Source organism: Panthera leo, chromosome D2, assembly GCF_018350215.1.
Source record: "Panthera leo isolate Ple1 chromosome D2, P.leo_Ple1_pat1.1, whole genome shotgun sequence".
NCBI classification, from domain to species: Eukaryota; Metazoa; Chordata; class Mammalia; order Carnivora; family Felidae; genus Panthera; species Panthera leo.
In genome coordinates this window covers 47,051,717-47,112,664 of record NC_056689.1, presented here as the reverse complement: position 1 = coordinate 47,112,664, position 60,948 = coordinate 47,051,717, and the positions used below count along the sequence as shown (strand labels likewise).

The 60,948-nt window shown below is 47.1% G+C and overlaps 1 protein-coding gene across 4 annotated transcripts; it reads left to right on the top strand.

The window, feature by feature from the left end:
* The first annotated feature begins 13,478 nt into the window (after positions 1-13,478).
* On the top strand, positions 13,479-41,287 carry OGDHL (oxoglutarate dehydrogenase L). Of its 4 annotated transcripts, XM_042908970.1 has the most exons (24): positions 13,479-13,556; positions 15,839-15,910; positions 16,973-17,177; positions 19,486-19,644; positions 24,543-24,645; positions 25,040-25,155; positions 25,303-25,457; positions 26,285-26,431; positions 28,256-28,346; positions 29,411-29,590; positions 29,829-29,957; positions 31,535-31,714; positions 32,016-32,168; positions 32,708-32,810; positions 33,328-33,456; positions 34,426-34,576; positions 35,071-35,198; positions 35,824-36,002; positions 37,769-37,840; positions 37,928-38,053; positions 38,157-38,229; positions 39,593-39,756; positions 39,930-40,084; positions 40,540-41,287. In XM_042908970.1, the coding sequence occupies exons 3-24, from the start codon at positions 16,974-16,976 to the stop codon at positions 40,661-40,663; spliced, it is 3,021 nt and encodes a 1,006-aa protein (XP_042764904.1). In that variant the 5' UTR covers positions 13,479-13,556; positions 15,839-15,910; position 16,973; the 3' UTR covers positions 40,664-41,287. The 4 variants fall into 4 exon arrangements, with proteins under 4 accessions (XP_042764904.1, XP_042764903.1, XP_042764902.1 ...); XM_042908969.1 differs by having other exon boundaries at positions 37,769-38,053; XM_042908968.1 differs by having other exon boundaries at positions 25,040-25,457.
* The last annotated feature ends 19,661 nt before the right edge of the window (positions 41,288-60,948 follow it).

The following is a 60,948-nucleotide window of genomic DNA, read 5'->3' as shown; positions in this document are numbered from 1 at the left end:
TGCTGTTTTTTCTCTTGACTGATATTATGCCAGCTTTAACTCCAGTGTTAACTTTTCTCATCTCTGGCTCCGGGCCCTGCACTTGCCATCAGACATGACTTATGCCGGGTCATAATTTCCTGTTCATTTATCGGCTTCTACTGCACTGACTGTAAGCCTCTTGAGCATATTATGTTCACTGTCCCCAGCACAGGATCTGGCACACAGTACAGTCTCAGGAAAGTGAAAACTTACTTGTCAGGAAAAGGAGAGCCTTCCTGCATTCAGTTGGCATTCACATTTTGCATGCAGACCTCTTTGATAGTCACTGACTAATGCCTGGCTGCAGGCTTAGCTCAGCTCTTTGAAGAAGGATGTTATTATGCTCTGACCCAGAGACTAGTTTATTAAACCCTGTTTTCCCTTTTCAGGTCTCTTTCATCATGACTTATGTTATCTTGTAAATTGGTGTTAGTGTTCAGAAGCAACTAAGCTACAATATTCTTAGGAACAGCAAAAAAAAAAAAAAAAACAACAAAAAACTGTAATTCATCGAAGCAAAAGCCATTGTACATCTGCTGCCCATTTGCAACATGAGTGTTCAGATCTTAATGACTAAAAGTAGTATCTTAACAGACTGTTGCACACCTTTATCCTACTCCTAGGCCCACCCAATACGTCACACTGGGTTATTTCATCACACAATGTACACGCTAGACATTGTGACTTGACCAGATGATTTGGTGCCAAAAGTCCTCAGTTATCCCTTGTATCAGGGTTTTTCTCCTATGATAAAGCAATTAATTGTAGTGAAGGAGTGGGCTTCTAACAGTTTGGAGGTGATGAGTTCAGCATCTCCTTAACCACCAAGGAATTAAGAGTACAGTTCATCAGCCTCCCAGAGATTTGTTTCTTCAACCATGCCCTCAGCAAGGGGATTGTGCACCTCTAGCCACAACCTGGCCCCTTTCTCTGAGTTGGAGCCTGGTTCATGATACGACCATGGAAAAATGGTAAAGAGAAGAAATAGAGCTGGTTATAATTACTTAACAATAGCAAAAACTTTAAACATGTATATACTAAAAATACAATGCAATGTCTTCCTGAGAAGACATAGTCTATCTGTGAGTCACACACAGGCAAGGCCCTTATATTTCATATTCCTGTGGGATCTTCCATAAAAGTCATAGTGGAAAACGCTCCCCAGTGACGCTTGGGAGAAAAATAATTGCCTCCTGGAAAGAGGAAAAAGAAAAGATATTCCCAAAGATTGGAATTCCTGAACATATAGTCATACCTTTTCTGAAGGAAAAAGACTGAAGGATTCTTGATGTTACAGAGAGTAGTGCTTCCCAAATTTAAAGGGCATATCCCTTGGGGATGCCGTTTAAATACAGATCCTGATTCAGTAGGTTTGGGGCAGGGCCTGCTAACAAGCTCCCATTGCTGCCCATGCCTCTGACTTGTAGACCCTCACCTGAAGAGCAAGGGCATGACCACGATGGAGCCCAATTCCTGGAAGATGTTGAGCACTCATGTTCCTTGGTCTCTGAGCTCGGAACATAAGGCCTACGGTTTCCTTCAAGGTCAGCAGAGACCCTCTTTCTAGCTGTAATTCACAGTGTGAATAATGACAAATATCTCCTTCCCTCTCCTGGGTCAACCACTGAGAATATGTTGCAAACTCTTTTTTGGGTGGTGGAGTTTAAATAATGAGGCAAGGTCTCTATGTTTCAATAGCCCAGTTCTTCCTCAATCTGAACCCAACCTAAAATGGCATTGATTATTTCCTAAGGCTGTCACTGTAGCTCACATGCTTCATACAATATAGGAGACTATCCCAATCTGATTAACTAACCTCGGCCTACACTTCCTCCTAGCTTCCACAGGAAGTTAATTATACTGCGATAAGTCACTGTCACTGTGCTTAGAGTTACCTAAATATTTTTCAGTGGGGGAAAGGGGGTTAATAAGACTGAGGAAGCCAGGGGCCCCTGGCTGGCTCAGCAGGTGGAGCATTCGATTGTTGATCACTGGGTTGTGGCTTAAGCCCCAGGTTAAGTGTAGATATTACTTTAAAAAAAAAATCTTATGGGGAGCATGGGTGGCCCAGTTGGTTAAGTGTCCGACTTTGGCTCAGGTCATGATCTCATGGTCCAGTCCATGAGTTCAAGACCCGTGCCAGGCTCTGTGCTGACAGCTCAGAGCCTGGAGCCTGCAGCCTGCTTCAGATTCTGTGTGTCCCTCTCTCTGCCCTTCCCACGCTCACACTCGGTCTCTCTGTCTTTCGAAAATGTAAAAGGCAAGTAAAGCAAAATGGCATTTGCATTCATAATTTGTGGATTCGTTGGAGTTTGGGGGTCAGGGATTAGGCTGAACCTGGCAGGCCAGGATTAGGGTGATTTGTTCAATGTGGCAATGTTTAAGATGACCCAGGAAAGTTTGTTACATAATGAGAAATGCTTTTGAGATATTCTTAAGTGAAAAGGGACTCTGTGAGTTGAGAAGACAATGTAACAACAGCTGTGTTAAAAGTTTGAAAACTGGGGCACCTGGGTGGCTCAGTTGGTTGAGCGTCTGACTTCAGCTCAGGTCATGATGTTGTGGTCTGTGAGTTCGAGCCCCGCATCGGGCTCTGTGCAGACAGCTCAGAGCCTGGAGCCTATTTCAGATTCTGTGTCTCCCTCTCTCTCTGCCCCTCCCCTGCTCATGCTCTGTCTCTCTCTCTGTCTCAGAAATAAATAAACGTTAAAAAAAAATTAAAAAAAAAGTTTGAAAACTAAGTAAGAAAGGAAGGAAAACACTAAGTGAGAAACTCAACTAAGTGCTTGAGTTTGAGTGAGAGGATATGAATATTTTTTCTCATAATTTTTTTTGTGCTTTTAAACATTTCTATAATGAGCATCGCAATTTTTAAAACATCTTGACTCTAAAAAGCAACTCGGTTAAGAGTGTCTGCCTTCTGTCTGCTTTGTTAATCACCTTAATGTTTTTTCTTTTGTTTTCTTCTTTACATCTGTGTCCTGCTTCTTTGAATATCCAGAGCTGAGGGCTCTTACTGAACCTGCTGAGAATGACCTATATCCTGAAACCACCCCAGAACCACCATGAATGCAGGGACTTCTCTCCTCTTGAGCTCCTATTCGCTCTCCAAGGTAGTGAGGAAACACAATTCTGTTGGTGTCAAATAATAATAGTAAGGCCCAGCCCTGCAAGAACCGTGGCTTCCTAAACCATGGTGATCCTCTCCCTGAGAGGCATACGGGGCCTTGGGCACACCCCCAGGGGCCTGGACTGCACCTGTGGCTCTTTCTCCGTCAGAACCACTACCAGGCTGTCCTACCTCCGTGTTACTGTGTTAGGGGCCCTCCCCTCAGGCCCTGATGGTACACAGGCAGTTCACACAGGCCTCCATTGGGGGCGTCCCTCTTTGCCTCTGCCTGGTCTCCTACCAGTCCTCCACCACCCCGCAGAATGATATTTCTAAGATAAAATCTGACCATGTCCCTTACCTAAACTCCGAAGTGGTTCCACAGAGTTTGGTGTTTTGTTTTCTTTTTACTGAAGTATGGTTAACATACAATGTTATATTAGTTGCAGGACTACAACACAGTGAATGGACAATTCTATACATGACTCCATGCTCACCATGGTAAGTGTAGCTACCATCTGTCACTACACATTGTTACAATATTATTGACGATATCCCCTATGCTATGCTTTTGACTCAGATGTCAGGTAGAACATCTGAGGCCCCTTGTTGGGCCTGGGTGATGCCTCCGATCCAAACTGCAAGCCCTGCCCCGGGGCACTGGGTGCTCTGCCACAGAGAGCCCCCGCTGCTCCTGCTCTCACCCCTCCCCAGACTTTCCCGACCCTTGCTGGCCCTCCACGCCTTTGCCTACAACACTCCTCCTCCCTTTCACTCCAACATTCTTTCCTTCGAGTCCCGGAAGCCTTCTCCCATACATCTGTCCTCTTCCTCAGTCCCCAAGAGGGCAAGCGTAGGGGTCCGGCTGTCTGACCCTGCCTGGGAGGGACCTCATACCCAAGGGCTCATATGGTGTGTGGGATTTCAAGCTGTCTGTCTCCATTTTGCAGGAAATTCGGGCCCCTCTTAAGAGAGTTGTGGCTTTCTTATAGCACAGGCCGCGTCTTCCCGGGGCCTGGACTGTATCTTCCGGGAGACTCCCTGAGGAGGTCCACGACAGGTGGGCCGGGCTGCCTTCCAGGAACCCATTTCAGCAAATGGTCGGCGCCTTCCTGCCCCCCACCTCTACACAGGGCTGCCTGTTCCAGCTCAGGGCGAGTGCGGGGCGGGCAGCCCGGCTCAGGTAGGCGCGACCACAGGCTGATGAGCGGAGCGCTCGCAGTAACTGCGTTTCGCAGGCTCGGAGACTCACTGGGGCGGCGTTCTCGGCCTGGCGCGCTTGGCTGCGGTGGAGCGACGCGCGTCTGCGGGGAAAGGTGCTTTCAGTCTAGAAGTTGGGTCACCGCGGGGGTGCAAGCCCGAGCGCACTGCCGGGCCTCATCGCCCGGGGCGTCCCGAGACCCGCCCCAGAGAGGGCCCGGGCGGCCGCGCGGGGTTCCCACCCAGGTTCCCGCGGCTCAGCTCGCGTGCGGCTGTGTCCCTGGATCGCGTCCCTAAACTCACAAGTGGGGAAGGATGTCTGGCCCCAACCCGCCTTTGCAGCCTCTCTTCCTTTCTCTACCTCCTTCAAAACCTGCGCTCTAGGAAATGGCCCCTCATCCCTTAAACAGCCAGACAAGGTAGCCTCCCTGGGGCTTTCCTCCCTTATGCTTCTGCCCGCGTTCGCCCAGTACACAGCCTTACTCCCGGTTCAGGGCTCCAGCCCAAAGGCCCTCTTACTACCCCTGCTGACCCTACCTATGAGAGCTTGCCTGAGCTCCCGGTTCCGGGGACTGATATCGCCTAGCCCACCGGAGGCCTGCACGCAGGCGGCGTCCATGAGCTTGTCCAGGACAACAGTGGTTCACCAGCGGGATGCCTGCCATTCGGAGTCGACACCCGGAGTGGCAAGAAAGGAAGACACCGGTGGTGGTGGTGGTGGTGAGCTATTTGGCTGGGAGCCCAGCTGCCGGCCCCCTGCCTCTGGACTCCCAAGGAAGGCACTGCAACAGGCCTCCTCAGAGGGACACCTTGCTCGCTGAAGACTGACTACACGGAGGAGCAGAAGCCCACCGGACCCCGAGGGCTGGGGCAGAAGGGCCTGAGGTGCAGCCGCCTGTGAGGGCACTGTGGTAGGTGCAAGAGCCTGGAGCCAGGGCAATGCCTGGATTGTTGTTTCCTTCATTCCAGTGCCTGGATGTGACCTCTCCTGGGGTCTTGCTCTGGAAGGTGGGAGGCCTCAGTTGCTGTGGAGGCTGAAGTTGCCTCAGTACCCTGCTGCTCCAAACAGAGAGCCCAGAGTCATCGCAGTTCCATGCCTGCCCCCTCCCCCACCCCGGTCGTGGGGCAGAGTATAAAGCACCAGCTGGAGACAGAGACTTGATTCGGAGGCTTGGCAGCAGGGGTTCCATTTTCCGGAATGGAGACTCTGGTCTGTCCTCTGGAGGTTAGAGTCCAAGGCTCCATGCTGAGGGCACTTGAAACCTGTGGGAGGCAGCTATGACTGTGGGGAACTAGCCAAAATGCTTCTGGGGTCTTTCTGTGGAGCTGACCACTCCAGGCTTGTGCCCAGACTAATGTTACATCACAGCTTTATCAGAGAAGGTCTGCTCTCCACTTTGGAGCACACACAGATAATTTTGAATATGCTTTATGTTTTGGAACAACTTGTTTTTCTTAAGGTGGTTAAAAGTTTCTTTTTGGAGTGGAGAAACAACTCTGGGAATATACTAAACACCATTTTAAATTGGTGAGTTGTGTGGTATATGGATTATATCTCAGTCAAACTTGACCCAGAGATAAAGCCACACAAATATGGCCAGTTGAGTTTTGAGAAAGGTCTAGAAGTAATTCAACAGAGGAAGTGAGACAGGGAAACTGAAGGGAGCTTGTGAAGGAATGCTCTTTTTCCTGCCTCTCTTTTTGCTAGGCCCTGAACCCTTGCCTTACACCTGCCATATAGTACACATAATGTATGTCCTCCTTGTAAACGTCAAGGACTTAATGATTTCTTCACCATTCCTTTAGCACAGTAGATAACATCAAAGGAGTGGCCAGGCAAAGTTGTTATGTCTGAAACACTGACTCTAGACATCATGATGCCAAGACCCCATAAATGACTTGTGGAGGACACCTGAGCACTTGTCCTTGTCCATGTTTTGGCAGTTCCTGGATGCCTGAGAGGTCACGTATAGCAAAACACCATCCTCAATAAAACCCCCAGACCCCAGGCAAAGATGAGACTCTCTCTCCTTTCCTTTCTGAGTCTCCCAGACACTTGGTCTGCTATACTCTTTCACTTATGCTATTCAGTAAATTCTGCTCTCACTTTCTCTTGGCTTGTGCTTGATTTCTACCTTGTGCAAAGCCAAGGATCCTCTTGGTTGGTCCTGTGGGAACTTCTCTGGGTTCTCAGACCTGACCAGCCTATATCAGAAGGATAGCCTTTTCAACAAATTGTGCTGGAGCAATCGCCCATCCATAAGCAAACAAACAAACAAAAAAGAGTCTCAGCCTAAGTCTCACACCTTATACAAAAATTAAGTCAAAATACATAATGAGCTTAAATATAAATGTAAAAATAGAAAAATTTTGGAAAAAAAAAGGAGAGAATCTTCAGGATCTAGGGCTAGGCAAAAAAAAAAATTAGACTGGAAAGCAAAAATATGAACCATAAAATTAAAAATTAAAAAATTGGATTCCACCGGAATTGAAAAACTTTTGTTCAGGGTAAGACCCTGGTAAGAGGACAGAAAGACGAGCTGTAGACTGGGGGGAAATATTTGCAAATCACAGAGCTGACCAATGACTAGTATCTAGACCATATAAAGAGCTCAAAACTCAACAGTAAAGGATCAAATTAGAAAAAAAAGCATCCAGTTAGAAAAAGGGATAGAAAGACACCAGGAGACGTTTCACTGAAGAAGATGTACAGATGGTAAACAAAGCACTGAAGAGATGTTCATTAGCCATCGAGGAAATGCAGAATAAAACCATAATCTCATTATATACCCATTGGAAAGGCTAAAATTAAAAAAAAAAAATAGTGACCTCATCAGACGTAGTTAAGGGCAATAGGAGGGATTCTCCTGTTATGGAAATGTATTGTATCTGGACTGTATCAACGTCGGTATCCTGGTTGTGATATCGTATTATAAGTTTGCAAGATGTTACCACTGGGGGAAACTGGGTAAAGAGTACACAGAATCTCTGTATTATTATTCCTTACAACTAAAAGTATCTCAAAAAAAGAAGTTTAAGTTTTAAAATGTCCCCTACCCATATCTCTGATTTTAATAAATTTGCTTTAAGACAACCATATGCATAATTAAGCTTAATTTGAACATATCTTGAAATTGAAGGCTGATCGACTGTTTCTGAGCTATTGGGACCTGAGTTATTGAAGCTTTCTTTCATGCATAGGTCACCACCCCCAAGCACTAAAAGGAGAGAGTTTGTTGAAGGGGGAGGTTGGACTCCTTTGGGGCCGAGGCTTGTCCAGGGAAGTCCTTGATAGCCTGGTGCCTCCTGGGCTGTGCCCTCTTTAGGGGAGAGTGTGGAGCTTGTGAAAAGGCAGACTGGCTCGTGAAAAGAGCCAGGATGAAGAAGCAGGAGGCCAGGTTATGGCCAGGCACCTGGCTATGTTCTGTGATCCTGTGCAAATATCAGAACCTCAGTGGGTTCTCAGCTGCCAGGTCCGTTAAATGGGTGTTGGGACTAGAAGTGGAAGTCTCAGAGTTCTACTCTGATATGTCTTCATCGATACACAGAGCATCACTCTGCCTCCACCTATGGGGTTGTTTACAAGTGACCTCTGTATATGGCAGTTTCCTCATCTCTTCAATGTAAAGATTAATTGAGATGACATCTAATCCAACTCTGGTGGGAGCAGTAATCACAGTGGTAACAAAGCAAACAGTGTGAGGTCTGGCCAGAGGCCACAGAGAATGGTTAATGTTGAAATTAAAAGAAAATTGTACTGTATTTTATTAAAATAAAATATTAAAAAGTATATTATTATATACTTAAAGCCATTAAGATCGCGTTTATAAGTAATTAATAACATGGGAAATACTAAAGTTATCCTAAGTAAGTGAAGTATTATGTCAATTGTTTTGTATAAAAGATACATTTTTAAAAGTGAGGATAAAATCTGCCCAGGAACACTGGCCTCTTGCTGATGACCTGTGCTTTTGATATGTCTCTTCAAAATAATAATATAGAGAGATGGGAGAGGAAAAGAACAAACTAAATGTACACATAAACTGTAGGCAGATTTTAGTAGGGAGCTAACAGAGAGGGTAAAATGAGCCATCCCTATCCTGCCTGAGGATATAGGAGGAGCCCTGCCCCAGGAGAAGCTGGAATTGAGGGAAAACCCTGGAGTTCTGAGTGGTTCTTAAATCAAGGAGTGGGGGCCTCCAACAACAGCACTGTATTTATTTTTCTCAGGCATCATAACAAAGTACCACAGACTGAGGGTTTAAACGATTTATTTAAAATACATTTATTTAGGGGCACCTGGGTGGCTCAGTCTGTTAAGCGTCTGACTTTGGCTCAGGTCATGATCTCATGGTTTGTGAGTTTGAACCCCGCTTTGGGCTCTGTGCTAACAGCTCAGAGCCTGGAGCCTGCTTCACATTCTGTCTCTGTCTCTCTCTCTGCCCCTCCCCTGCTTGCGCCCTGTGTCTCTTTCTCTCCCTCAAATATAAATAAACATTAAAATAAAGAAAATAAATTTATTTATTCTCTAACAGTTCTGGAAGCCAGAAATTCAAGATCAAGTTGTCACCAGGGTTGGTTTCTTCTGAGGCCTCTCTCCTTGTCTTGCTGTCTTGGCTGGCTGCCTTATTCCTCTGTTTCACGTGATGTTAACTGTGTGTGAAGATGTCTGTGTCCAAATGCTCTCTTCTTATATGGACACCAGTCGTATTGGATTAGAGCCCACCCTAAAGACCTCAATTTAACTTGATTACCTCTTTAATGACCTTATCTCCAAATAAGATTATATCCTGAGGTACTGGGGGTTAGGAGATCAGAGTATGAATGAATTTTGGGGGGACAAAATTCACCCCATGACAAGCATAAATTACCATATGGCTAAAGCATCTGTAAACAAAGTTAAAAGAGGACACAGTGACAGAGGAAGAGAAAGAAATATTTGTAACATTTACAACACAAAAAAAATTCTTATTCAGAATATACATACAGAGTTTATGTGAATCAATTAAAAAGTGTAAGCACTCCAATGGAAAAATGGACAAAGAACACGAATAGGAAATTCACAGGAAAGGAATACAAAATCATCAACATACAGGAAGATTTTCAACTTCACTTATCAGTTTTATGCAAACTAAAACAAAGTGAAGTTTTTTTCAACTATCAGATTGGCACAAATTAAATTAAAAACACTGATAATAAGAAGTCTTGGCAACATGTAAGGAAGTAGGAACTCTCAAATGCTAATGGGAAACATAAATAGGCATGGTGTTACAGAAGGCAGTACCTATTAAAATGTAGAACATGCATATCTTTTAGCCCAGTGTTAAACTTCTAGGAATCAATGTTACCAAAAAAGATGCACACACGCTAAGGGATTTATGTAAGAGGGCTTTTATTTCTGTGAGTGTCAAAAACAATGTAAATGTCCATTCAATGGGAGAGAAGTTAAATACAATCATTATACATCCCCTTCAATGAACACAATATACCCATTAAAGTGAATGAGATGGTCTTCACATCCTGAGATTAAAACAAAGATCATCAAGACAAGGGGAAAAAAAGGAGTAAATTGCAGAATTATATTCTCATGTATCCATTTAATGTTTTTGTAAGTGTGTATTTTTAAAGTAAAAGTAGTACACAGGCAATTTTGTAAAAATGTTTACCGAAATGTGGCCATGCATCAAAGCTTCTCAGTCTTCTGAGACTGGCAGCTATCCTCACGGGAGCCTTGATTGCCCCCAAATGTTTGCTTTAATCAGTGTAATTAGCAGAACATCAATTAGGCTGGAAGACCTAGCAGCCCTGACTTCTTCCACAGCAGTGCCTTCTGTTCTGGCTGCCCTGCTCAGCCCCTTTGGTGACTTAGCTTCCCTCCATAGTGCGGTTCTCTCTCCCTCCATTGCTGTCTGTTTTCCTCATGAACTCTCAAGATCACTATGGACAAATGGGAGGCTCTGGAGCCCTTTGATTTGCTAGGGCTTTGCTCCTGACTGTTGTTCCAAGTCACATTCTTCTTTTTTAAATGGCTCATTGGTGGCTCCAGCTTGTAAACTTTTCTGTTATGCTCCCCAAACTGTATCTCTTCCTGTTTCTCAGTTTACTGAGAATTTCCATTCCCCCCACCAACTCATTAAAGCCAGAAACCTGTGAGTTATCATTGTCCCCATCACTCATGCTTTGTTAACCCTTAGATCCTACAGAGCTGATTCCTAAATGTCTCTCAAATCTGTATCCCTTTCTCTATTTCTACTGCCAGTGCTTCTCACCTGGATATATTTTCACTCCGACCTTTTACCACTCTATCCTCCCTCCATTTGGTAGAGAAAGCTCTGTAAAAATCAAATCTGACCATGTCCTTCACAGCTTAAAATGTTGCTGGTGTCCCATGGCCTACTGGATAGAATCCAAACCCCTTGAAATGGTGTTGAAGGTCCAGTCCTATTCGCCTAGGCCACCAGTTCCAGCATACATGTAGGCACTTCCCATTCCCCTAGCCCTTCATACAACTCTGCCTTTTAATAGGTACTTTTCTGTTAAAGGTCATCAGTACACATGTGTTGATTTTTCCTCCACAGCACCCACTCCTACTTCTTGTTGTACCAGCATCCCAGGAACAATCTGCTTTGCTTCTCAACCCACGTGTGTTTCAGATGAGTGAGTCCAGGCCTCCATCCCCCACTTCAGGACAAGCCAGATCTTTTAGCTTCCCTGTTCCTGGAATTTGAGTTTTGAACATCATAACAGGCTTGATGAGATAGTCCATTTCTGGCTCAGCCCTACTTCCTGAGACTAATTCCTCAGTTTCCCTTTGAATCTATGAGTTGACAATCTTCCTATCAACTCCTTTTTGACATAAGCCCCCCAAGTAATTTTCTAATGCTTTTAATCAAATAAATTTCAGTGAACCCTGCCTTTCTGCAGCAAAGTTACTTATCCTTCAGGATCCAAATTAAGTGTCCATTTACTCATTCATTTATTCACCCAACAAATATTTACTCAAAACATACTATAAGTTGGGCATTATGCTAAATGCTGGGGATATAATCGTAAATTGAACATGTATGGTCTTTGACCATACGGACCTTAAAATATCTCCAAATAAGGGTGCTTGGGTAGCTCAGTCAGTTAAACATCTGACTCTTGGTTTCAGCTCAGGTCATGATCTCATGGATTGTGAGTTCGAGCCGCACATTGGGCTCTGTGCTGACAGCAGAGATCCTGCTTGGGATTTCTCTCTGTCCCTCCCCAGCTCTCTCTCTCTCTTTCTCAAAAATGAAATAAATAAAAATAATAAAAATATCTCCAAATAAACAACTTTTGGGGGATTTCAGGTATAGACTGTAGAGTTAATCATATTCCTCCATTTATGGCATCTTATCAGGGTTGTCATGGGCAATCAGTTAATTACCTCAGATCTACATCCCACAACAGGAAATTATATTCATTTATTAATAAGTATTTGTGTTCTTGTGAAAAGTATAGCATAGTTTTGTGAGTGTGTGCTTTTAATTAACACAGAGTATTACATCACATATTTTTGTAATTTTCCAATTTTCTTCATTAAGCATGATGGCATGCCTATATGATTGAGGTGACATAATGGGCCTTAGAAGCAAATGTAAGAATTTTTACTTTTCCTTCTAGTAAAATGGGAGGTCATCTGAAGGTTTTGAGCAGAGAGCAACATGATTTTAACTGATGTTTTACAAGAAAATCCTGCTGTGTTGAGACTGAAATTCAGGGATGCAAGTGTGGAAGCAAGGAGGCCAGTTCAGGGGCTTTGGCAATAATCTATGGGAGATTTGATGGTGGTGTGAACCACCTACATGACAAACTCCTGTGTGTAAACAAGAACAAAACCCAAGAGAAATACAACAGGAAACCCTCAAAACTAACAGACAATGTGAAATGCAAATCAATGATAATCAGAGAAATGCAGATGAAAACAACTATATGACATTGAATCTGTTATTCCAGAAAAAATTGTAAAGCTGCGTATTGCCAAGTGTTTGCTGGGACAGAAGGACTTAAAAGTCCTCTTGCACTGTTAATGAGAATATAGAATTGAACACCAATGTGACACTGCTGAGTTGTTAAGTATACACATACCCATGACCAAGCAATTCAACTTCTGAGAGAAACTTTCATACAGGTTCAAAAGAGAATATGTAGGAAGATGTTCATTGCAGCATTGTTTGTGGCAACAGGGAGTTGAAGGCCATCTAGGTCTCTATCACTGGGTCAATGAAAGGGTAAAATGTGTATCAGGTTTTGTGATAAGCACTTTATATGCATTATCTCATCTTTTCTTCAAAACAACCCTAAGACAGTGGTACTTTTTATTTTTAAGTTTTATTTATTTATTTTGAGAGAGAGAGAGAGAGAGAGAAAGAGAGAGAGCGCTTGTGAGCACAAGCACGAGTGGGGAGGGGCAGAGAGAGAGGGAGAGAGAATCCCAAGCAGACTTCTCGCTGTCAGCACAGAGCTCTACTGGGGGCTCCATCTCACAAACCGTGAGGTCATGACCTGAGTGGAAACCAAAAGGTGGAGGCTCAACTGACTGAGCTCCCCAAGCTCCCCAAGACAATGTTATATATTTTTTAATTTTTTAAATGTTTATTTATTTTTGGGAGAGAGAGAGAGAGAGTGAGCGAGCTGGGAAGGGGCAGAGAGGGAGACATAGAATCCGAAGTAGGCTCCAGGCTCGGAGCTGCCAGTACAGAGCCGGACATGGAGCTCGAACTCAGAAACTGCGAGATCATGACCTGAGCCAAAGTCGGACACTTAACCGAGAGCATGCAGCTTTACAGGAGATAAAAGGGAAACTATCCTCCCATGCACACAAACGGCTGCCTATTTTCTGGTACATTTTCCTTAGTGTTCGTTCAAGGCCACTGGGATTCAGGGACTCAACAGCGTACCAGGTACCCCAGCCATCCGGAGTCGTCTGACCCCCGTGGTCTTCCGGATCTTCGCTTTTCCGGGCCCCGGAGGCTTTGGGTTGGCCTGGGCCGTCAGCACCGCGGACAGCGCCACGGGTGCAGGGGCGGGGCGTACACAGTGACGCCACGACGCGCGGAGTCTCGGGGCGCGCGCTCCCGAGCGGCAGGCGCCACAGCGTCACGTGACCCAGGTAATTGGCTGGGCTAGCAGCGCACCCCCTGCGCGCAGCCCCTGACTTGCAGCTTCCAGGACTGCGCTGCCGCGCGGACCCGACGGCCCGGTGAGCGCGGCTGCCTCGCCACTCCGGGTCCCTGCGCCTCCTCTTCTCCTGCCGTCTTGGGGGGCGGCCCCTCTGCTCCCCTGTCCCGGGGCGCCGCTGCACTGGGCCCTGAGCCAGGCCCCGTCGGGGGTGGTGGGAGAGGGAGTGAGCGTGACCTTGGCTCCACCCTTATCTGGCCAAGGCCTCTCCAAGGACCCCCAGCCCTTCGCGCACGTTCGACCCTGTGAATGCAGTGTTTTGCGTGAAGGAGCGACTTGCTAACGGTGGGGTTTCAGGCATCAGCGTGGGTTCTTCAGCTCAAAGACTGCATACTGTCCATGCTGCCTTTCGTGGCCTTGTGGGGGGAGGGAGGCGGTGTGAGCTGCTGATCGTCACCCTCAACAGGCCAGGCTTTGGAGGGCTGCCGAGCTGGGGATGGGGAGGGTCCAGCGTTAGGTGCCTGGCGGGACACACCAGGCAGTTTCCAAGTCTGAGGACCTCGTGGGGGCAGGGCCCTTACAGAAAGCTTTAACCAGGGTCTCTGCTTACAGATGAGGAAAATGAGACTGTGAGAGAGGCCGGGAGGGGAGTGAGGTCGCAGTTAGCCTGGGAAGTGCTTCTCCCGTACCCCGAGAGATGTTGGGGGAGACGGGAAGGTTCAGCGGGGTACAATGGGCATAAACCGGACCTTAAGGGCCCCATTCTGACCCCCCTCCACCATGGGCCCAAGCCCGCCCTTGCGTCCCCTTCCCTGCGACTCCTCCCCACACAAACCACAGCCTCTTGGAACAGGTCCTGACTACCTTTGTACTTTTATAACCTCTGGGCTTTAGCTCAGGCCCTTTGTCTCTGCCAGTGAAATAAGCACACCCCTCCCTGCCCTGCTTCCTACCTTGGAGTCTGCCTTCTCTTGGGTTCAGCAAACTAGGGAAAAGCCCACCCAGTTCTTAGAATGTGGGGCCAGAGTAGGCCTGCAGCATTGCCAGTCCAGCCTCCATTGCTGCCTGGCTTCAAGGTCTTGGGGAGGGCCCTTCCCCTCTTTGGATCTCTGTTAACTCATCTTAACAATGGACATACTGCAGGAGGAGTCCTCACCAGCACAGCCCAGACAGGGCCTTGCATGTGGGAGGCTTCCTGGACAGCATGTGTGCAGTTGTTATGGTTGTGGGGTTGGGGGTGGGGATGGTACTGACCTTGTCCCTAGAGAAGAGACCCCCAAGAGTTGCCCCGAGCAACCTACCTGTTATTAGTCCACTGGGGACTGGGCTGGGCAGAGGGTCCACAGGATGCCTGACTGACTCTTTGCTGTCGCCTTCGCCTGTGTGGACAGGACCTGGTAGGGTTGGCTGGGGCTCTGGCTCCAGATACTGAGGTTGGTTCTGTCTCTAGCCCTCCAGGGTTCCTGGGTCCTCAAGCCCTGCTGGGATGGGGGCAGGGGTAGCCAGCTGGCTGCCTTCCTACCAGGCCAGGTGAAGGTCATAGCAGTGTCCAGCAGCCACTCCAGACCATTCAGTGTTTGTGAAACACGGTATTCCTGTACTAGGCCACGCTGGACACAGCCAGTCTTTGTCACTGCCACCCTGAGCCATCCCATTCCCCTGTGAGGGTGGGGGTGGGTGCTGGCAGAGAGAGCACTTCTGGCTGTTGCTATTGGAAAGGGCATGTCATTCTGAGAAATCTGGGTTTACATCCTGACTCTCTAGTGAGGAGGGTACAAGTTCTGGAACCATACTGAGCCCCATCACTCACCAGTTTCTCTTTTATAATGTGGGGCTAATCTAAGTGCCCACCACATGAGATTGCTGAGAGGGTTAAATAAGCACAGTGCCTACCCCAGAGTCAGTGCTCACAGTCTGTGTGCTTTTATTTTTATTCCCACAATGGATGGTCTTGGTGTTTGGTTTCCTTTGCCTTAGAATGGGGATGATAGAGCTTCTTGGCTTGTTTAGATTCTTCTGATGTTCTAGGCCAGTATGTCCTATGTCTCTCCATCATTGCCCAGAGCCGTATGGGCAGGGTCAGCCCTGTATTTGCCTAGGGACAGTCAGTAGTAGAGCAGGGGTTGGGACCCTGGCACTCTGATCCCAGAGCCCATGCCTTGAACCCCAACCCAGCACCTGGAGAGGTGCTGTTCTAGGGAGATCTAGCCCCTAATGGCCCTTGCTCTGGAACCTGGACTCATCAGCTGGTGGGGGTGGGCATGTGGGAAGCTTGGGGCCCTTGGAGCTCAGGTTCCAGCTGAACCCACCCTCTTCCTCCCTTCACTGGACTATATTTTTGCTTTTTAATTTTCCTCTGTTTAGAGTTCCTGCTGGTTGCCCTGAGGAGCCTACTTTCCCTCGCTTGAGAAGACCACCCTCTTCTCTTTACTGCAAGTGAGTTTGGAGGGAGAGAGGGAGGAAGCAGGATGGAAGGGCTTATAGAAGGGCCAGCCAGATAGTTCTGGAGACTTGGTTGAGCTGATGGGTGGGGGTAGGGTGGGGGAATCCTGTCTAGGGGCATTGGCTCAGGACCAGATAGGACCTGGGAGTCAGTTTTGCCCCAGAAGGCATGTTTTCTGGGACTGAGCTGTGCAAGGGGAAGCAGGCTCCTGCTTGTGTGGCCTCTGGTGGGGTGACTCTGGTGTTGTACCCCACTTATAGGCTGGGATTCTCTGGGCAGAAGCGTGTTGATGAGGATTCAGGGGAAGCTGTTCTGTGTCCAGGCAGTACCAGGCTGGAGCAGAGGAGGGGCCTCTGCTCACACTGGTGGAGATGGGGGTAGGGGAACGGAGGTCCTACTTTACAAATCCTGTGTATGGGGAGGTGGCCTTAGTGGACCCTGCCAAGCTCCCATATTGCCTGGAGAGGGAGCCCCAGGGCTTGCCACTGTGACCACTTCTGGTCACAGGGACCAGAGACCCAGCAGTGCCATGGGCCCCCTGAGATGGTGTAGCTCAGTCAGCCCCCCTTTCTTCAGGCTTTTTCCCGAGCAGCCATGGTACACCCAGCCCATAAAGGACTCCCCTGCTCGAGTTCCAGGGTGGCCAACTGCGTGGCTCGCTCCTTCTTGGGTGTACTGCCTGCACATGCCCTGTGACCCACACAGTGGGCTCTAGGACCTTGGCTGAGTGCTCCCTTTGCTAGGACCCTGGTGATAGTTGCTATATCAGGCTTAGGGGGATAGCAGAGAGGGAATGTGGGCTGGGTGGGTGGGCTCAGCAAGACTGGGGCTCAGAATGCTGAATAGCTGGTGAAGTTAATTGAGCTGTGACCTACCACTAGGCAGTGAATCCGGGACTCCTGGCAGACTGTTCCATTTTCTCCTCTGTCTCATCAATGCCTAGCTCAGGGCCCCCTGCCCAGTAGAACCAAAAATACCAGATGAGTGAATGGTGGCTGCCAGAGCCTTTGTTCTGGTCCTGTGGTTTTTACCTCTCCCTCATTGCCTGTGTCCAGAATGAGTCAGCTGAGGCTGCTGCCGTCCCGGCTTGGGGCACAGGCCTCGAGGCTCCTGGCCCCACATGATATCCAGATGTTCAGCCGGCGCAGCAGGTCGTCTGGGCCACCGGCCCCCTTCCCAAGCAGCAAACGTGGAGGCAGCTCCAGTTACATGGAGGAGATGTACTTCGCCTGGTTGGAAAACCCCCAGAGTGTCCACAAGGTCAGCACCCCCTCTCCGCCCGCTGTGGAGGGGGGAAGCTCCTGGAGCTGGGCTGTGGAGGGCGGTGACGAGAAGCAGCTTGCCTGCTGTCTCATCTTGGACAGGTTTCTTTGCCTCCATCGTCCCGGTTTATAAAAGCCTTGCCCTTGGTGTTGAGTGAGGAGGGTCTGTTGCTTTCCTGTTTCAGAACCAGCCAGTAGGTGGTAGTCTGGCCTGAGAAGCCCTGAGCCTGTCCTGCTCAGCTGCACCTGGTCTGAGATATGCCCTTGCCCCCTGGTCATGCTGTGCTGTTTCCAAGTGGCTCTTTGTTATGTAGTTAGGGGCCTAAGTGTTTATATATGCACTGAGCTGACAAAATAAATACCTGCTGATGGTAAGAAAAAATAAATAAATAAAAAATCAGATGACAGGGCAAAAAGGGAGAAGTGAAGCTGCTCTTCTCTTGACTCATTTTCTTCAGAGGAAAGTGATCACATGATTCAAAAACCAAAAGTGTGAAGTTATGCAGTTAAAAGGCTCCCTCCCCACCCATCCTATGTCTGCTCAGCTCCCATCTGTCTGTCCCCCAGTTTATTCTTAGTTTCTTCTGTATCCTTTCAGAGAGTTTCTTTAGGTAATTTTTTTGCGAGTATAACTCAATTTCCCTCCCTTCACACAAAAGCAACACGTAACATCCGCGGCTTTTCTCCAGCCTTCTTCTCTTAGCACACAACTCCAAGATTTTCCATGTCACTGCATCAAGAGCCTCATTGTTCTTTTTCCCAGCTGTGTAGTATTCCATTGTATGGATGTGCCACGCCTGTCCCCACTGACAAGTATCTGGCTCATTTCCAGTCCCTGGCTGTCACGACCCGTGCTCCCGCGCATCATTTCATACATTTGTCATCTTGTACATTGCAGCTCTCTGTAGGATAAATTCCCCCAAGTGGAATCATTGGGTCACAGAGGATCTGTGTATATAATTCTGATGGGCCTTGCCAAATTGCTTTCCAGAGGGCTTGTGCCACTTGTTCTTTTGAAGAAGGGTGCGAATAAAACACTTGTGTTCTAGAACATGGAGGTGCTTAGGCATATGCATATCTGCTTTTGGCTTCTACATGAATAGTACACTTTTTTTTTAATATATACATTTTTTAAGTTTATTTATTTAGAGAGAGTACAAGTGCTAGCAAGAGGGGCAGAGAGAGAGAGCGAGAGAGAATCCCAAGTAGGTTCTGCTCTGTCAACGCAGAGCCCAATATGGGGCTCAAACTCATGAGCCACCATGAGATCATGACCTGAGCCAAAATCAAGAGCCGGATGCTTAACTGACTGAGCCACCCAGGTGGTCTTTGCTTGGTTCACTTTATAGTTACATATCTTGGTGATATTCTACCTGTTCCACAATAATAAATGCACCTTATTTTTTTTAAGACTGCATTATCTTCCAGAATCTAAATGTACCATCATCTATCTAACCTGTGTCCTATTGGTCACCGCTTAGATTTTTTTAAGGTCTTATTTTTATTTATTTTCATTTTTAAGTAATCTCTGTACCGAACGTGGGGCTCAGGTTTACAACCCCAAGATCAAGAGTCACATGCTTCACCGACTGAGCCAGCCAGGTGCCCCTAGATTTTTTTTTTACATTGTCATTTTTTTAAAAAATGTTTATTTATTTTTGAGACAATGCAAGAGACAGAGTGCAAGCAGCAGAGGGGCAGACAGAGGGAGACACAGAATCTGAAGCAGGCTCCAGGCTCTGAGCTGTCAGCACAGAGCCCGATGCAGGGCTTGAACCCACAGACCGTGAGATCATGACCTGAGCTGAAGTCAGACGCTTAGCCAACTGAACCACCCACGCGCCCCTACATTGTCATTTTTATGAACAATCCTGTAGGGATATACATCCTTGTATGTATATCTAGACACTCCTGTATAAATACATTTCTAGCAGTGGAAATGCTGGTTCAAAAGATATATTCATTGAAAATATTGAGAGGGCCTGCCTGCCTAATTGCCCTCCTGCCAACCCACAATGTGTGAAGTCATGTTTCCCCCAGGGCTTGAAGCCCCTTTCACACCTGAAGCCCCTGAGTCACAAGTTAGAGCCTTCCCCCAACAGCCTTCCAAGCTGGGGACTGAAGAGATCCAGGCTTTAGGTTGGAGGGTCCTGGGCTGGTTGCAAGGGGTTTTCTTGGCAGGGTTCTGGGAAGGCCCAAAGAGCTATGGTGGTGAAAGAGCACCCAACACCCGCTGGGGACCCCAACCAGGACCACCCCCCACTCCTCCCAGACCCTGACATGGCTGTTTTCTTGCCTCTTCCCAGTCCTGGGACAGCTTCTTCCGGAAAGCCAGTGAGGAAGCTGCCTGTGACCCAGCTCAGTCACGGTTCCCTGAGAGCAGGCCATCAGTCTCGAGCCGGACTAAGACCAGCAAGCTGGTGGAGGACCACCTAGCTGTGCAGTCCCTGATCCGGGCCTACCAGGTAAGTGACTGGGAGGGCCCAGGTTTCGAGGCTGGATTGGCTTCTGGGATATGGCCAGGTGCTGACGGAAAGGGGACTGGCTCAGCTCCAGAGTCACCTTCCCCAGAGATTCTTTCTCTGAGTCCTCTGTTGGGTGGCTCTCACTCCTCTGGTTACTCGCTGTCCATTACTGTTTATGTCATTAACCACTCCCTGGTATTTTTTGTGCATACTGGTATTTTGTTTGTTGGTGGCCTTTCTTAATGGAGTGCGGTCTCAGAAACCACTATGCCCCAAGCTTCCAGAGGAGTACTCAGTAAGTAATCAGTTTCAGTAAATGTTGAATGAAAGTTGAGTAGATTGACCCTTGTTAATAATGTCTGTTTTCTCTAATTTAAAAAAAATTTTTTTAAATGTTTACTTACATAAATAAACATTATGTATGAGAGAGAGCAAGAGTGCATAAGCGGGGAAGGGACAGGGAGAGAGAGAGAGGGAGACACAGAATCTGAAGCAGGCTCTGAGCTGTCAGTGCAAAGCCCGACATGGGACTCAAACTCAAGAACTGTGAGATCATGACCTGAGCCAAAGTTGGATGCTTAACCGACTGAGCCACCCAGGTGCCCCTTCTGTTTTCTCTTCTTGACTGAGCATTCCAACAGGACTGAGACTGATATACAGCAGGTACCTAATTAGGGTTTACGGAATGAATGGATGGATAGTTCAGTAAGCAGCACTTCCTCTATCAGCTGCTCTGTTCTGGAGACTTAGGCTCTTCCCTGCTGGGTCCCCAGCGCCCCTGCTCTGACAAAGCATCTTGATGACGTTCCATATTCTTGGTCTTGACTGAACAAGACTAATTGGAGGGCTGCTCTGGGTGTTCCTTCCATAACAAGTGTAATCATTTGGGATCTCTCTGGGAATCTGGCAGAAAGTGTTTCATGAGAGAAACATGTCAGGCAGACATGCTGAAGGAAGGGCAAGGGCGTCCCGGGGCCCTTGGCAGAGACTCCGTGGGAAGGAGCAGCAAGCCACCGCAGGAGCCGGGGGAGGAGGAGGCCTTAGCAAATGGAAAAGGTGCCTTGCCTCTGAATGAGGCGCTCTGTGGGGTGGCAGCTGCACTTCCTGTGCACCAGTTATGCTGGGAGGGAAGCGGGAGGTGAGCAGGCCTGAGGACCCATGGATTGTGGGCCACCTGCAAGCAAACAGTAATAATTGTTCTTCTTGACTGGCCGAAAGAGCCAGAAAATGATCTAGCCGTTGACTTTGAAAACCAAGAGGAAAGAATGTAAAACTCCACATAACATACAAGATAGCATTGGTGCTGCTCAAGGGCCTTATTCTCCATCCACCGTTCCCAGCTCTTCAGCTGCTCTGTGTTCTTCAGCCGAGACTAAGCACTGGAGTCCTTCCAGCGGAGTAGTGTCTGGATTCAGGCATGTTACTGTGTATTTGTAGGATAAAAATCTGCCAAAGGTTATGCCTGATGTGAGCAAGTTCCCACTGGGTGGGCTGCAGCTCCTCACAGCCCTGGAGGAGGCAGAGTTCTTGTTTGGCTCATCTACACACAGTACTGAAAAATCCTCAGACTTATTATTAAGGACATTTTCGAACATAAAAGAGGTAGACGAATTGTGTCGCAAACCCCACACCCATAAATACAGGGCCAGTCTTGATTCCTCTGTTAACCACCTCTGGCCCTCACCTGTTGGCCCTTGATGATTTTGAAGCAAATCCTGGACATACCATTTCATTCACCAGACATTTTAGGATGGATTTCTGTAGGTAAGGCTCTTGAAAAATGTACCATGAGAGCACCGTCACACCTAAAAATGTTAACAATCACCCTTGATGTCATCAGATATGCAGTTGGTATTCATGTTTGCCTGTTTGTCTACAGATTCCTCTCTGTTTTTGTGTTTGCCATTTTATTTATTTATTTATTTATTTATTTATTTATTTATTTATTATGTGGAACAAACCAGGTTGTTTGTGCTGTAGAGTTTTCCTGAGTCTGGATTGTGCTGATTGCATCCCCATGGTGTCACTTCATCTGTCCCTTTGTCCCATGTAATTTCTATAAATTGGTAATTAGATCTAGAAGCTTTATCCAATATAGATTTAATTTTTTTGTTTCAAAATCAGCTTCCTGGTGGTGATGGGTACTTCATCAGTCAGCAGCTTTGGGTGATTATTTCCTGGACACATTAATTCATTAGGAGTGGTAAAAATGGTGATGATATTCTAATTCTGCTTTTGTTTCTTTGTTTATTACCTGAAGTACTTCTATCAGGAGAAACTTACCTTTGTCAGCTCCACTTCTCCTGAGGTGCAAATTGTATGGGAAAGGCAAGATCAATGCTTGATTTTCAAAAGTATGACATGGTTCCTTAGTGTACTTCAAAGGTGGCCAATGAAGGTTTTTCTTATTATTTAGTATGATATGAATGCGTGAATTTAAACCTATTTGATGAATTATTTATTTATTTAATTTTAATGTTCATTTATTTCTGAGAGAGAGACAGCATGAGTGAGGGAAGGGCAGAGAGAGAGGGAGACACAGCATCTGAAGTAGGCTCCAGCCTCTGAGCTGTCAGCACAGAGCCCAATGCAGGGCTTGAACCCATGAACCGTGAGATCATGACCTGAGCTAAGGTTGGATGCTTAACTGACTGAGCCACCCAGGTGCCCCTATTTGATGAGTTTTAATCTGTTATAGATACCATCCTTCTCATTGTCAAAATATGTCCTTATTCCCTGCCCCAGCAGTGTTTGAGGACCCCTTTCTTATCTGATATGACAAGACGCTCTGAGCTTATCTTGTACATTTCTGTCTAGCCCTGGACCAGCCAGTTCTTCACGGGGTGCTGGGAGGGTCACTGCTATGGTCTGGTCATGACTTCTGGGCCTTTTCAGCGGTTAGAGCCAGGAAATATGTGTTGTTTTTTTTAAGATTTTTTAAAAAGTTTATTTATTTATTTTGAGAGAGAAAGAGAGGAGAGAGAGAATCCCAAACAGGTTTTGCACTGTCAGCATGGTGCCCAACAAGGCTCGAACCCACAAACTGTGAGATCATGACCTGAGCTGGAGTCAAGAGTCGGATGCTTAACAGATTGAATCACCCAGGTGCCCCTAACAGACAACACATTTATGGGTTTATACTGATGTTTTCAGATTCTCCAAATGCAGGACTTAAGGTTTGTTCTTGACCTCATCAATCTTACATCAGTGTCTTCTTTTAAACATGCCAGAAATAGAGGCGCCTGGGTGGCTCAGTCGGTTAAGCGGCCGACTTCAGCTCAGGTCATGATCTCATGGTCCATGAGTTCGAGCCCCGCGTCGGGCTCTGTGCTGACAGCTCAGAGCCTGGAGCCTGTTTCGGATTCTGTGTCTCCCTCTCTCTGACCCTCCCCCATTCATGCTCTGTCTCTCTCTGTCTCAAAAATAAATAAACGTGGGGAGCTTGGGTGGCTCAGTCGGTTAAGTGTCTGACTTCGGCTCAGGTCATGATCTCACGGTTCGTGAGTTCAGGCCCCGTGTCGGGCTCTGTGCTGCTGGCTGGGAGCCTGGAGCCTGTTTCGGATTCTGTGTCTTCCTCTCTCTCTGACCCTCCCCGTTTATGCTCTGTCTCTCTCTGTCTCAAAAATAAACATTAAAAAAATAAAAATAAATAAACGTTAAAAAATTTTTTAAAAAAAAATAAAGATGCCAGAAATAGAGGTCTGAAAGACATCAATACAACGACTATTTGATTTTCCCATAGCCTGCACACTGTGGTTTTAAAATATAATTCTACTGCTGCCACTATTGATTGGTACTAGAAATGAATTTATAATATTTTTTTTCCTGGAGTTCTGTTTGTCTGTTGGGGACATTCTGTTAGTCAGTTGTGTAGTTACGCCACCAATGGATGCATGAATCCATTGGTTTTGTTTTACTTTAATTTTTGAAACTTCATTTTGGGGGCGCCTGGGTGGCTTAGTCGGTTAAGCGTCCGACTTCGGCTCAGGTCATGATCTCGCGGTTCGTGAGTTCAAGCCCTGCGTCGGGCTCTGTGCTGACAGCTCAGAGCCTGGAGCCTGTTTCAGATTCTGTGTCTCCCTCTCTCTCTCTGACCCTCCCCCATTCATGCTCTGTCTCTCTCTGTCTCAAAAATAAATAAACGTTAAAAAAAAAAATTAAAAAAAATAAATAAAACTTCATTTTGTTTTATAGCGATATAAACTATTTACAAGATTCCAAAATCAAATTTTCAAAGCCAAATGTATCCTTAAAAGTCTAGTTTCCAGCCCTGGCATTCTACTCTATTCCTTTTACCAGAGATCATGGTTTTTCTTACTTTATGGTTTTCTTGTTTTATGATGCATTTTTCTAATGCCTATGTTCATTTGTATATATACAAATACATGCAAATGCATATATTTACTTGAATCTTCTCTTTCTTAGATAACGGGTAGTTTGCCACACATACTTTTCTATAATTTTTTTTTTTGCTTAACAGTATTTTGGGGAGGCTACTTCCTAGTAGCAGATAGGGATTTTTTTTTTTATTACTCTTAACAGCTCTGTAGTACTCCCCGTGGGGATTTCCCATATCCACACACCAGTCTTCTATTGATGGACATTTGGAAGCTTCTAGAATTTTGCGATTACTAATAGTAGTACTGTAGTGAACACTTTTGTGTATGCATGCTTTCTTATTTTTGAAAGTGGCATGATGTACTTTTAAGCCGAGTGGAGCTCCTGCCCACCTTAGTGGTCATGGCGAAGGCAGCGTGCAGTGGCTGGGTGCTGGAGACATGTGGAAAGTTGAAATTCTGAAGTGGGAAATGAGGGGCCAGGGCCCAGAACTTTGCTTTTGGTGAGGGTGTGTCCATCTGGGTCCCAGCCTGGCCCTGACCTTTTTCCCCTTCTCCCAGATTCGAGGCCACCATGTGGCCCAGCTGGACCCCCTGGGCATTCTGGATGCAGACCTGGACTCCTTTGTGCCCTCGGACTTAATCACAACCATCGATAAACTGGGTGAGAGTTCGTATTGCTCTGGCAGTGCCGGGGCCGGCTGGTGGTGCCTGTGGCCCTGTGAGGGGCTCTGAGATAGCTTGCCTCCAGGGCCTGGGGTCCAGCAATCAGCCCCAGAAGCTTTCTTCTGACCTTTGCCCGGCTGCCTCATATGATCTTCCCTCATCCCTAGCCCGTGCACTATGTGCAGCAAGCTTGTGTCCCAGCCTACCTTTGTGGTACAGGCTGGGTTCTTTTACCCCTGTGCACCCTGCAGACAGAGTCCTTGAGCTTTAGGCTGGAACTGGTGGGAGAGTGCCGAGGGCACTGTTGGAAGGTCTGGGGATATGGCTGGGCCCCACCTGGCCTGATCCCTCTCTCCTCCCCTCTGCTGCCTGGGCTGTGTGTATCTCCTCAGCGTTCTATGACCTGCGGGAGGCTGACCTAGATAAGGAGTTCCAGCTGCCCACGACCACCTTCATCGGGGGATCTGAGCATACCCTCTCTCTGCGGGAGATCATTCGGCGCCTGGAGGTGAGCACATACAAGTGTGTCAGGCACACCTGCCGGCTGTCTCTGGAGTGTGCTAGAGGGAGGGAGGATGCTGCCTTTTGTATTGCAGGTGCTGGGACCGTTGCCCCTCTTCCTGGCTCCTTGTGGAGTCCCCACCTATTCCCCCAGAGCACCTACTGCCAGCACATTGGCCTGGAATTCATGTTCATCAATGACGTGGAGCAGTGCCAGTGGATCCGGCAGAAGTTTGAGACCCCTGGTGTGATGCAGTTTTCCAGTGAGGAGAAGCGGACCCTGCTGGCCCGGCTGGTGCGCTCCATGAGGTCAGGCCCCCGGCACCACGCAGGGTGGCTGCAGTGGTTGGAGGGTCTGCTGCAGGGCCATATGAGATGTCCCGGCCCCTGGCTGAGAAACTAGGATAACTGGTAGGGGAAGTCAGGACTGGATGGGCCTCACCCCTGGCCCAGGGGAGGTCCACAGAAGCATCAGGGGCCAGGTGGCAGGGATGGGCTCCAGGAGAACATGACAGCAGGGGCAGAAGTGGCAGAAAGTGGCTGCGGGAGTTTGGGCAGAAAGGTGTCCCTACATGGAGTGAGTGTAGCAGTGCTTCCTTGCAGGTGGGGCACCACCTGGCTGTGCCCACTGGCTGTCCGAAGCTGGGTCCAGGGCTGGCAGGGGCCTAGAAGAGAGTGGGGCTCAGCTGCTGGGTGCAGAGTGGATCTGTGGTGGTGAGGTACAGGATGGAATTTGAGCTGAGTGCTGAGGAGGTCTTTGTGTCATGGAAAGGGTGGAGTGTGTGTGTGTGGGTGTGTGGGTGTGTGTGTGTGTGTGTGTGTGCGCGTGTGCATGTGTGCATGCATAGGACTATGGGCTGGGAGCAGGGGGAGATGGGTTATTGGAACAGTCTGACTGGAAGGCGGAGGGGGGTGACGGCTGGGGATGCGTGCAAGCAGAGGTCTTTATTTAGGTTGGGGGGATGCCCAGTCTCCTTCTGGCCCATGCTCCTGGTTGGTGGATTTTGATGGCAGGTCCTGACTGCAGAGGAAGGTGATGTTGCTGCTCCCTCTGCCCCGGGCATCCAGCTGTGGCCCTCATCAACAGCCTCTGTGACCCCCAGCCTCTCCATCCTTTCCCTTCTCTCCCCAAGCAGGTTTGAAGACTTCCTGGCCCGGAAATGGTCCTCGGAGAAGAGATTTGGCCTGGAGGGCTGTGAGGTCATGATTCCTGCCCTCAAGACCATCATAGACAAATCCAGTGAGATGGGGATCGAGAATGTCATCCTGGGGATGCCACACAGGTGGGCCCCCTTCCTGCTCCTCCACAGCCCATCTCTTCTCCAGGCCCAGCAGAATGAGATGGAAGGGAGGGGATGAAAATCAGAGCAGGGGTTTTGGGGGAACCTGAGGCAGGATGGCCTAGAAAGTTCTCAGAGTCGCTGGGCCCCAGGGCCTGCTCAGCACAGAGTCAGGCACTTGGCCAAAGCCACATGGAGGCAGGGACTAACCAGGTTTGCTCAGACTCAGTTTTTCTCTCCCCATGTTGCCGCTGTCCCCCAGAGGGTCAGGATTTCAGAAAAGGGGTGTCATACCTCTGGAGGTTCCTGTGGACAAGGAGATGTGGAGGGTTATGTCCCAGGGAAGTGAGGGCAGGGCCTGGGCAGATGGCCTTGGATTGGCACCCTCTGGAGGGGGATCTCTGGAGGTGAGCTGAGGGCTTTTTCTCCTGGCTGCAAGCTGACTGCATGTTTCCCTGAAACCTTGATAGACTTGGAAGGCTGGCCTGGCAGCTGGGCGGTTACCTCTGAGCCAGAGCCTGTGGACTAGTGAGGAATACAGCCTGGGGACAGAGACCACGGTGACCAGGGGTTCTGTGGAATGTAGCATGAGAGGACATGCAGAACAGTCTCAGGGGCAAAGCCCCAGCATTTCCTGCGACCGTCTCCACCTGCTTGTGGGTGGGCCAGTCCTGGGCCGTACTAGCACGGGGGGTGGCTAGGTGTCCAGATGCAGTGTGAGAGGGTCTCCCTCCTGTGGGCTGGCTGCCAGGAGCCTGGGGTTTGTCTGTGATGGCTCCTTGCTCTGAGGGGCTCAGAAATGCCCAGTGTCTCATCAGAGGGTCAGGAAGAGCTGGCTCAGTGGTCTGAGGTCTCCCACACATGGCTTTAGTGGAACTCTTGGGGAGGATGGCACTGAGCAGCCAAGGACAGATGTGGGACTGTAGGGTGGTGCTGGGGGAGGCTCCTGGCCTGAGGAGCGCCCTGGGAGCCAAAGGACTGTTCTATGCCAAGCTTCCATAGTGGGAGTTAAGCGGACTCTGAGGCTACAGGGCTTGTCCAAGAGGGGCTGAGGGTTGTTCATTCAGCTCCTGTGGCCTCATAGCCCTGACCCACAGAACAGGAGAGGGGCCCACCTGGAAGATGGCCCTTCTGTGAGGCCAGAGGTCTGGCCAGGGTGTGTGCAGGCCTGGGGCTGATGTCTGCTGGTGGGCTATGGGGGGTGAGTTCTGAGGCCTCCCCAATGTCCCGATCAACCTGGTGCCCACCCCTGAATTAAACCGCTGCCTGATGGGAAGTCCAGGCTGCACTAGAGAGTCCCTGGTCTCTGGCTGCTTTCCTGTCCCCACCACCCTTAGACCTCAGCTTTCCTGAACAGGTCCTCTGATAACTCCTGCCCTTAGGATCAGTCCAGTCCCCTCATCCCCGTCCTGCATCAAGACACTGCTGGCTGGGCTGGGAGTCATGTACGAGCAGCTGTGGGTAGCAGATTGGGGCTGAGGTGCTGGGTTAGGCTCAGCTTTTAGCTGGAGGACAGTGGGGTGGAGGTGCCAGGGGATGGTGCATGTGCATCCTGCCATGAGGCTGAGTGGCTCCTGCTTGAGGACCTCCAGAGTCTTGAGTTGTACAGGGGTGTCTAGGGGAGCTGGCCCACCAGAGCCACTCATGTGCCCTTGTAGATTGAGACAGGATGAGAGAGCCGGGCCTCCCTTGGGCTGTACTGGGAGGGCTCCCCTGACCACCATGCTGGGCTCTGGTAGGCCCAGGTGGGCAGGAGTGGGGGGATGCTGGGGCCTGTCGCAGGAGGTGGCCTCTGCAAGATGAAAGTCCTACCACTTCTGGCTGCAGGGGCAGGCTGAATGTGCTGGCCAATGTGATCCGCAAGGACCTGGAGCAGATTTTCTGCCAGTTTGACCCCAAGCTGGAGGCAGCAGATGAGGTAGGTGTCAAGCCCTGATCCCAGATATCTGGGAGGTAGATTCGGGAGGGGCTGGACCAGAAGCATCCAGGCTCACACAGATCTGTAGATGGATGGATATGCGGAAGAATGGGGAGAGAATGGGTATGTTGTTGTGAGGCCACCAAGGTGAGTGCTATGATCTCTGAAACTTGGGAGAGTCCTCAGGTAATCTGGACCAACCTCCTTGTTTTTCAGCCAGGGAAACTGAGGCCCAGACACAGAGAGTACACATGGGGGAAAGGCATAGGGAGGGAGAGAGATAGGATCCTAAGCAGGCCCCACGTCATCAGTGCAGAGCCTGGACTCGGGGATCAAAGTCATGAACCGTGAGATCATGACCTAAGTCGAAACCAAGAGTTGGATGCTTAACCGACTAAGCCAACCAGGCGCCCCTGCTCATTTTTCTGTGGGATTTTGGGCTTTGTCTTACTGGTTTGTAAAAGTGCTTTATATATTGAGGGTGTTAGCCTTTGCCTGCATTTGTCTTATAGTTACTTTTCTCAGCTTGATTTTTTTCCCCCTAATACTGCATGGATTTTCTTCCTTCATGGCAGATTTATTAAATTTTAGCTGCCCTATTTTTTATGGCTTCTGAGGTTTGTATGTTGTTTTTGAAGGGTCTTGAAACATACAGGTTTTTCTCTGCTGTACTGTAGGCTCATCTGTCGTGTGTACATTGTTGGTTGCTTTGGTGCAAGGAGTTAGGTAGGGGTCCAGCTCCAGTATTTGCCACCGGTCTCAACACCCCCTTCATTTCTCTGCTTGCACTGTCATTAATGCTGAGGACAGTAGTTGATCATGTGAAGGGCTTCTGATGAGGGGCCTTGGCTGGCCTCTGAGGCCTGGGGGAACCTGCCTGCCTTTCACAAAGAGGGGCAGTATGTGGGGTGGGAGGGCAGGACGAGGGTGTAGGTCGGGAATAGCAGTCTTCCCAGGGAGCAGAATCCAGGGAGCGTCCCAGCCCCGCTGTGGGCTTGCATGTCCACGTGTCTGCCTGTGCGGCTGAGAGGGGTGGGTTCATCACGGCCCACCTCAACTTTCAGGGCTCCGGAGACGTCAAGTATCACCTCGGCATGTACCATGAGAGAATCAACCGGGTCACCAACAGAAATATCACTTTGTCCCTTGTGGCCAACCCCTCCCACCTGGAAGCTGTGGACCCTGTGGTGCAGGGAAAAACGAAGGCAGAACAGTTCTACCGAGGGGATGCCCAGGGCAAGAAGGTGAACTCGCCTGGGTCCTAAGGAGTAGGCTCTGAGGGGCTGGGCTCTGAGGAATGGGCTCTGAGGGCTGGGCTCAGGAATGGGCTCCGGGGGGCCAGGCTCTGAGGAATGGCCTTTGAGGGCTGGGCTCTGAGTGAGTAATGGTCCCTGAGGAACAGGCCCTGGATCTTTGCAGTATGGTGCACAGAGATGGACTGCACAGGCTTGGGCTCCTCTTGGCTCACATCCTGCCCTGCAGGTCATGTCCATCCTGGTTCACGGGGACGCTGCCTTCGCCGGCCAAGGCGTGGTGTATGAGACCTTCCACCTGAGTGACCTGCCCTCTTACACCACCAATGGTACTGTGCACGTCGTCGTCAACAACCAGGTGAGTGCCTGGGCTGCCTGCCAGACCTCGTCAGTGTCCCCCATTCCTGAAATTCAGGTAGCACTTTGGGGGAAGTGTGCGGTGATCCTGGTATTAATCCCACTGCTCTGCCACTCCCCAGTGTATGACTTCAGGCAGACCAGCCTGGTCTGCGAAATTGGTGTGTGTCTGTATGTATACATATACATATACATATACATATACATATACATATACATATACATATACATATACATATACGTATACATATACACATATACATACACATATACACATATACATGTATGTGCACATATACGTATGCACATGTATACACATACACATATAGACACACATTTACACATATATACATATAAATACACATATACATATATACACACATACACATATACATATGCATATGTATACGATACACATATACATATATACATACACATATACACATATACATGTACGTGCACATATACATATGCACATGTATACACATACACATATACATACACATATACACATATACGTACACATATACATATATACATATATACACACATACACATATACATACACATATACATATATACACACATACACATATACATATACATATGCACATGTATACGATACACATATACATATATACACACATACACATACACATACACATACACATACACATATACATATACATAAATACACACGCACCATGGAGAACGTTGTAAGGACAGGTGTACAGGTGTAACTGGCACAGAGGCTGGACATGAAACTAGATGCTGCTTTTAGCTCTATAGGAACCAGTCTTAGAACACAGCTGTCACAGGCCTTTGCTCTTCAGGGAGCTGTGCTTACTAATAGCTCTTCTGAGCCTATAAAGCCCTGAGTTAATTGCCTTATTTGCATTAAGTCATTTAATCTTCACAGAATAACTCTGTGAGGTGGTAGTTAATGAGCCCTTTTCGTAGATGAGGAGACTGAGGCTTTGGGAATTTAAGTACCTTGCTCAGAATTGCACACATAGCAACTGATGGGACTGGCAGTTACCCACGCCTGCATTCTTACTACCTCTGTGTAAAATGCAGGAAAAAAAAAAGGCATGATTTCCCTGGTGTTGCTGCCATCCCTGTTGGGCCTGCTGCTATACCTGATTTAGGAGCCATTTACTCTTAAAAAAAATTTTTTTTTTTAATGTTTATTTATTTTTGAGAGAGAGAGAGAGAAAGAAAGAGAGAGACAGCATGAGCGGGGAAGGGGCAGAGAGAGAGGGCGACACAGAATCCGAAGCAGGCTCCAGGCTCTGAACTGTCAGCACAGAGCCCGATGCAGGGCCTGAACCCACCAACCATGATATCATGACCTGAGCTGAAGTCAGACGCTTAACTGATTGAACCACCCAGGTGCCCCAGGGCCATTGACTCTCAGCCCTTCATGTGCCATGTATCTCCTGGTCACACCTAATGGACCTCAAGGCAAAGACAACTCCTGTTTCCTTGACCCACCGGTCTCCCAGGCAGTTTCCTTGACCCACTGCCTGTCTAGCTCTAAGAATACAGAGGTGCTGTCATTTCCTCCTGCTTCTGCAGATCGGCTTCACCACAGACCCCCGCATGGCCCGCTCATCACCATACCCCACCGATGTGGCTCGTGTGGTTAACGCGCCTATCTTCCACGTGAACGCAGATGACCCAGAGGCCGTGATATATGTGTGCAGTGTGGCAGCTGAGTGGAGGAACACCTTCAATAAAGATGTTGTGGTGGACTTGGTGGGTTTGGGGCTGTGAGCATGGTGGGGAGTATATAACCTGTCCCTGCTGTGCCACGTGGGCCACGTCTGTCATATCTTTGGCAGTGAGGGCTGGGAGTGCTTCTCGGGTGGAAGGCTTAGTGCCCCCAAGACCAGTCTGTACAAAGGCCAGGAGGTGGGGCATTCAGTGATAGGTGGTAGTGGGGGGCTTTCAGGGGCCTCGAAGGGTGTACCCTGCCAGCTGTGCCCCAGTTGTGCAGTGACTAGTCCTGCACTGCCTGGGGACACGGACTGAGCCCCTCCCCATGCTGTCCTTGCAGGTCTGTTACCGCCGACGTGGCCACAATGAGATGGATGAGCCCATGTTCACGCAGCCGCTCATGTACAAGCAGATCCACAGACAGGTGCCTGTGCTGAAGAAGTACGCGGACAAGCTCATTGCTGAGGGCACCGTCACCCTGCAAGAGTTCGAGGTGGGCAGGCCAGCATCATGGACACCTGGGATAAGCCTCCAGTAGAGCCGGGACCCTGGGGTAGTTGGTGATGTTGGCAATGATTTAAAGAAGTAGCCAATATGGCCTTTGTCCCTAACATCCCCTAGCTGTCAAGGACAGAGAACCAAAGACATTTACAGCCTGGTGGGGCATAGGGAATGCTGCCATGTGGGGGAAGCTCAGCCTCAGGCAGGAGTCCAGAAGACTTCCTACAGGAGGCAGGCCTGAACTGTTTGTCCTCACAGTTATCTGTGGATGCATTGGTCCTCGCGCCTTGAGGGAGCTCTGAGAGGAAGCACTGTGACTCTTTTCTGAGCCGCCTCCAAGTCCCTTGCTAAGCAGGAGGGATCCCCCTTAATTCTGAGACTTTGGCCTCTGGCCACAGGGTCCCTGCAGGCCAGCAGACAGACAGTTGTAGAATGTAGTGAGGAGGACCAGGGTTTACGAGTCTGGGTTGATCCAGCCTCTGGCTGTCTGGGCCATCAATACCTCAATCCCCACATTCCCCCTGATTTCAGGAAGAAATTGCCAAATATGACCGGATCTGTGAGGAGGCGTATGGCAGGTCCAAGGATAAAAAGATTCTGCATATAAAGCACTGGCTGGACTCCCCCTGGCCCGGTGAGCGAGTGGTGTGTGGCTGAGAGTGATTCGCCAGGGCCTGGGACCAAGGTTGCAGTGGGCCCTGGTAAGGGCAGTCACTGCCCAGCCCAGAGGCTGCGGGCTCCATCCGTGAGACTTCTGAGGCTGTGGGGGGCTGATTCCTGCAGGTGGGGATGGGCCTGGATACAGGAGAGATGGCATGTGTAACCAGCTATTCTCTGGAAAGGGAGGGCTGAACCAAAGCTGGTGGACGCCAGAGTGGAGAGAGCCTGGGGGAGGGGTGCTCAGAGGGCCTCCGTGGGATAGAGCTGGATGGCTGTGACTCCCTGGCCCAGGGAGTGGTCCCCACAGGGGCCCAGGGGAAGATAGGAACTGAGCTGCGGCTGTGAGCTGTTGCAGGTCCCGAGGGTGGGTCAGGGTTTGAGTGCAGGTGGGGTTAAGGAAGATGTGGGCCCCTGCGTCCTGGGGAGGCACGCTGACCAGGGGATCTGAGGCCCGATCACCACCCAGAAGCACTCAGACTCCACTCTCTCAGGCTTCTTCAATGTGGACGGGGAGCCCAAGAGCATGACGTGCCCGGCCACAGGCATTCCCGAGGACGTGCTGACCCACATTGGTGAAGTGGCCAGCTCCGTGCCCCTGAAGGACTTTAAGATCCACACAGGTGAGGTTGCTGTGCAGGATGGTGCTCAGGGGTCGGGGAGGGGTGGCCGTGTCCCCACTTGGTTGTTGGCACGTCGGCTGAGCTCTTGGAACCTCTTCTGCACTCTTGTGAGGTGTCCATGATAATAGTTGCTCTTAGGGTGGGCAGATGTAGAAGCCACGCTCCCTGCTGGATGCCAGTGACCAAGGCTTACGTTGGGCACCTTGGATTTTCCCAGTACCTTTTCTGGGGGTGTCTGCGGTCAAACAGAAGGAGAGCAGGGAAGCAGGGGCTTCCGTGGAGTGGGTGGTTGGACCTGGAATGTCAGGGGTGGGCAGGGGGGTGGGCAGGAGTGCTGGGCCTGCTGCTGACCTGGATGGATGAGACAGGGCGACCCTGCCACTCCTGGGTGAGCCTAGCTGTACCTCCTGGCTGTGGCCATCCTGGTTGGGCAGCCTGGAAGGCCCCTAAGATGGTGTGGGGTGCCTGTACACCCTCGGACCAGCCTGTGGGAGTTCCAAGGAGATTCCTCCACAGTGTGCGTGGCAGCCCAGGCGTCTTGGGGTGCCCACTCTGTGCGTGTGTCACATGGGTCCCGTGTAGGTATAGGACCAACAGGAGCCCCGCTTGGGCTGGGTGCCTGGGCTCAGATCCAGTCATCTCTATAGTGCTGTGGTCATGCATAAGATAATTCCCTCTTCTGAGCCTCAGTCTCCTCATCTGGAGAGCGGCACGTGACCTGTGGTGAATGTTCCTCAGTGCACGCGGCATCTACATGTGGCAGGTGCTCTCCTAGTGATGCCTGCTCCTTCCCGAAGGGAGGGAAGCTGGGGATGGTGCGCTCAGTCCTGCTCATGGAGTGGGTTTCCTGCGGCCTGCCAAGGCCCTGCTCTGTGGGAGGGATGTCCGTGGAGTACATACACACCTGGGCTGTCCCAGGTGGGGTCGCCAAGTCCCTGAATCCCTCAGGCCGGCTGCTTGTTCCCGCAGGCCTCTCTCGAATCCTGCGGGGCCGTGCAGATATGATCAAGAACCGGACGGTGGACTGGGCACTGGCAGAGTACATGGCCTTTGGCTCCCTGCTCAAGGAGGGTATCCACGTGCGGCTTAGTGGGCAGGATGTGGAGAGGGGCACGTTCAGGTGAGGGTGGGGAACATTCTCTGGGTCCTGGGCCCCATGGGCATTAGCCTTGTCCACATTGACCCCACGGGCTTTCTGGGAGCTCGTCTGTGCTGCTCGGAGTCTCCCAGAGTCAGCCCAGGAGCTCCGGAGTGGAGTTGGCTCTTCCTTCTCTTCCTGGACCAGGTCTGGGAAGGCCTTATCTGGCTGAGGTAGTCACAGGTAACCCCATCAGCATCCCCAGCCCCTGCTCTTGGGTCAAGCCTTCAGAAGGTTGCTGGGCCACCTCTCTGACCCCGTGGGATTACCACTGGGAAGGAAGGCCACCTGGAGGAGAGACCAGATTGCTCTGGCTTCCCAGGATCTTCTTGGTGTGGCCATCCTATGGAATTCTGTCTGATTTCCTGGCACAGCGACAGAGGCTTGCCTGCCTCCTGTTACCTGGTCCACCTGCTGTGGGTGAACAGGTGGTAATCCACCTGCCCTCCATCCCTTCCCCATCTGTCTCTCTCTAGTCACCGGCACCACGTTCTCCATGACCAGGAAGTTGACCGGAGGACATGTGTCCCCATGAACCACCTTTGGCCTGACCAGGCCCCCTACACTGTGTGCAACAGCTCCCTCTCAGAGTATGGAGTCCTGGGTGGGTCAGAACTCTGCCTGCAGGTCAGACGGGCCCTGAGATCCCTGGGGACCGGACAGGGTCTTGCACCCCAAGCTATCCTAGCTTTATTGTTTTGACCATGACCACCCCTGCACTGCACCCAACAGTTCTATCTCCAGAGCCCCTCTCCAGGCTCTGGGCTCCTGGGACTATGTCCCCTGTACTCTCTCTCCCTTGGCTTGACCTTTAGCTGGCCTGCTTCCTCCCTCACTATCTCCTTCCAGAGGCAGAAACCCTGAAGAGACCAGCCCCCCACTCCCTCCCTTCCCCTTAACATCACTGCAAATATTTTGGGGGGTTCCTCTTGGCAGATGGCTCCTGCTGCCTCCCCAAGGTATCTTTGGACTCAGCTCCTTGTCTAGATAATGCTAAAGCTGGCCATAGGTGAGGTCGGAGCTGAGGGTGGGCATCTCTGGGCGTATTGTCATCTCCCAGGAAGGAAGATTCTGGCCTTTGGGCCCAAGGAGTCCCCTGGCTCTTGCTGGCCTGCTGGGAAGGATGGGTGGGGGCAGGGAGAGTGTATGAAGAAGAGCTGGGTTTGAATGGAGCCACTGCCACTTGATGGCAATGTGTGGCAGGCTCTGTGTCTGTGCCTTCTGTTTAGGCTTTGAGCTGGGCTATGCCATGGCAAGCCCCAATGCCCTGGTCCTCTGGGAGGCTCAGTTTGGTGACTTTCACAACACGGCCCAGTGCATCATCGACCAGTTCATCAGCACCGGCCAGGCCAAGTGGGTGCGGCACAACGGCATCGTACTGCTGCTGCCCCATGGCATGGAGGGCATGGTGAGGGCCATTGTGGTGGCTGGGGGCCGGGTGGGCTGTGGCACTCCTGGGAGAAGGTGGGTGGACCCTTGGCCTCCAGCCAGGTTGGGGGGTGTTTTTCTTCCGGGCCCCTGGAACACACGGGTCTGCTCAGGTTGGGGCCTGCGTAGGTCTGCGTTGCTGCTGTGCTGACATTGCTGTCACTAGCAGTAAAGTCGCTGATATGTCTGAGGGTTTGCTCTGGACTGGGTGCTGTTTAAAACCCTCTCTGTGAGCTCTTCCAGTGCTTACAACAAATTAATGAACTAGGTACTGCTCCCGGTTTCCAGATGAGGGAAACTGAGGCACAGAGAAGTCGAATGGCTTGCCCAAGGTCACACAGCTAGAAGCTGAGGTCTGAATGTCACGCTGTGCCCTCCTGCCAGTCCTGTGGTCTTCTCCTGAGTGACCAGTGTGTGTGCCGCCCACAGGGAAGAGGGAGGATGTGCAGGCCCGTGAGGGAGGGAAGGGGAGGAGCAGAGCCCTCAGCCTGACCAGCTGGGGGGATGGGAGGGCTGCACCGGCTCCAGGGAAGCCTCTGTGACCTCTGCCTGGCTCTGTGACCTGGGGCAGGTGACCTGCCTTCCCCACCCTGGATGATTGGGCTACAGTGGATGTCCCTTGAGGGCCTGTTCAGCTTGGACTGGTCATCTAGTCAGGGACCGATCACTATTATCATCACTGAATGGCTGTTCAGAGCCAGGACTCCCTGTGCTGAGCATCTTTTTTTTTTTTTTTTTTTTTTTTGAGAGAGAGAGCACCCACACACTGCATGAGTAGGGGAGGGGCAGAGAGAGGGAGACAGAGGATCCGAAGCGGGCTTTGCACTGACAGCAGAGAACCTGCTGTAGGGCTGGAACTCACGTACTGTGAGATCATGACCTGAGCCTAAGTCAACAGTTGGCTGCTTAACCAACCGAGCCACCCAGGTGCCCCTGTGCTGAGCGTCTTGTGTACCGTGTGTAGTCCTGTGGGATTCTCACTACTGGACTGGGCGGTCAGTCCTGTGGCCCGTTTCACACTTGAAAGAAGCGGACTGGCCCTGCCCAAGGACATTTAGCTGGAGAGGCACAGGGTGGAGCTTGAGCCAGGCTGGGTGGGGAGGGTTGGGTGGCCTGCCTGTTGCCGTGGCGCCGGGTCCTTGGGGCTGTGGGGCAGGTCGCCCTCATCTCATGGGGAGCCACCTCCTGGAGGTCAGCGTGGTGTTGTCTTGCTGCTGCCATGGAGCGGAGCAGCCCATGTGGGTGAGAGCAGGAGCAGGAGTCAGGGTTCGAATGTGCCTCCTGTGGCTGAGTGACTGTGGGGTTGTTCCTTCATCTCTCTGCCACTCACCTTCATCTGCAAAGCGAGGAAACAAATGTCTACACCATGGGGCTGCTTTCAAGATTAGTGAGTGATGTGTATTTGGTCCATAGAGCTGTGCCTAGCACCCAGCAGGTACTCAGTAAATGGTAACTGCTGTAGGTCAGAACATTCAGGAAAAAGCATCTCACCTTGGCCTTTTTGCCTGTCCTTCCTGCCCTAAACATTCACGTGTGCTGGCTCTAGCCAGACCCTCCTCTGACAATGCCCTCTCTACTCTTCTTCCACATTCCTGGTCCTTTACTGTGGTTTGGGCTCCAGAGAGAGAGGGCATCTCCTCCAAGAAGCCACCCAGACTTTCCCCTGAGCCCTGGGCCTTTGCAGGGCCAGGGGTCTGTCCTGTGTGACACTTAGGCCAGCCTGTGCCATGTAGCACTTGTTTTCAGGGCCCGGAACACTCCTCAGCAAGGCCTGAGAGGTTCCTGCAGATGAGCAACGATGACTCCGATGCCTACCCCGTGAGTAGTGCCCTCCCTCCTCCGGGGCAAGGCCAGGGTGCGGGGGCCACGGGCCGGCCACCTCCCAGCCATACCCCGGCCCCCCAGGTGTTCACCGAGGACTTCGAGGTGAGCCAGCTCTACGATTGCAACTGGATTGTTGTCAATTGCTCCACACCGGCCAACTACTTTCACGTGCTGCGCCGCCAGGTCCTGCTGCCCTTCCGCAAGCCGGTGAGCTGCCTGCCCTACTCACCGCCATAGCAGTGCCGGGCCCAGCTGTGGGAGCCCTGTCCAGGCAGGGCAGCTGGCAGCTGGGCACATGTTTCCCTCTTAGCTGATCATCTTCACACCCAAGTCTCTGCTGAGGCACCCGGAGGCCAAGTCCAGCTTTGACCAAATGGTATCCGGTAAGTGCCCAAGTGTGTTGGGGAGGTGGCTGATGGGGGGCCTGGTGGCCCATGGCCCTCTGCTCCCGGGACTCTTCCGTCCTCGCCTCTGTCCGTGCCTCTGCAGCAGCTCCTGGCTCATTCCTCACCGGTGGCCGGGTTGGGAGTTTAGCGTGGTGGCCGCCTGACATGGTCTGGCTTGGGTCACTTGGGCTGAGAAGCAGGGCCAGAGCAGGGCGCTGGGTGCTCCCCCAGCTACAAAGCAGGGCCCACCTGGCTGTGCTGGGGGAGCTGAGATGTGGGAGGCCTGGTGGAGGTCTGACCAGTACAGCAGGGCACGGAGTATCATTCAGTTATTCATTCAGTGTTCTTTCACTCATGAACCAAATAGATACTACTGGCCCTGGGGACCCAGTGCTCCTTCCAGGAGCTTTCAGGCTCCTTTACCCAGTAGTTGAGGGCCAGATAAAGCATCTGAAGGACCAGGTGTTGGAATTGAGATGTGACCCAGGGGAGGACCAGGGAGGGGCAGATGTGGGGCCCTGACGCTTCGGAGAGCAGAGCCATCTTGGAACACAGTCCTGGGTAGTAGGGAGAATGGCAGGTGCTGGCCAGGAAGGGACTCGGCGGTGTGGACAGGTGTTTGTTTGTCACCTGTGTGTGTTGGGGCATCCCCTCTGGTGTGGGCAGGTGACTGAGCCGGCGGTTCAGAGCTCTGGCCTTGGCACTGCGGACCTCCCAGGCTGAACACCCGGTGCTGGCTTTTCACTGCTGAGGCCTGGCAGCCAGGTACCCTCTGGGCTTCAGTGTCCTCACTTGAGATTTGGGGACACTATAGTGTCTTCCTCAGAGGTTTTTGTAGCATTCTTGGCTTGGTGCCTGGCACGTGGTGTGAGCCCAGGGAGGAAAAATGTACAGAACTTGGGAGATGGTGGCCTGGCTGCAGGCCTGAGGGAGGAAGGGAGAAATGTGCGCAGCCTCCCAGACAGCTCACCTTCTAGCTTGGTGAGCAGGTGGCTGGAGTGCATGCAGAAGGTAAGCGTGACTGGATGGGGAGCAGGTTGGGGGCAGATGTTGATGCTATCAGATGAGGACTTGATGTCACCTTCTCTATCCTCTCCAAGGGCTCTCCCTGTCATACCTGCCCCTCCGTCTTGGCTCCAGCCCATTTCTGTCCCTTTCCTGTGACATCTCAGGGTGTCATCTGTCCCCTGCTCTGTGGTTTGGCTCAAGAGGCCACAGATCCAAACCTGGGGGGTAGGTCTCAGTGGCCAGAGAGAGCATGGGGGTGGCTAGGGATGCGGGTCCTATTCTCGAGCTGTTCTGGCCAAGCTGATGCACCTGTGGGAGGTGATGTCCCTGCCATGCCCTGTTGGACCTCCAGGGGCCAGCTTCCAGCGGGTGATTCCTGAGGATGGGGCTGCGGCGCAGGCTCCTGAGCAGGTGCGGCGGCTCATCTTCTGCACTGGAAAGGTGTACTACGACCTGGTGAAGGAGCGGAGCAGCCAGGGCCTGGAGGAACAAGTGGCCATCACCCGCCTGGAGCAGGTGCACCCCATGCCCTCACCCAGTCGGAGTGGTAGACAAGGTCAAAGCACTGGCCCCCGGGCTTTGGGCAGCATGCCAGGCAGGGCCGGGACTAGGCCCCACGAGGGGAGCTGGGGCTGTGGGCACACCCCCCTTCTCCTGGCTGTACTCCGCTTTCTCCCTGCCTGCCCCAGATCTCTCCATTCCCCTTCGACCTGATCAAGCAAGAGGCAGAGAAGTACCCGGGCGCAGAGCTGGTGTGGTGCCAGGAGGAGCACAAGAACATGGGCTACTATGACTACATCAGCCCGCGCTTCATGACCATCCTGAGTCGGGCACGGCCCATATGGTAACGAGGCTGGGGGTACGGGTGCCTGCCACCTACCCCTTGCCTCTGCTGAGCCCAAGGGACTCTGAGGGCCTGAGGCTTCGTCCTGGCTCTGCTCAGCCCATTTACTGTGTGAGTCAGAACTGGCCACTGCCCTTCTCTGGACCACATTGGAAATCAAGGGGAAGGTTCATAGTCCCTGCTGGCTTTATGGCTGTTGGGGACAGACCAGGGACCCCATCAGTTCCACCTTACGGAGACTAAACCTTTGTCTTCGTTCTGCAGCCGGAACTGAACTAGAAGACTTGCTGCATATCTCAGAGCTCCTTTGATAATAGGCCAGTCACTTAGCCTCTTGGGACCTCAGGCTCTTCACCTCTATGGCAGGATGATGATCAGGATTAGACCCGATGCAGTCCTGGGGTAGTGGCCAGGCCAGGCCCAGACCTCCTTTTAACGTGTCTCTTCTCCCCCAGGTACGTTGGCCGTGACCCAGCGGCTGCACCAGCCACAGGAAACAGGAACACTCACCTGGTTTCTCTGAAGAAGTTTCTGGATACTGCCTTTAATCTCCAGGCCTTTGAGGGCAAGACATTTTAGAGCTGGCAAGGCCTGGCTGGGTATTGCTGTGGGACTGGCTAGTGAGGGGAGGGACGGGTGTGCTCCTGCCCAGGAGAGGGGCCGCCCAGAGCCCCAGGATAAAACAATACTCACATAAGTGATTAAGGCCAAAGGTAGGTGCTGCTGGCTTCAGTATTATGCTACCTGGGACCTTGGTGTTTGTTTATGTCAGAATCTGTTAGGACTGAGCTAGCCAGAGGGCTCTGATAGATGGGCTGTAGTTCGGGAGTGTTTCCCCACTTGCCCTGGTCTTCCTGAAATTTTTGTGTGACTTCTCCATCTGTGCTGTTCGTGTCTCTGCAGACAGCCACCCAGGAGCCCATGTCTTTGGCCCCTATCTCCCATCCTGGTAGATCTGGTTGCTGCTTACCCTGTCCTTGTTCATTTGTAGATTCAAGGAATGTTCTGTTTCGTGCTCTTAGAAATAAAGATTTCAGCAATAACAACCAGGTGAAGCAAAACCATGCCAGGTGATTTAAATGTGCTCTGTTTTATGGAGCGTGTCATAATGAGGTATGTCAGCTTCTGTGTGAAATACAGCCGCAGCTCAAGTGTACCAAAGCAGAAAACCAAATAACAGAGAAATAAAAAAGTGCTTAAGAGAGTTTTTCTGTTTTCATTTCATGTAAAACTGGGGAAGAGGCGTATGGTTTAGAGAAGGTAGGGAATGGGGAGGGAGAACAAACTAAACATGTAGAAGATGAAATATCTGCCTCCATTGGACAGATTTTCTTTGGAGCACTAGGCGATGTTTGCAAATCTGTTGGCATGTCCACTCTAGCTTTTGTTGGTTTTGCTTCCCCGCAGAGATGCTGGGAAAGGTGCAGGACGGGAGGGATGTTTTGCTTTCTGCAAAGCATTTATTCATTTATCCCTTCTTAGAGTACTTTCTCTGTGCTACACTCTGGGGCCTGGGTGAAAGTTATGTTGGAGGTAACTGTGGAGGGTTGTGGGAGTCAAGGAGGCCTCCCTGGAGGAGGTGGTATTTGAAGGAAGAAGAGTCCTAAAGGAGAACCAGGAGAGATGAACCTCTCATGGAGCAGACCTAGAAATACCACAGGGTTGGGGTGGGGTAGCCTAAAGGAACAATCAGCCTGAAGTTGGAGAACAGTCTGTTGAGTTCCATCAGCCTCAAACAGAGCTTATTGGGATATGCTTTGAACCACACCGCAGGAGCAGGAGCATTCTTTTCTTAAATGTTTATTTTTGAGAAAGAGAGACAGAGCATGAGCAGGGGACAGGCAGAGAGAGAGGGAAACACAGAATCCGAAGCAGGCTCCAGGCTCTGAGCTGTCAGCACAGAGCCCGACACGGGGCTTGAACTCACAAACTGTGAGATCATGACCTGAGTCGAAGTCGGACGCTTAACCAACTGAGCCACCCAGGCATTCCCATACCACAGGAGCATTCTAAGTGACATAAAGTAAAAATAATTACAGCTGCCTGTATCATGTGTCTGTTGTGTCCTGGACCCGCTGCCGGGGTTTTGCATATGTTACTAAATACTGTTTAACCTTCATCATGGCTTTGCATGCGGGGAATATGCCCATTTTATAGACAAAGAAATTGAGGTTCGCATGAAATTATTTGCCCAGGGTCACTTGCCAAGTGGACTTGGCCTCTGCCCATAAGACCGCATTGCTGCCCTTGGGAAATCAGCTCTTCCCATATCATGTGTTCCTGGCTCTGTGGAGACCCAGTGGTCTGGGCTCTCCCTGCAGTCGGGCTGTGGCCAGCAGGGATGCACCTGGGCTAGGCATAGTGCCTTCATACTCAGGAGGCGGATGGTTGGGCTGTCCTGCCTAAAGCACACATTGCCCCTTCTTCACTCTCAAGTGTAGAAAGGCTACACACAGGCTGGTGAAGACCAGCTGGTGAGATCACTGACCTGAGGAAAACCAACCTCATGAAACGAGGGGTCTAAACTCCACAAACAAGAACTAATGCTGGGAAGTGAAATTGAGCTTACAAAACAAAGGCTTCAAATGAACTGAAATAACTTCCGGGGGGCAAGGAGGATATTGCTACTATGAAACAATAACAGACAATGACTATATAGACATTTAGAAAACACCAAATATTGCCCAAATAACCTCAATGGATGGCCTGAATAGCAGAACGGACACAGCTGCAATGCGAAATAATACATTTGGAGATGAGGCCAAGGAACGCTCCAAAAAATGCAGAACAGTGAACAAAGATGTATTTAAAAGAATGCTTTAAAGAGTAAGTATAGATCCTGCAGTTCTGACATACATGTAACAGGAGTCCCAGGAGGAGAAAGCATGAGGGGATCTTGTGGTGATGGAAATATTCTTTTGACTGTACAATGTCAGAGTTGCGGTTGTGACATTTTACTGTAGTTTTTCAAGATGTTATCATTGTAGAAATTTGATCAAGGCTACACGGGATATATTTCTTACAACTGCATGCAGCTGGAGAATTATAAGAAATAAAGGGGTTTCGTTTAAAAATGAATTATTTGCTTCCAGTTATCAAGTTGGGAAAACTTGTATAATTTGGATACAGATCCTTTATCAGATATATGTTTTACGGATATCATCAGTCTGTGGCTGGTAGTTTAATATTTTCTAATAGTTAAAGATTTTTATTTTCATGGAGTCCAATTTATCATTTTTAATGGTTTATAATATTTTTGTATTCTAAGTAAAAAATTGTTCCTTAACCTGATGTCACAAAGATTTTCTCCTAGACAGTTCATAGTTTTATGTATGTATGTACGTATGTATGTTTATTTGTTTTTGAGAGAGACAGAGAGTGTGAGGGGCTGAAAGAGAGGGAGACACAGAATCCAAAGCTGTCAGCACAGAGCCTGACACAGGGCTTGAACTCACAAACTGCAAGATCATGGCGTGCGCCAAAGTCAGACACTTAACCAACTAAGCCACTGAGGCGCCGCCCCAAGTTCATAGTTTTAAATTTAAGCCTATAAACATACATTCTGAGTTGCTTTGCAGGTGGTATGAGGTAAGGGTCAAACTTTAGTATTTTCTATATAATACCCAACTGATCCTCAAACACCTTTAAAAAGACTATCCTTTATTCATTGAATTAACTTCACACCTTTGTGAAAGTATAGTTAATTATATAGCATCAAGAATATGAAAACGTAAAAAGACACACTATCAATGTATAAAAAATTACTGAGATAATTAAAAAAGATCTAACAAATGGAGAGTTATGCCATGTTCAGAGATGAAAAAAATTTAATATTGTTAAACACCAGTTCTCCCCAAATTGATCTATATTCATACAATCCCCATCTAAATTACATTAAGCTGTTTTGTAGAAATTGACAAGTTGATTCTAAAATTTGTATGTAAATATTTAAGAACATAGAAGAACACTATATAGTTTCAAGATTTGTTATAAACTATAACAGAAGTCTGCTGGGATATTGAATGGAATTGTGTTGAATGTATATCTCAACTTTAGGAAAAAACCTTCCAATCAATGAATATGTTCTATATTTATGAATATATTCTATATCTATGTTCCATTTATTTATATCTTTAAATTTTACTCAGCAGTGTTTTGTAGTTTTTCAGTGTACAGGTATATCACATATGTAATTAAGTTTATCTGTGAAATATTTTTAGCCATCATAAATGGTAGTAAAATTTTAAGTTTATACTCTTTCATTGTTTATATTTGAATGAAATTAATTTTTATATGATGTAATCATGCTTATTATTTCGAATGGCTTTAAAAAATTTTTTTTTAACATTTATTTATTATTGAAAGACAGAGAGAGTCAGAGCGTGAGCAGGGGAGGGGTAGAGGGAGAGGGAGACACAGAATATGAAGCAGACTCCAGGCTCCGAGCTGTCAGCACAGAGCCTGACATGGGGCTTGCACTCACAAACTGCAAGATCATGACCTGAGCCGAAGTTGGATGCTTAATCGACTGAGCCACCCAGGCGCCCCTTTTAAAAAAATTTTTTTAACGTCTAATGGCTTTTTAAAAATAGATCTTGGATTTTCTACAAAAACAATCATATTATCTGCAAAGAAAGTCTTATGTCTTCCTTTGCAATCTTTATATATTTTATTTTTCTAGCCTTCCTGCACTGTCTAGGGCTTCCTATAATATGTTGAATACAAGTTGTAAGAAGTTACCTTATTCCTGTTCTTAGAAGGAAAGCATTTAGTCTTTCATCATACAGCATGATGTTAACCAAAGTATTTTCTTGGGTCCCTTTAACAGGTTAGTAAAATTTCTTCTATTCTGGTTTGCTGAGAGTTTTTCTAAGGGATGGATGTAGGATCTTAGCAATTCTTCCCTCCATTTATTGACATCATATTTTTCTTTCTTAGTCTGTTAATATGGTAGATTGGCTTAAAAATTTTTTTTAATGTTTATTTCTTTTTGAGAGAGACACACACAGTGAAACTGGGGGAGGCACAGAGAGAGGGAGACACAGAATCTGAAGCAGGCTCCAGGCTCCAAGCTGTCAGCACAGAGCCTGACGCGGGGCTCAAACCCACGAGATGTGAGATCGTGACCTGAGCCGAAGTTGGCCCCTTAACCAACTGAGCCACCCAGGCACCCCAACTTGGCTTTTGAATATTAAGTCAACTTTGTATTCCTGGAATAAACTCATTGGTTTATGATGTGTTATCAATTTGCTTATTGATAGGCTTGATTTATTAAATTTTGGTTTAGGATTTTTGTTTCTGTGTTTTTGAGGGATATTGTTCTATAGTTTTCTTTCTTGTAGTGTCTTTGTCAGATTTTTATATCAGTGTTCCATCATCTATTTTCTGGAAGAGATTGTGTAGATATGGCATTTAATTCTTCTTTAAATGTTTTAGAATTAACCAGTGAAGCCACTTGGGCTTGAACTTTCTTTTTGTGGAAAGGTTTTAAACTAGGAATTCAATTTCTTTAATTAATTTGGGGCTATTCAACATTATCTGTTTTCTCTTGAGTGAGTTTTGATAGTTTGTTATGGGCCGAATTGTGTTGCCCCAAAATTAAAATGTTTAAGTCCTAACCCTCAGTACTCTAGAATGTGACTGTATTTAGAGATCTGGCCCTTGATGTGGCAATTAAGTTAAAATGAGACGTTAGAGTGGGCCCTAATCAAATATATGACAGGTGTCCTTATAAGAAGAGATTGTGACACATACAGAAGAAGAACATGTGAAGATACAGGGGGAAGATGGCAATCTACAGACCAAGGAGAGAGGCTTCAGAAGATACCAACCCTGTTGATGCTTTGAATTGGACTTCTAGCTTCCAGAATTTTAAGAAAATAAATTTATATTGTTTAAGGCATCCAGTCTTGGTACTTTGTTATGGCAATCCTAGCAAGTAATACAAGATCTTTCAAGGAATTTTGTCCACTTCACCAAGTTGTTGAATTTATTAGCATAGAATTGTTTATCAAAATGCAAAGAGATACCACCTCACATTATAATGGGTACTATTTTTTTTAATTTTATTTTTTATTTTTAAAAATTTATATCCAAATTAGTTAGCATATAGTGAAACAATGATTTCAGGAGTAGATTCCTTAATGCCCCTTACCCATTTAGCCCATCCCCTCTCCCACAACCCCTCCGGTAACCCTCAGTTTGTTCTCCATATTTATGAATCTCTTCTGTTTTGTCCCCCTCCCTGTTTTTATATTATTTTTGTTTCCCTTCCTTTATGTTCATCTATTTTGTCTCTTAAAGTCCTCATATGAGTGAAGTCATATGATTTTTGTCATTCTCTGACTCACTAATTTCACTTAACATAATACCCTCCAGTACTATCCACGTAGTTGGAAATGGCAAGATTTCATTCTTTTTGATTGCCGAGTAATACTCCATTGTATAGATACACCACATCCTCTTCATCCATTCATCCATGATGGACATTTGGGCTCTTTCCATACTTTGGCTATTGTGCATAGTGCTGCTATAAACATGGGGGTGCACGTGTCCCTTCAAAACAGCACACCTGTATCCTGTGGATAAATACCTAGTAGTGCAATTGCTGGGTCACAGGGTAGTTCTATTTTTAGTTTTATGAGGAACCTCCATACTGTTTTCCAGAGTGGCTGCACCAGCTTGCATTCCCACCAACAGTGCAAAAGAGATCCTCTTTCTCCTCATCCTCGCCAACATCTGTTGTTGCCTGAGTTGTTAATATTAGCCATTCTGACAGGTGTGAGGTGGTATCTCTTTGTGGTTTTGATCTGTATTTCCCTGATGATGAGTGATGTTGAGCATTCTTTCATGTGTCGGTTGGCCATCTGGATGTCTTCTTTGGAGAAGTGTCTATTCATGTCTTTTGCCCATTTCTTCACTGGATTATTTGTTTTTTGGGTGTTGAGTTTGATAAGTTCTTTATAGATTTTGGATACTAACCCTTTATCTGATATGTCATTTGAAAATATCTTCTCCCATTCTGTCGGTTGCCTTTTAGTTTTGCTGATTGTTTCCTTCGCTGTTCAGAAGGTTTTTATTTTGATGAGGTCCCAGTAGTTCATTTTTGCTTTTGTTTCCCTTGCCTCCAGAGACATGTTGAGTAAGAAGTTGCTGCGGCCATGATCAAAGAGGTTTTTCCCTGCTTTCTCCTCGAGGATTTTGATGGCTTCCTGTCTTACATTGAAGTCTTTCATCCATTTTGAGTTTATTTTTGTGTATGGTGTAAGAGAGTGGTCCAGGTTCATTCTTCTGCATGTTGCTGTCCAGATTTTCAAGCACCACTTGCCGAAGAGACTGTCTTTATTCCATTGGATATTCTTTCCTGCTTTGTCAAAGATTAGTTGGCCATATGTTTGTGGATCCATTGCTGGGTTCTCTATTCTGTTCCATTGATCTGAGTGTCTGTTTTTGTGCCAGTACCATACTGTCTTGATGATTACCACTTTGTAATATAGCTTGAAGTCCAGGATTGTGATGCCTCCTGCTTTGGTTTTCTTTCTCAAGATTGCTTTGGCTATTCGGGGTCTTTTCTGGTTCCATACAAATTTTAAGATTGTTCTAGTTCTGTGAAGAAGGCTGGTGTTATTTTGATAGGGATTGCATTGAATATGTAGATTGCTTTGGGTAATATTGACATTTTAACAATATTTGTTCTTTCTATCCAGGAGCATGGAATCTTTTTCCATTTTTTTGTGTCTTCTTCAATTTTCTTTCATAAGCTTTCTATAGTTTTCAGTGTATAGCTTTTTCACCTCTTTGGTTAGATTTATTCCTAGGTATTTTATGTTTTTTTGTGCCACTGTAAATGGGATCGATTCCTTGATTTCTCTTTCTGTCACTTCATTGTTGGGTGTATAGGAATGCAACCAATTACTGTGCATTGATTTTATATCCTGCAACTTTCCTGATTCATAAATCAGTTCTAGCAGTTTTTTGGTGGAATCTTTTGGGTTTTCCATATAGAGTATCATGTCATTTGCGAAGAGTGAAAATTTGACCTCCTCCTGGCCGATTTGGATGCCTTTTATTTCTTTGTATTGTCTGATTGCAGAGGCTAAGACTTTCAATACTATGTTGAATAACAGTGGTGAGAGTGGACATCTCTGTCTTGTTCCTGAGCTTAGGGGGAGAGCTCTCAGTTTTTCCCCATTGAGGATGATTAGCGTTGGATCGTTCATATATGGCTTTTATGATCTTGAGGTATGCTCCTTGTATCCCTACTTTGAGGGTTTTCATCAAGAAAGGATGCTGTATTTTGTCAAATGCTTTCTCTGCATCTGTTGAGAGGACCCTATGGTTCTTGTCCTTTCTTTTATTGATATGATGAATCACGTTAATTGTTTTGCGGATATTGAACCAGCCCTGCATCCCAGGCATAAATCTCGCTTGGTCGTGGTGAATAATTTTTTTAATGTATTGTTGGATCTGGTTGGCTAATATCTTGTTAAGGATTTTTGCATCCATGTTTATCAGGGAACTTGGCCTATAGTTTTCCTTTTTAGTGTGGTCTCTGTCTGGTTTTGGAATCAAGGTAATGCTGGCTTCATAGAAAGAATTTGGAAGTTTTCCTTCCATTTCTATTTTTTGGAACAGTGTCAAGAGAACAGGTGTTAACTCTTCCTTAAATGTTTGGTAGAATTCCCTTGGAAAGCCGTCTGGCCCTGGACTCTTGTGTTTTGGCAGATTTTTGATTACTAATTCGATTTCCTTACTGGTGATGGGTCTGTTCAAATTTTCTATTTCTTCCTGTTTCAGTTTTGGTAGTGTAGTGTTTCTAGGAATTTGTCCATTTCTTCCAGATTACCCATTTTATTGGCATATAATTGTTCATAATATTCTCTTATTATTGTTTTTGTTTCTGTTGCGTTGTGTTGGTGATCTCTCCTCTTTCATTCTTGATTTTATTTATTTGGGTCCTTTCCTTTTTCTTTTTGATCAAACTGGCTACTGGTTTATCAATTTTGTTAATTCTTTCAAAGAACCAGCTTCTGGTTTCACTGATCTGTTCTACTGTTTTTTTGGTTTCAATAGCCTTAATTTCTGCTCTAATCTTTATTATTTCTTGTCTTCTGCTGTTTTTGGGTTTTATTTGCTGTTCTTTTTCCAGCTCCTTAAGGCATAAGGTTAGGTTGTGTATCTGAAATCTTTCTTCCTTCTTTAGGAAGGACTGGGTTGCTGTATACTTTCCTCTTATGACTGTCTTTGCTGCGTCCCAGAGGTTTTGGGCTGTGGTGTTATCGTTCTCATTGACTTCCATATACTTTTTAATTTCCTCTTTAACTATTTGGTTAGACCATTCATTCTTTAGTAAGATGTTCTTCAGTCTCCAAGTATTTGTTACCTTTCCAAAATTTTTCTTCTGGTTGATTTTGAGTTTTATAGCGTTGTGGTCTGAAAATATGCACAGTATGATCTCGATTTTTTTGTACTTACTTAGGGCTGATTTGTGTCCCAGTATATGGTCTATTCTGGAGAATGTTCCATGTGCACTGGAGAAGAATGTATATTCTTCTGCTGTAGGATGAAATGTTCTGAATATATCTGTTAAGTCCATCTGGTTCAGTGTGTCATTCAAAGCCAATGTTTCCTTGTTGATTTTTTGATCAGATGATCTGTCCATTGCTGTGAGTGGGGTGTTGAAGTCTCCTACTATTATGGTATTATTATCGATGAGTTTCTTTATGTTTGTGAATAATTGATTTATATATTTGGGTGCTCTCACATTTGGAGCATAAATGTTTACAATTGTTAGGTCTTCTTGGTGGATAGACCCCTTAATCATGATATAATGCCCTTCTTCATCTCTTGTTACGGTCTTTATTTTAAAGTCTAGATTGTCTGATATAAGTATGGCTACTCAGGCTTTCTTTTGTCAACGATTAGCATGATAGATGGTTCTTCATCCCCTTACTTACCATCTGAAGGTGTCTGTAGGTCTAAAGTGGGTCGCTTGTAAACAGCAAATAGATGGATCTTATTTTCTTATCCATTCTGTTACCCTATGTCCTTTTATTGGAGCATTGAGTCCATTGACGTTTAGAGTGGGTACTGAAAGATATGAATTTATTGCCATTATGTTGCTTGTAGAGTTGGAGTTTCTGGTGGAGTTTTCTGGTCCTTTCTAATCTTTGTTGCTTCATATATATATATATATATATTTTTTTTTTTTCTTCATCTTTTCTCCCCTCAGAAAGTCCCCCTTAAAATTTCTTGCAGGGCTGGTTTAGTGGTCACAAACTCCTTTAATTTTTGTTTGTCTGGGAAACTGTTTATCGATCCTTCTATTTTGAATAAATACAGCCTTGCTTGATAAAGAATTCTTGGCTGCATATTTTTCTGATTCAGCACACTGAATATATCCTGCCACTCCTTTCTGGCCTGCCAAGTTTCTGTGGATAGGTCTGCTGCAAACCTGATCCGTCTTCCCTTGTATGTTAGGGACTTTTTCCCCTTGCTGCTTTCATGATTCTCTCCTTGCCTGAGTATTTTGTGAATTTGACTATGATATGCCTTGTTGATGGTCGGTTTTTGTTGAATCTAATAGGGGTCCACTATGCTTCCTGGATTTTGATGTCTGTGTCTTTCCCCAGGTTAGGAAAGTTTTCCTCTATGATTTGCTCACATAACCCTTCTACCCCTATTTCTCTTTCTTCCTCTTCTGGGACCCCTATTGTTCTGATGTTGTTCCTTTTTAATGAGTCACTGATTTCTCTAATTCTTAAATTGTGCTCTTTTGCCTTAATCTCCCTCTTTTTTTTTTTTTTTTTTTTTGGCTTCATTATTCTCCATAAGTTTGTCCTCTATATCGCTGATTCTCTGTTCTGCCTCATCCATCCTTGCTGTTGCTGCATCCATCTGTGATCACAGCTCAGTTATAGCATTTTTAATTTCATTCTGGCTATTTTTGACTTCTTTTATCTCTGCAGAAAGGGATTCTAATCTATTTTCGACTCCAGCTAGTGTTCTTATTATCGTGATTCTAAATTCTGGTTCAGACCATTGCTTGTATCTATGTTGGTTAAATCCCTGGCTATCATTTCTTCCTGCTCTTTCTTTTGGGGTGAATTCTTTCATTTTGTCATTTTGAAGGGAAAAAAGGAATTAATGAGGTAGAAAAGTTAAAATTAAATAAATTAAAATTAAAAAAATTAAAACTAAAAAATGTTAAAATTAAAAAATTAAAAACACAAACACACACAAAAATCGAATAAATGATGCTAGATTCTAGGTGTGTTTTGTCTGGGTGTTGAAAGTGGTTTGACAGATTAGAGAAAAAAGTGGGGGGGAGAAAAAAAATAAAATCGTTTGAGAATTTGAAAAAATGAATACACTGAAGTAGACTAAAATGAGATGATGGGGGTAAGATAGAATTTGATAAAATATACACAAAAGTAAAGAATAGAGTAGAAAAAAATTAAAAATATTTTTAATAAAAATTAAAAATAAAGATGAATTTTTCTTTTTCTGTATTTAAGAAAAAGAAAAGAAATGAAAAAGAAAAAAGATGAAAAAAGAAAAAAGAAATCATTTGAAAATTTGAAAAAGTGAACACACTGTAGTAGACTAAAATAAAATGATGGAGGTAAAATAGAACTTGAAAAAATTTACATAAAAGCAAAAAACATAGTAATAAAAATTAAATAAAAATATTTTTAATAGAAATTGAAAGTAAAAATGAAGTTTTTCTCTTCCTGCATCCAAGAAAAAGGAAAGAAAAAGAGAAAAAAAGAAAAAGAAGGAAAAAAAAGAAATTGTCTGAAAATTTGAAAAGGTGAATACCTTGAAGTAGACTAAAATAAAATGATGGAAGTAAAGTAGAACTTGAAAAGATTTACACAAAAGTAAGAAATATAGTAATAAAAATTAAAGAAAAATATTTTTAATAAAAATTGAAAATAAAAATTAATTTTTTCTCTTTATGTATTCAAGAAAAAGAATTATAAAAGAGAAAAAGAAAAAAGAAAAAAAAGAAAGAAAATTGAATAGATGAACCTGCTAACAGATTGAAGTAGGACTGAAATTGCTTTGTTTTCCCCTAGAAGTCAGTCTACGTAGCTCGTTAGAGTCCATAAATTAAGCTGGCGGTGAGACATGTGTTCTTCAAGAGTGAAGTTGGCCCAGTTGGGCGGGGCTCAGTGTAACAGCTCCACTCCCCAGTAGGTGGCGCTGCCAGCCTACTGGGGTGGATTGTTGCGGTGCTCGTAGGTGTGTATGCACATGCGCGGGAGTGGCAAAAATGGCACCACCCAGCACTCAGTCCATTCTCCCGATCAGCAATTGCGCACCCGTCCTCTGTCTTCAGCTCTCATCCACTCCCCGCTTTTTTACTCTTCATGACCAAGCCCCAGGCAGTACCTCTCTCCCGAGTTTTGTCTCAGATGCGGCTGTTTTCCCCGGCCCCTTATTTCCGAAAGACTGCGGCTTTGACCAGTTCTGCCCCTCTGCGGGAGGGTCTCACCGTGCAATGGCCGAATGAGCAATGGCCGAATATCGGCTGCACCGAGGAACGCCTGTGGGACCCTGCTGCTGCCGGTGCCCGGAGACTGCGGCCAGGTGCCAGCCCGCCCAGAAAAAGTTCATGAGACAATGTAGCAGCAGCGTTTCAGGGATTATGGAAGATCACAACACACATCTGGCACCAGGCTTCACCCTTAATGACCTTGCCCTAGCACCAGCGAATGTGGCTGCCTTCGGGGTCTGCTGGGACCAGGTGGCTTCAACAGTCTCTACCACATGTCCTTCCAGCAGTGGAACCGCTTCTCCCTGTGTGGCCCGAGAAGCTCCCGGACCCCACTCTGTTCCTGGGGATTCACTCTTCCCACCAGAGCACCGCCAGGTAGTGAGCCACGGAGTTGCAGCCTTTGCTCTCCCCTTGTTTACAGTCTTAATGGAATTTAAACCCTCTCCTTTCTCCTTTCTCCTTTTTCCCTTTTTAGTTTAGTCCCTGCGGCTGTTTGTAGTTTTCCACTTTCTCTCCAGCTGGTTTTGGGGAGGGGTGCTTTTCCCGTATTCTCCTCTCCTCCCTAGTCTCCGTTCTCTCTCTGCCCACTTTCCCTACCTTTTGCAGCTTCTTGCTCCCCAAATTCACCTTTCTGCGCTGTGTACCTGCTGAATTCTGTGGTTCAGGTTGTGCAGATTGTTGTGTTAATCCTCCAATCAGTTTTCTAGGTGCGTAGAATGGTTTAGTGTTGGTCTGGCTGTATTTCATGGACACGAGACATAAAAAACTTCCATGCTGTTCCGCCATCTTGGCTCCTTCCTCATTATAATGGGTACTACTAAGAAAAGAAACAGGGTGCCTGGGTGACTCAGTGGGTGAAGCGTCTGACTTCGGCCCACGTCATGACCCTGCACTTTGTGGGTTCGAGTCCTGTGTTGGGCTGACAGCTCAGAGCGTGGAGCCTACTTTAGATTCTGTGTCTTCCTCTCTCTCTGCCCCTCCCCTGCTCAGTCTGTCTCTCTGTCTGTCTCTCTCTTTCTCTCAGAAATAAACATAAAAAAAAGAAAGTAGCAAGTGTTGGCAGGGATGTGGGGAAATTAGAACATTGTGCACTTTGGTAGGAATGTGACAGGACCCCGAGTGTTCATTGGTGGATGGATGAATAAGAAAAATGTGGTATGTTGGAAGGAGGGATTAAATAGGTGATGGGGATGAAGGAATGCACTTATGATGAGCACTGGGTGATGTGTAGAATTGTTGAATCACTATATTGTACACCTGAAACTAATATAGCACTATATGTTAACTAACTGGAATTAAAAAAGAAACTTGGAGCTCCTGAGTGGCTCAGCTGGGTAAGTGTCCAACCCGTGCTGTCAGAGTGGAGCCTGCTCTCTCCCTGTCTCTGCCCCTCCCCCCCAAAATAAATAAACTTCAATTTTTTTTTTTTAACGTTTATTTATTTTTGAGACAGAGAGAGACAGAGCATGAACAGGGGAGGGGCAGAGAGAGAGGGAGACACAGAATCTGAAACAGGCTCCGGGCTCTGAGCCATCAGCCCAGAGCGTGACACGGGGCTCGAACTCACAGACTGCGAGATCGTGACCTGAGCCGAAGTCGGCCACTTAACCGACTGAGCCACCCAGGCGCCCCCAAATAAATAAACTTTAAAAAGAGTCGAATTATTTTTAAAAATGTATATATATGTAATGGCATATTCAGCGTTAAAAAGGAAGGAAACTCTAACATACACAACAACATGGATGAACCTGGAGGACATCATGCTAAATGAAATAAGCAAGTCACCAAAAGGCAAGTACTGTATAATTTCACTTATATGAGATACTTAGAGTAGCCCAAATCATAGAGACAGAGGTAAAATTGCGTTTACTAGGAGCTAGAGGGATGGGAAGTGGGAAGTTATTGTTTAATACATATAGAGGTTTTTCAAAAATATTTGTTCTTAAAAAATGTCTATTTTGAGAGACAGCATGAGCAGGGGAGGGACAGAGAGAGGAGAGAATTTTTTTTTAATGTTTATGTATTTGAGAGAGAGAGAGAGAGAGAGACAGAGCACAAATGGGGGAGGGGCAGAGAAGAAGACACAGAATCCGAAGCAGGCTCCAGCCTCTGAGCTGTCAGCATAGAGCCTGATGGGGGCCTCGAACCCACAAACCATGAGATCATGACCCAAGCTGAAGTCAGACGCCCAGCCAACTGAGCCACTCAGGTGCTCTGAGGAGAGAGAGAACCTTAAGCAGGCTCCCTGCTCAGTGTAGAGATGGACACAGGGCTCTATCCCATGACCATGAGATCATGGCCTGAGCTGAAATCAAGAGTCGGATGCTTAACCAACTGACCCACACAGGCACCCCCAGTTTCAGTTTTATAAGATGAAAAGAGGGGCACCTGGCTGGCTTAGTTGGAGAATGTAACTCTTGTTCTTGGGATTGTGAGCTTCAGCCCATGTTGAGTATAGAGATTACTTTTTAGAGAATCGTTAAATTTTGTTTAATGTTTATTTATTTTTGAGACACAGAGAGACAGAACATGAATGGGGGAGGGGCAGAGAGAGAAGGAGACACAGAACCTGAAGCAGGGTCCATGCTCTGAGCTGTCACCACAGAGCCCGATGAGGGGCTCAAACTCATGGACTGTGAGATCATGACCTGAGCCGAAGTCGGATGCTCAACTGACTGAGCCACCCAGGCGCCCCTTTAAATAATCTTTTAAAAAGTAAGATGAAAAGAATTCTGATGATAGTGATGATAGGATGATAACGATTGTACAATATTATAAATGTATTCAAGTATGACTTAACTGTAGACTTACAAATGATTAAGATATATAGCTTTTATGTATTTTACCACAATTTAAAAAGTTGGAAGAAATGTTCACAGTATTCTTTTAATATTCTTTCTAGGTCTATAGACTCTGTTGTGTTTCTTCTTTCATTCCTGATTTTGGGAATATGTGTCTTTTTTTTTTTTTTTCTGGAAAGTCTGACTAGAATTGTCCAATTGAAAAAGTACTTTTCAAAAAACCTACTTAGAGTTTTATTGATTTTATTTTTTTTTCATTTTCTGTCATTGATTTCTGCTCTTATTTTTTTTTAATTTTCTTTTTTTACATTTTATTTATTTTTGAGAGAGAGAGAGAGACAGAGCACAAGTGGAGGAGAGACAGAAAGAGGGAGACACAGAATCCGAAGCAGGCTCCCGGCTCTGAGCTGTCAGCACAGAGCCCAATGCAGGGCTTGAACCCATGAACCGTGAGATCATGACCTGAGCCGAAGTCAGTTGCTTAACCGACGGAGCCACCCAGGCGCCCCTCTGCTCTCATTTTTTATTTTCTTATTATTTTAATATTAATTTGCTCCTTTTTATTTTTTTTTTTTCAACGTTTTTTTTTTTTTTTTTTTTTTTTTTTTTTTTATTTTTATTTTTGGGACAGAGAGAGACAGAGCATGAACGGGGGAGGAGCAGAGAGAGAGGGAGACACAGAATCGGAAACAGGCTCCAGGCTCCGAGCCATCAGCCCAGAGCCTGACGCGGGGCTCGAACTCACGGACCGCGAGATCGTGACCTGGCTGAAGTCGGACGCTTAACCGACTGCGCCACCCAGGCGCCCAATTTGCTCCTTTTTAAAAAGTTCCTTTAGGTACATGTTTAGATCACTGATTTTAGACCTTTATTGTTTCCTAATATAAATAACTAATGTTATGCATTTTCCTCTAAGCAATGCTTTAGTTGCATCCCACAAATTTTAATATATTATATTTTCATTTTGATTCAGTGAAAAATATTTTCTAATTCCTTTGTGTTTTTTTTATTTGACCATTGGTTAATTGGGAATTTATGGTTTAATTTCCAAATGTTGTTTTTTTTTTTTTTTATAATTTTCTGTTCTTGATATCTAGATTAGTTCTGTTTTGGTCAGAGAATATATCTGTATTATTTCAGTCCTTTTCAGATTTATTGAGACTTGTTTCATGCCCAGAATATAGTTTATTTTGGTCATATTCCATAAAATTTGAAAAGAATGTTTATTCTGTTGTTGGGTAGACTCTTTCAGAAATACCAATTAGGACATGTTCATTAATAATGTTAAGAGGTTTTTTTGTTTGTTTTGTTTTGTTTTTTTGTCAGTTAATGAATGTCAAAATATCCAAATACAATTGCGGTTTAGTTTATTTTTCCTTTTAGCTCTATCAATTTATCCTTTATGTTTTAGAACTCTGTTATTAGATGCTTTCATATTTGGATTTCTTTTTTAATGAACTTAAATATCTTTCCCTATTCTTGCTAATATTCCTTCTTATGAATTCTATTTTGGGTATTATTCATATAACTACTCTAGTTTTTTTCTTTGTGTTTGAATGTTATCTGTTTTCTCCATGTCCTATTCTTTGGTAATGCTAGAGGAATCCTAGGTCCAGACAAAAGTCAGTAATTAATTCTGTGTTCTTTGTCCAGCGTCCTCTTGAGATCCAGAAGCTCAAACAAATCAATGCTCCAGGGAGTAGGCCAGAGTTTGTTTCAGGCTTATTTCCCAACCAGGGGATCCATATCTCAACACCTGACTTTAAGCACAGGGATTGGAGCCAGTCCCCCATGTCACATGGAATATTGTTAGTTGTCTTACTTGTAAAAAAAAAAAAAAAGCCAAGCTCCCCGATACCTAGCCTGCTTTGGGCTCCAGTGCTCAGCAGACTTGTACCTTCTGTACTATCTATAGTGTTGCATTCCCGTCTTGTTTTTGGACCCAAACATATATATCTTTTTTTGAGCTGACTATATCTAGAGTGCTTCTCTTTTAAAGTTTTATCTGTCATTGTTATATATTAGAGTGCTGAAGTTGGAAGAATCTTGAAGGATGTCTTAGAGTTCTTTCCTTGTAAGCTACAGAACTTACCTCTGGAATTTGCACATAGGAAGACTTAAGATGGAGCTCGTGGGGTAGAAAGACATGGCTGGAATAGATATGCAGATTTGGGCAGCAGGAACTAATGGAGACCCGGGTCCACGTTGTTCCTAAGATGAATTCCTAGATTTCTAATCATGTGCAGTCATTTTTTCACTATCCTTGAGTCAATTCCAGAAAAGAATATCTGATTGGCATTTCTTGGACCATCCATATCTTTCTTGGAGTAATTTGTTTCACAGCCTATCCAAGACCATGTGCGATGAATAGAGAAGGAACTTCAAAAAAAACTGGACTGCGGTTTCCAGAAGGCAGGAATATAGATGTTGGGCAGCACAAACTAGAGATGCCCATTTTACTTACTCTGCCATGACGTAGGTGTGAGAACAATAACATCTGGTATTTATCAAGTACTTTCACGTACTTCCTGTGTGCCAGTCATTGTTGTTGGTCTTTTCCACCTAATAGCACCTCTAAATCGTCACTATACCCCATGAGGCATGTATAACTTTCATGCTACTGATGAAGATGTTGAGGGTCAGAGAGGTTGAGTAACTTTCCTAAGGTCATATAGCTCGGATTTGTATCCAGTTGGTTGGGTCTAGTGTTCTTATCCTGAGCACTGAGCCACACTGCCTCTGGACTCAACTGCCTCTTCGTATGGTTGACTGAGAATTAAGACAATGCAGGGAGAATACCTAGTAGTGCCTGCTCAGTCTAGGGTGACTGTTCAGTGTCCAACCAAGTTGGTCAGTGTGGGTCCAATGGGGCTCACTGGGTTTCCTCCATATGTGAGGAGAGAGAGGATATGTGAGCTGCTTTTATTTTGAATCCCCAGGGCAAGTTTTGTAATAAGAGGGAATTCTCAAAATCAGAGGCCAGAGTTGAACTGTGTTACAAATTATCTGCCTCCCATGCTGTTTGTCACCTTTATTTCCAGCTGAGGTGCAAAATGAAAATACCCTGCAGTCACTTCCTTCTTAGAACCACTGGACCCAAAGGAAAGGCCAAGGAATACAGATGCTGCTGCTTTATTGCAGAGGATATTCAAAACCAAACGTCATCTTTTCCTCATGGGAAAAGAATATGACCTTTGAATAAAAGGGACACTCAGGATAATAATAAGGAATAATAATTCCTAACATTTATTGATGGCTTAACAGTGTGCCAGGATCTAGGCTCAGCTCCTTATATTCTTTCATTTTTATCCTCATAATAGTCGCATCAGGAAGGTGTTATTACCACTCCCATTTTATTGATGAGAAAACTGAGGCTTGTGAGGTTGAGTAGATTTTTGTCTATATAAACCCTAAGAGGGGGCTTCACACCGTCTCTGACTCTCCACCCCAAAGTGTGCATATGGTATTGCGGACAAAGAAAAGAGCAATCTTTTCTTTTTTCTATGCCTCCAGTCCATAAAATGATACACATGCTTTTCTTTTCTTTTCTTTTCTTTTCTTTTCTTTTCTTTTCTTTTCTTTTCTTTTCTATTTTCTCTTCTTTATTTCTTCTTTCTTTCTTTCTTTTTCTTTCTTTTCCTTCCTTCCTTCCTTCCTTCCTTCCTTCCTTCCTCCCTCTCTCTTCCTTCCTTCCTTCCTTCCTTCCTTCCTTCCTTCCTTCCTTCCTTCCTTCACATGCTTCTATTTGACAAACCTTCAAAGCATTTTCTTAAACACGTGTGCCCAAGGTTGTCTTGTTCAGGAAAGGGATTGGGGCATGTTTTGTTTTGTTTTTTTGCCAACGGAGATTTAATTTACACAGCAGCCACCTGGGGCCCAGTCAGAGCTGGGGAGATCTATAACCAAAGACCCCACTACCTCTTCCCTTGAAGACCAGTCCCCATAAACACTTAGATGGGGCTCCTTGGGTTGTGCAGAGAATGCTCCAGTCAAAAGGAGATTTGGAAATAATACTGTCCCCAAAGTTGGGGGAACTCTGTGGCCTGGAGATGGTTGGCAATAGGGGGCTTTGGGGGGCACCTTTTGCTGGGATCTTACAGCCTGTTGAAATGTACACTTTAAACAACAAATGCTCCATCCACGCTGTAAGTCTGCATGCCAGGGCAGGCATAACTCATGTTATGAGTCAACCTGTTTGGAAAATAGCAACAATTGCTGTGACAAACAGAAGAACAAATTGAGAAATATGCAATTTTCCTAAACATATCAACGTTACAATCATTTTTCTCAGAAAAAACTCCACAACATATATTTCTCATATATGAGACATATATTTCATATATCACCTTTGCCAAAACCCTAACGTGTTTGGACACCTTCACATCCAATGAAGCGGATCCTAATGCTCTCAGCCTCCTCCGTTGCCTCTCTCCCTTATCCATCAGCACATGGCTTGTCCATGCCAGTTACTTAGCTTAATCTGGATTGCAAAGGCAGACTAGGTTTGAGTGCTGACTCTACCCCCAGCCAGCTTTGTGGCCAGGAGCAAGTTGCCTCACTCCATGAAACGCTGTTTTAAAAGTCTGGATAGCATGGCTCGTTAGCTCACAGGTTGCTGAGAGCTCATTAACATACATGATGAGCATGGCATGGTTTCCTAACTCAAAACAGGTACCACGGTGAAGCCTCACAGCCTGTGGTCCACTTTTGCCTGGAATGGAGACAAGGAAGGAGTTTGCTGCCTGACAAAATAAGAAAATGTTTGCTTCTGTCAGGGCGGGGTGGGGGGGGGGCCGCTGGTAAGAATGCAGAGCTCCTCGGGGGGAGGGGGAGGAAGAGGAGGATATGCAGGCCAGGGGAGACAGAGAAGAGCTGTGGGGAGTACAGACAAGTGATGAAGACTTCTAAAGTCATTGTTGTTGGGTATGTGATAGAAGCCCTCCCCTCTCTCCTAGAGAAGCTTCTATAAATTCTACTTTGTACATGGTCACCTCTGGGTGAGTGAGTTTGTTTGGGGGTGCCCTAAGAGGAAGATAAGGTGAGTGACAAGTCAGCTATTGCATGGGTGGGAAGGTCAAGCCCCACGCTGGAGTGGTGTGTGCCTGGAGCTGCAGGGAGCTGCCCCGGTTCATGTGCGAGAGGTGTCCCAGGCCCCTCCCCAACCCCCCAGTTTCCATTAGCTGCTGTAGAAGTGGCTATTGAATTTTTCTGAGCATGCACTGTTGTGTTTGGTGGCTGATCGAGTGAAAACCATTTTGGTTCCAAGTGACAGGAAACCAAACTCACACTAGCCTAAGAAAAGCCAATCACTGTGGCCTTGGATGTGCTGTGCTCTGACTAGCTGGACATAACATTTCAGCTGCCACAGGGCAAAGGGTGGCATCCCAGTTGGGCCGGATAGACCAAGAGTAGAGGATAGGTGGGTCCCTAAAACAGGGCTGTTACTACAGGAAGCTGGAAGGGAGGCAGCAGAAGTGAAAAGCCACTGTTCACCAAGGTTGCCAAACAAGAGAAGTAAGTCTTCTCTGCTCCACAGTTTCAGAGATTTTCCAGCTCCCAAA

Coding starts and splice junctions, on each gene's coding strand:
- OGDHL (XM_042908967.1), top strand. CDS start 16,974: ATGAGTCAGCTGAGGCTGCTGCCGTCCCGGCTTGGGGCACAGGCCTCG. Junction 31,715..32,015: donor AAGATGTTGTGGTGGACTTG/GTGGGTTTGGGG, acceptor CTGTCCTTGCAG/GTCTGTTACCGCCGACGTGG. Junction 32,169..32,707: donor TCACCCTGCAAGAGTTCGAG/GTGGGCAGGCCA, acceptor CCCTGATTTCAG/GAAGAAATTGCCAAATATGA.